Source organism: Megalobrama amblycephala, linkage group LG1, assembly GCF_018812025.1.
Source record: "Megalobrama amblycephala isolate DHTTF-2021 linkage group LG1, ASM1881202v1, whole genome shotgun sequence".
Lineage (NCBI taxonomy): Eukaryota > Metazoa > Chordata > Actinopteri > Cypriniformes > Xenocyprididae > Megalobrama > Megalobrama amblycephala.
In genome coordinates, this window is record NC_063044.1 from 36,433,730 (window position 1) to 36,501,513 (window position 67,784).

A 67,784-nucleotide genomic window follows, 5' to 3' on the forward strand; every position below is an offset into this window, starting at 1 on the left:
ATGTAATTTAGTACATCTGATTCATCTCATTATGCTGATGCTACTCAACATCTTACATTAAGTCTCCGCCCATTACAGTAGCGGCCATTTTGAAAAGTCCAGTATTCTGTTTTTTCGCTACTCCTCCTTCAAATTCTGTCCAATTTTGTACAAACTTTGATCAGATGATCTTTGGACTGAGTCGCATAGAAATGACTGAACAGATTTTTTCCATTCATCTTTATTCAAAAGTTATAATGTCACGACGTTAATGAGGTCGACCCAAAATTAGTATAGAGGCTGTATCTTGGCCAAAGTTTGAGCAATCGAAACAAAAATTGGTACGCTTCATCAGGACCACGATCTGAGGGTCCATGCCAAACTTGGGAACAGCGCCACCTACAGGTCATGAGATATGAAAAATGGCTATTTTGGCCAATAACTTTTAAACAGTTTGTCAGAAAATCAAGATATTGGTGTCTATGGATTCCTTGGATCATGCCGAATCCGACGATACCGATTCTGGCAATATTGGATGAATCATGTGTCCGCCATTTTGAATTTTGTCATTAATTGCTATATCTTTTAAACAATTTGACATATCTTTACAAAAATTGGTACGTATGACCTTTAGAATGTCCTGAAGGTACCTGAGAAGTTTCAGCACAGCGCCACCTACTGTTCCACAGATGTAATGATTATTGCAAAAACTCTTATAACTTTTGAAAACACTTTCCAAAATGTGTATGCTTTATGTCATTTTATTCCCTGGCTTATGCCGATTCCGACAATGTGTCATATGTTATTTTCCTTAAATGTACCTGTCTGCCATATTGAAGTGAATGAAAAACAGTTTTTTCGCTACTCCTCCTACAAATTTTGGTCAATTTTGTCCAAAATCAGCTCAGATGATCTTTGGACCGAGCCGCACAGAAATGACTGAACGGATTTTTGATATTCGTTACCATACCCGAGATATTCATCTCTGAATGTGACCTTGCTTGTGTTTGTTGCCTTATGCTAGTTAGCTTAGCATGCTAATTACTTAGCATGCTAACCAGTTGTCATTCTCTTTAATGTGGCTCTTCAGCTATCAAGTTAACCATGAGCTTCATTAGCATTAAGTTAGCTTAGCATGCTAATATGGATAGCATGCTAAGTAATGCTTTTTTTGTGAATTCTTTGTTACACTAAAAGTTCTCTTCCACAGCCTGTTGAATGTGCATCCTCAAGTAGCTCAATGTGTAAAGCCAGTTACCTGAAGAACCCTGTATCCGAAGCTAGTGGGTTCGAATCCCAGGTGGAGCGGTTTTATGAAATAGTGTGTTTTGATTCCTTTACTGCCTCTTGAATTAGAAATAAATGCTTTTTGTTTCATGCTGTGTTCATTTTCATCTAAGCTTCTGTACATTCTGAGATCATTCTCACCCATAACTCTGAACCAGCTGTTTCATGTTTGTTCATTTTCTGCTGTTTTTCCTCTTCCTGCTCTGTATTGCGCTACAACATGATGAGCTGCAGAATGATCTAAAGTAGTTATTAAATATAACATTCAGTGCAGTTTTATAAAAATTCTTCTTTTTGAGTTCATTTTCACATGAACTAATGAACTTCGGCAGGTGTGCTACCATTCACCTGCACAGTGGTGCAATGAGATGGAAAATGGACGTTGGACCCAGAGGTTGTGGGTTCGAATCCTGTGTGGGGAGCCTTTATACAATTAGGTGTAATGAGTCATTTTGATACCTTTTTTATCCAAATAAGCATTGTACTAATCTTTATTCCTCTTGAATGAGATACAAGTGTTTTTAGTTCATTCCGTGTTCATTCTCTGAACTTCTATTGATTTTCATTTCATTTCCACCTGTCCTTCTGAACCAACTGTTTTGCATGTACATTCAATTTCTGCTGTTTTTGCTCTTCCTGCTCCGTATTGCGCTACTGCCCCTTCTGGGGCTTGGCCCCGAATTGCTGCTTGCAGCTATATTTATTATTATTATTCTTCCTCCCGAATGGGAGTCTATGGCAGCCCTATCAACGGAACATGAGAAAATGATGAAATTTGGCACACTTGTAGAGATGCTCATGAAAAGTGATTGGACCAAATTTGGAGTCTCTAGAACCAACTCTATAGCGCCACCACCAGTTCAAAAATTCAACATTCTAAAGGTTATAACATTTGAACCATTTGCTCTAGCCAAATGTAATTTAGTACATCTGATTTGGCTCGCCATGCTGATGCTATGCAACATCTGACATCAAGTCTCCGCCCATTACAGTAGCAGCCATTTTGAAAAGTACAGTATTCTGTTTTTTCGCTACTCCTCCTCCAAATTTTGTCCAATTTTGTCCAAACTTTGATCATATGATCCTTGTTCTGAGCTGCATAGAAATGACTGAACAGATTTTTTGTATTCATATTTGTTCAAAAGTTATGTTGTCATGAAGTTAACGAGGTCACCCTGAAATTGCTATAGAGGCTGTATCTCAGCCAAACTTTGAGCAATCGAAACAGAAATTGGTACACTTGATCAAGACCATGATCTGAGGTTCCATGCGAAACTTGGGAACAGCGCCACCTACAGTTCATGAGATCTGAAAAATGGCTATTTTGGCCAATAACTTTTGAACAGTTTGTCAGAAAATAAAGATCTTGGTGTCTATGGATTCCTTGGGCCATGCCGAATCCGAGGATATAGATTTTGTCAACATCGGATGATACGCATGTCCGCCATTTTGAATTTTGTCATAAATTGCAATATCTTTTAAACAATTTGACATATCTTCACAAAAATTGGTACGTATGACCTTTAGAAAGTCCTGAAGGTACCTGAGAAGATTCAACACAGCGCCGCCTACTGTTCCACAGATATAATGTTTTTTGCAAAAACACTTATAACTTTTGAAAACATTTTCCAAAATGTGTATGCTTTATGTCGTTTTATTCCCTGGCTAACGCCAATTCCAAGGATGTGTGATTTGTCATTTTCTTTAAATGTCCCTGTCCGCCATATTGAAATAAATGAAAACCAGTTTTTTTGCTACTCCTCCCACAAATTTTGTCCAATTCTGTCCAAAATCAGCTCAGATGATCTATGGACCGAGCCGCATAGAAATGACTGAACGGATTTTTGATATCCGCTACCGTTCCCGAGATATTCGTCTCTGAATGTGACCTTCCTTGTGTTTCTTGTCTTATGCTAATTAGCTTAGCATGCTAATTGGTTATTTTGTACAAATTGCTTCTGTTCCTGATATTGAATGTTTCTGAGAATGATCTAAACTAAAATTTTTAAAAATAACATATGGTGCATTTTTATAAAAATTCTTCATTGTAAGTTCATTCTCATGAACTACTAAACTTCGACAGCTATGTGATTCTGTCTGCCCAGTGGCGCAAAGAGCTGAGTAACAGACACGTGATCCAGAGACTGTGGGTTCGAGTCCCATGTTGGTCAACTTTATAAAATTGTTTGTATTGTACTAGTCTTTCTTCTTTTAATTAGAAATAAATATTTTTATTAATTCTGTGTTCATTTTCATCTCAGCTTCTGGTCATTTTGAGTTCATTCTTACCTCTACTTCTGAACCTGCTGTTTTTCATGTACATTCAATTTCTGCTCTTTTTGCTCTTCTTGCTCTGCATTGCACTACGTCTCTGAAATTTGAGTGCGTGAAATGTATGCTGTGTTGCTCTTCATTGTGAGTTCATTCTCATGAACTACTGAACTCTGACAGCTGTATGACACTGTCTGCTCAGTGGCGCAAAGAGTTGAGGGACAGACACATGATCCAGAGATTGTGGGTTCGAATCCCATGTGGGGTGACTTTATAAAATTGTTTGTAATGTTGTCATTTCAATTCCTCTATCATCCCAAGAAGCTTCTGGTCATTTTGAGCTCATTCGCACCTCTACTTCTGAACCAACTGTTTTTCATGTACATTCAATTTTTGCTGTTTTTGCTCTTCTTGCTCCGCACTGCACTACAACTCAGACATTTGAGTGCTTGAAATGTTTGCCGTGTTGCTCTGCTTTAAAAGCTGCTCTTTTTGCTGTGCTGTTCTGCCTGCAGTGTTGCTCAGCATGGTGTGCTGTTCTGTTTGCAGTGCTGCTCTTTTTGATGTTCTGCTCTGCTTGGTGTGCTGCTCTGTTTGCAGTGCTGCTCTGTTTGCTGTAGTGTTCTGCTCACAGTGCTGCTCTGCTTGCTGTGCTGTTCTGTTTGCAGTGCTGCTCTGCTTGGTGTGCTGCTCTGTTTGCTGTGCTATTCTGCTTACAGTGCTGCTCTGCTTGCAGTGTTGCTCTGCTTGAAATGCTGCTCTGCTTGCGGTGTCTTCTGTGCTTGGCCCCGCATTGCTGCTTGCAGCTATATTTGTTCTATTGTTTTTATTAAGATGAATTGTTAAAACAAAGGATTTTAAAGCAGGGGGGAGATGGGGGGGGGGGGGGGGGGGTCGGGGACACAACTTTGTTGTTCTTCTATTTTTTAAATTGTGTTAATTTTGAACTACTGTTTTTAAAGCAACCTTGGTCTAATGAATTATTTTTTAAATAAAATGAGCAAAAAACTCAAAAGGAGGTAAAAGGAGCATTTTTAACATTCACAACATGCAAACATAAAAAAAAAATGTATTACAGTTATTAAAAACAATCAACATGTATTAAGAAGCATGAAAAAAAGTTGGATGAACACTTTTAGTTTGTAGATACTGCACTTTGCCTTTGCAATAGTGTTTTAGTTGTTTAAGGTCATCCAAAGGCAGAGTGCAGTATCTGCATTTTGGGGGTCAAAGATCACATCGGTGGTCAAGGTTTTTATCTATAAAAAATTTCTTCCTAAGAAGGCAATACATCAGCACTTCTCAAAGTCCGGACTCCAGTCCGGATCCGGACCCGGAGGGAATTCAATCCGGACCCGCCTCAATTTCGTATTTCAACAGCAGTAATTGTGCTAAGGGATTAAAAGTCTGGATTTCCTACTTTGATAAACGCATGTCAGAATCATTTGTTTATTGTTTTATGTCTTTTTGGAGATGGTCCGAAATTAAAGCGAAGGCGAGATATTTAAAGTTTTCCTCCGTGATTCAGTTGCCATGACATCCAGTGAGTGTAATTGGGCGCGCGACGCGACACTTCACTGCAGCAAGCGTTTGAATGGGTGTGGAGCAGTGGTTCTCAACGTTCTCAACCTGCGGCCCGTCACGAACATAGACAGTAAAAGAAAGTCACGAATGTAAATGCGGCTCGCGATATGCCGATCACAATTAAAAAAAAAAAAAAATTATAGCATACAATTTATTTTTGTTTTAAAATTTAAATTAAAGTGAATTAAATAAATATAAATGAGCTATAATGCTTTATTTGTCATATAAAATAATTTTGGTGAGCATTTATTATTTTCAGACATCAGGCAATGTAGACTAATATCAGTTAACGAAACAAACACAAGTGCGCGCTTAGGAAGAATTCAAACAGTAGCCATTAATTTTGTATATTTAAGCCTGGTCAAAAATGGTCAAATTTGTTATTAGAGGAGAAAAACAAAATGAGGAACATACAATGAAGGAACACATGCAAACAAGAAGAGTCGCAGCATCAGCATCGAAGGTAAGAAGAATGGAAGAATCAGTTGAGCGAGATGGACGGCCTTTCTGTTTGCTCTGTAGTAAACTAGGCTACTTGACAAGCAAAACCTACAATTTCAAAAGACTGAACTGTGAATTCGATGTGTTTGTTTGATGTATTTTAAATCAGTAAAAATAACCGCATCAGCGCACCCGCGGCTGGAATGAGTCCAACTCTGCGCGCGCTCGCGGATCCGATGCTGCGCGAGGGATTGCGACGTGACAGAATGCTTGATATCGTCAGAGATTGTAATTACAATGCGCTCAATGTTGTTTGTAAAAAGAGCTGAGTAACATTTGCCTATTAAGGCGTTTATGTGATTGTTTGGTGACTATTGCGATGCTGTTTAAGAGAGTCATAAAGTCATACAGAATTAAATAGCAACTTAAAGTGATTTATACAGTTTGTGTTTTCATTGATCATTACTGATAATTATTGTAAAGCTAATGTCAGTAAGTTAGCTTTTATTTGTTATTTATTGTGTGCAACATCTAGGTATAATAATAGTATTTGCTAATACGATAACATTAAATCTGATTGGTTTGCATTGGTGACGTCATATGTAAATTATATGCGGACCGTGAGACTTGCACTTGGACCATTGTGCGGCCCACTGGGAAAAAAGTTTGAGAACCACTGCAATACATGCATGCATTACCACTAATCTACCCACAACATGTTTGACTGGCTGGTGTAAAAACTTTAAAGGCGTTTTTCTCAGTTTCAGTGTTTGCGTAGTTACTGAACTTTGCCTTTGTAGGGCAGTATAGTCTATGTGGAGAATAATGCACACGCACAGCAGTCAGTTATTTATTTATTTATTTATTTTAAAATGGCGTTTATCGGTTTTTGCAAATGAACTTTTCAGGTTCAGGATACATGTACTCCTCGCTGTAGCTACTTACTAGTTTTACATTTACTTGAAGTGCAGTTAGGTCTGTTATTGGGTTATTGTCATCCTCTGCTCCACCGTGGACCAACTGTGACCAAAGCAACTGACGTCAGTTTGAAAATAAGTAATGTATCTCACCTCACTATAATGTGAAAAATAATGTTTTTATATGTTTTATGTTTGTGTAATAAGGAGGGAAGAAATCACATTTCAGAACAATTAGAATATTTTAAATTTTTTAATTATTTTAATATCTTGATTTAGCCTATCCACGGCCCCCCTGCAATACCGCTACGGCCCACCGGGGGGCCGCGGCCCACAGTTTGGGAAGCACTGGTCTAGTTAATTATTAGTATATTTAGTATTTATTGAGTCTGCATGTTGTGACTGTCTTAATTCTAATACAAAGATTATCTGGTAAAAAATAGTTAGATTTCTATGCATTCTGTGATTATAGACAATGGCTGTTCTCAATATGCGTCCTTGTGTTTTTGCTCTACGTCATCATCAACCGTCGAACGCAAGAACAGAGGACACATGAAAGTACCCGGATGTGTTCTTGATATCGAGGATGCGTCGAGTGCAGACTTGCGCGCCGAATTCGCTTGAAGCCCCAGAAATCATTGCGGCAAAACAATGGCGGAGGAAGAAAGCGCTACACATAACTACGTTTTTAACGTTGTCTTAACAACAAAACCCCAGATATACATTTACATATGTAACCCCTCACCCAGGTCCTACTCGCCCCGCTCTGTGCGGGCTTAAACCTTGGTCTCCGGCATGGGAGTCGGACGCTCTATCAAGGAGGCTAAAGGCTGCAACCTCTAGCATCAGTCGCTAGAGCATCTCTTGAGATCAGAGGAGTGAGGTTTACTCGCACAGCAACTACTAGCTGGCCTCCGTTACACAAATATAATTTAGATGAGGAAATTTGGTTGTTGACAAGTCAGGTTACAAGTTTATGTATTCCTCAGAACATAACGTTAAGCGTTTTAATTAAACTACGCTAGCTTTCATTCTGAGGTCATTGTAATTAACTAACTTTAATTCAATTAGCTTACCTTAAACCATGCTTAACTAACTTTTGGTTAATCTGTTATTTAACAATAAAATTTATTTTACTATAAATTTGTATTCGTTAGGGAGCAGTGAAGAGACGAGCGAATGAAGCCCTCCTCACTGGAAAAACAAACTCATCCAAGTCTGGCTGGGAGTAAGTAACACTCATTTTATTTTGTATGGGTTTTTTTTCCCACGTAGAAAGCGAAGTTCTCATGACCTTGTGCAATGTTCCCTAAAAGTTCTCTAAAGGTGACGAATATTCCGAACCTTTACATAACACTAGGGACGCTCCTAAAACGTCCTCTTTTGGTAATGAAAGCGCTGCAGTTCAAGCTTCCTTATATGAATCATTCCATTTTGGTTATTTTATGGTCACATTGGGTATTTTATGGAAGTTAACACAACATCCTATAGTAATAGTCCCCTAAACATTCCCAGAACGTCCTGAATGTTCCCTGGAGGTCCACCAAATAACGTCACCCTTAAACCTTAAAAGAACTCCACATCGTAACCGTCTCGGAACGTACTGGGAACGTTTCTAGGCAACATCCTTAACACCAGTGGAGACGTTCTGAGAATGTTCTGGGAACGTTACTAGGCAACATCCTTAACACATCAGTGGGAACGTTCTGGGAACGTAAAATTTCTAGTGGGTTTTTTTCTTGCTGTGATTTATTTTAGTTACTGTAGTTTCCTGTTGCTGATTAAATGTCTTCTCTGTTAAGGGTTTGTGTTAAGAACGTGGCTGTTCCAGTTACGGCTAAACAAGCAAATATGTGAGTATAATTATATAAATTGTGTGCGAGTATAATTATATAAATGTTTTTTTTTCTTGTAATAATAATAATAATAATAATTATTATTATTATTATTATTATCAGCTGAGGGACCCACCAACAGGGAAAGGGGTAGAGGCAGGAGGAGTAACAGCTGCCACCTGACAGTGGTATTCGGAAATGGATGCCGTGCTCCCGGGGCAGCATTCGATTAATCCGATTAAATAGTGCCTGCTTCCTCCTCTGCCCCCATCCAATGCTGAAAGAGGCAAAGCTCTACTGAGCTCATTGACCTTCTGCGTGAGCAGGCAGAGAGAAATGAGGAAAGAGAGAGGCAGCTGCTAAGAGGAAGAAAGAGAGAGAAACTTGTTAAAAAGCTGTAATAAAATTTAGTTGAGATGACTATTATGGATTGAATCATTTATTCATTATTATATTGAATTATTTACAATTGCATGAATGAACGTGACTCACCCTGTTATCCTACACTACATAAAACATGAATAATTGCCAGCCCAGCCACTAATTAATAAGACGTTTTTAAATGTGTGTGAACATACCTGAGATTACAGCTGAATACATTAGGGTTACATACAACACACACACACACACACACACACTCAGAAGGAAGATGAATTCATTACATTGTAAGTGAATTATTTAGTGGAGGACTGTCTACATGATGCACAGATGTTGGCATTGCAAACGCGTCTGCTGTCACCCGGTAAGATGCCCCACATGAAGGACTCGAATCTCATGTCTCCAGCTGTGATGCTTTCTCCTCGTCTGAATCTCAGTGAAGGCACTGCATCTTCTTCAGAAAAACACACTTGTAAGACTGGCACTGGACTGTTCAGCATAAGTGTACATAAGCATGTGTGTTTTTACTGTAGGCCTAAATACAATCATCATGTTTAATATATGACCACACTTTATTATGTTGAAATTTCATTTTACACTTTTAATAAATTGTTTTCTATGATCATAATTTAGTAATTGAATGAGTAACATTTACAATAAAAATATTAAACTCTTAGCCTACTAAAAAAATTAAATGTTTTGTTTACTTGCATTATGTCATATTATAGGTAACCAAGTTGATATGTTGACAAAATATACAATAAAAAAATGACAAAATACAATAAAAAAATTACAATAAAGGTCGCCTGGCGAGACCGGTTTTTGAGAAACAGCCAATGCTGCATGTGAACATGACTTTTATTTTGAAGTGACGACATGACGTCATAAGACTGCGCCGCGCTGCTGCATCTGTTGTGATTCTGCTGAAGAAAGTAAGAAGTTAAGCTGTTTTAATCGATAGAAACAGTTAACTCTGTTAATGATTCTCTTCTTAAAGATGGCGTTTATTAAAGATGAGAGTGAAGACATTAAGATTGAGTTTATTAAAGATGAGACTGAAGACATAAGGATTGAAGAAACATTCAGAGTGAAACATGAAGATACTGAGGAACAAACAGGTTGGTTTTATTCTCACACCTGAACTGTCATTTGATCATTATTAAAACGTCCAGCTCTACAGAAATAAAGAATATACAGAAATATAATCTTCGAGAATATTACAGAAGTAGCCAAAATAAACTAATTATTTTCTGCAACATTAAACCCAATATCTACTTCTGAATAGAGAATAATGGAAAATATTATTTTCTGTTCATGCTCAAAAGTGCTGTACTAACATTTTAACATACCTGAACATAAATAGCTGTAATTGAACATTAAATCAAACAATAAATAAGTTCTATTTAAAATATTTTGTACATAATCCCTATATCAATAACCATTTAACCAGTAATGAGATTTTTGAATAGGATTTCAAACCACATATGGATGTAGTTCAAAACAGATTTGTAAAAAATCACATTTCATGTGTTTTATTTTTTTATTTATTTTTGGGGGGAAAAGCTGGCTTCTGCTGATGAAACTGCAAACTATTCTTCAGTAAAATTTTCTTCAATTTATTTTTTTAAACTTTGACTCTTTATTTAACATATCTGGTCTTTAACTGTAAAATTTCCCTACAGTATGAATAGCTGAACATACAGTATGTCAAAACATGTCAAATGTAAAAAAAAACACAGCATCTGCTTTTAATAATAAAAAACCCTTTTAATAATAAAAAATCATAGCTCACGCTCCAAATCTCACGTTATACTTTTGATACCTGATATATTATCTTACACCTCTTCATGGGTTCAATATTTCATTCAGTAACGTTAAAAAGCTTCATAAAAGATTGTTGATTAATATTTGATGATTGCGTTAGTTGCATGTACTTGATCAAAGCTTTTATCGTTTGTTTCTGCTTGTCCTTCGTCTGATCTTGATTCAGAGGTTTTGTACTGAGTCAGATGAGTAATAGACCCCCTACCATATATGATGTTTTATAACAAAGTTCGGGAGGAACAGGTTCAGATAATTAAACTAATTAGCTCAGGTGGAGAGCATTCAAATGAAATCTGGCAGATTTATTGCAGAAGTGAAATAACTTATGTAAGTGAAACAGAATAAAAGTTATAGAAGTTATGAATAAAAGTAGTTTATGAAAATGTAAAAATACAATATTTTATATTAAATATATATTTTAAACAAGATTTACTCTAAAACTGCAAGGAAATCAAAGCCAAAATTCTGAACAAGTTGTGTTCCAAATTTCAGGTTGATATCTCAAAAAATGAGCTTTCAGTAAGATTTTGTTTGGGCGCAGTACCACACTTTTTTACTAGATGACAACCAAGCTCCATTACTGACCATATAAAGGCACCTCCATTTCCATATGTGGTTTGAGTGATCTGAACCATATATTTAAATTTTTTTAATACAATTTATGAAGTAGACATCCTATATAGAAGTAGTATGGGAAGTTTGGCAGAATTTGATATGAATTCAGCCTCTAATAAACATAAAAACATGTATGTGGGTTATAGATCCCCGCCACAATCATAAATGTATGTATTGTATGTATACATAAATGTTTTTTTTTTATATATTTTTAGACCTTTTTTTTTCTCCAAAAATTGAATGGATGTTATCTTTTGAACTCCTGGCATGAAAGCAAACATGTCTCAACCAATCTTTAATGATTTTTCATGTTCATTGCCATTTCAAAATAAAGGTCTGAACATGCCTTATGAGTATGAAAATATGCTTGCTGCAAATTGATAAATTACTGCTCTTCTCTAATTTATTTTGAAAATCATGTCGCATTGATTCCATGTCACATTTTCATTGGCTGGTCAGTAGACGTAGGTCGTAGCAGCAAACGCACTGTGAGATGATCATGCTAAATTTATGACACTGTCAGAAAATGATCGAAGGCTATCTGTCGCAAGACCGGGAAAACGGCCGTCTTTTAACCTCTCTCACTATACGACATAAGACCACCGATTCAGAGCCACGATCACAGAAATCGCCATGATTGTTTCACGATGGCAATCTTTTGTCTGGGACAGCCAAAAATCGTCCGGCGTATCCCGGGCTATAGGCAATATCATCTTAAAATAGAGAATGAATAACAAAATATTTACAATCACATATTGTAACCTTAATTAAGATTAGTGCTAATTCAATTTACATTTTTGTCTAATTGAATTTAATTTGTTGTAATTATTCTTCTATTTGCATAATTAATTGTCTGTCTTTAGCACATTTCTAGCATATCCTTTTACTCAGTCTGATGCTCAGTGGATCTCCTTCACTCTCTGAGTCTGCCTCAGTTTCATCTTGAAGTGAAGTATAATGCATTTAATTTCATATTATAAAGCATAAATCTATACAATGTGTTCCAAATTATAACCCAAATGACACATCAGTTGGATTTCAGTAAAATAAAATTATTTCCAGTCTCAGACAGCTTTGTTCAATAGTTTGCCAGGTCTTCTTTGGTAAATGGAAAACCTAGCCTACTTAAATAAGTTGTTCTGCATTATTAAGCATGTCATAGTTCTTGTGCAGTATGGAGAGGAAGAAAGATCTTTCTGAAGATGAAAATCATGAAACAGTGCAATACCCTGAAGTCATGAAAACAATATTGTGCAAAAACTGAACATAGATTATTGAATTGTTAAATGATTTGTGAGTGATTCAGAGCACAGAAGAACTCAGTCAGTTAAAGGCTTATTAAAGGAAAGTTTGTCAAATTAATTGTATTAAAGGATTAGTTCACTTTTAAATAAACTTTTCCTGATAATTTACTCACCCCCATGTCATCCAAGATGTCCATGTCTTTCTTTCTTCAGTCGAAAAGAAATTAAAGTTTTTGATGAAAACATTCCAGGATTTTTCTCCTTATAGTGGACTTCAATGGGCACCAAACAGTTGAAGGTCATAATTAGTTTCACTGCAGCTTCAAATTGTTCAACACGATCCCAGATGAGAAATAAGGGTCTTATCTAGTGAAACCATCAATCATTTTCTGAAAAGATTTAAAATTCTATAAGTTTTAACCTTAAATGCTCATCTTGAACTAGCTCTCTTATTCTTCTCCTCTATTAGAATTACTGCCCTCCATAGGCCAATGTTTGAACTAATTGTTATACTATTGAACTAGCATATTGCATATAAAAACTTTGGCCTGTGGAGGGCAGTAATACACTTAGCAGTGTCTACACTGCCAGAATTCTAAAAGAGGAGAAGAAGAGAGCTAGTTCAAGATGAGTATTTATGGCTAAAACAATTTTTTTCCGAAAATGAGCGATGGTTTCACTAGATAAGACCCTTATTTCTCATCTGGGATCGTGTTGAACAATTTGAAGCTGCAGTGAAACTAATTTTGACCTTCAACTGTTTGGTGCCCATTGAAGTCCACTATAAGGAGAATAATCCTGGAATGTTTTCTTCAAAAACTTTTATTTCTTTTCGACTAAAGAAAGAAAGACATGGACATCTTGGATGACATGGGGGTGAGTAAATTATCAGGAAAAGTTTATTTAAAAGTGGACTAATTCTTTAAGAGGGCAGCGAAAGTGTTGAGCAGCAAATAAAGCTGTTTGAGTCTCAAGAACCTCTCTATACAGGCTGGCAGTTGATTTTCCATATAAGACCTGGCGAACTATTCAACAAACCTGTCTGAATACAATAAATACTGTACCATTTAATAAAACCATGGTTTCTAGTGTATTGATTACCATTTCTATTTAACCACACAAATGCTATAGTTAAACTGTTTTTGTAGCAGAATTATAGTTAATTCGTGGTTACCATGGAATAACTACAGTAACCTTTTTTTAAAAAAAATTTTATTCGTAGTAAATCCATTGTTAATTTTCGTTGTCGTGCTGGAGTTTTGAATATGTTTGCAATGATGAAGGGCCTTTAGCAGCCTCCCTTCGCTATGCCTTGGTCTTTTTTTTGTGAAAGCATTGTTTTTTGTCTACCAAATGTGCCAACAACAGCAAATTTGGTGTTCTTTATATTATATAAGTTTGGATAAAATAATGTGATTAGAAACAGATTCTACTTCTCTTCCAAGAACGCGAATGTTCTGTACAAGTTGTTAGCACTATTAGAGGCACAGGAGCAAAACATTACCGACAGAAATACAAAAACAAACCACCAAATTACTACTTTCGCAGCCCAACTACTGTCTGTATGTGGATTATAATGCATCTACCTGAACTTCTGGAACTGTCATCTCCACACACTCGCCTGAGCATGGACAGACTGTGAGTGATGCTGGGCAGCGAGCGGGAAAACACGGAGCGGATTTACAGAATTAGTGGATCTTTAGCGGAGCGATAACAGAACACTTATGGAAATCCTGTCAAAGGTAGAGGAGGGGGTCGAGAGGGGCATGGACACCTCCGCAGATGAGGGCAGAGGGGCAGTGGTTCTAGCACCAATTCTCAAACTTGACAATTTCACAGAACTCAAAAATGGACTGGAAAAAATTATTGGCACCTTGACAATTTTAAGAAATAATTTTCAAGCATGTGATGCTCCTGTATTTGGTATTTAGACACCTGTGGCAATATAGTAATCAGCCAGTTAAAATGGAGAAAAGTTGACTAAACCTTTGTGTTGTGTCTCTCACTGAGGATGAAGTGAAGAAAGGAAAGAAGTGTAAAGAAAAAATTGTGGAAAAACATGGACAATCTCAAGGCTACAAGTCCATCTCCAGAGATCTTAAAGCCTCAATGTGGTGAAAATCAAGTTTTTAATGTTGTTCATATGTCTGTGTGGTGTTTTAAATATGCTTTAAGACAAACCATATGCAAATTCATAAGTCAGCACCATTGCTGAGTATTTTATGTTTAAAACTGCAGTAAACCAAAAACCTGCGGTTTGAAATCGGTGGTGTTTGTGACATCACAGACTACCTTGTAACCAATCAGAACAACGTGCCGGTGGGCTTTAGCATATCATTAACGCTGACTGCTCTGAAGCAGGAAAGTCTCGAGAGAAGCCAGCTTATCCTAGTAAATTTTCTGTTGATATGAAAAATTGTGTAGATTTATCAATATAGCGAGTCTATTACGATGTTATGATGAATTATAAGCCTTTCTCCTCTGATGTTTTGAGTTGTTCAAAGCGTTTGTAAGGATACTGATTGTGAGAAGGCAGCTGCCTGACTCTCGAACAGGAACATGGTTTGTGTAACATTAACAACACATTATTAGCTGTTTGATAACGTAGTCAAGCAAAAGGCTAATCATATTAATCCATATTAATTAAAGACAGAACTGTCGCAAGCGTTGTGCCAAGTGCCAAAGTAAAGTGACAGCTGACTTGAAGTAAAGCCAATAAAGTTAATGTTTTTGTCCTTCGAAATACTTTAATACTATAAAACATAGATAAAACAATATTGCTCTGAGCGTGTGCATGTGACTGTGATTCATGTGCAAATGTCAGTTAGTGCGGAATCGCACAAAGTTTTGAGAGAGATATTCAGTCCATTATAAATTCTGATTTTGGCTCCTCTGGAATGGATCAAACCATAGATATTAGCCTACTTGATGAGTTCAAGTAAATACGCTGGAAATCCGCGTTCATTCAAGGATGTGCATTTATTTCATGTACGGACAAAACACAAACAGCAAATCGTCACTGCAGCAACAGTAGCCTATAGACCTTATTTACCAGAGAAACAAGTGCGCCACCATCTTTAGAAAATTGTCTTTCAACTTCCGTTTTTGTGGTAGCCCTATATATTTCTATGGCATCGCTGTTAAAGAATAATTAGCTGGTGAAGTGGATTTACCTGTTGTAGAGTTAATGAAAGTTATCATGAGCATTGTTATGTTTAAAGCAGATGTCTTAACAAATGTCAGTAGACCGGGAAGATTTTAAAATGAGCAGTTAATTCATAAATACGTAAGATTGCTGTGGAAATACAAACCGGAAGTCAAAAGACAACTAGCGCAGTGCTAAAAAGGGGCGGGGCTACATAAGGTCTATACTCACCGAGCTGCCGTGAGCGAGTGGAGGCGGGGCTAATTTGCATATTCATTGATGTGTATATTAAATGAGGCAAGGGTATAGAGTTACAGTCAAGCTATTTTAAGGTATGAAGAAAAAAAATTTTCACAAAAAAAATAATTTACTACAGGGGGACTTTAATGTTCCTGTGTCCACTTTGCGCAATATCATCAAGAGGTTTACAGCCCATGGCACTGTAGCTGGCCTCCCTGGACACGGACGGAAGAGCAAAATTAATGGACAATTACAACAAAGGATTGTTACCCACTGCTGACAACATGAAAAAGTCTCCACCAGAGGTCATGGGTATTCCAGCAGGACAATGACCTGAAACACACTTCAAAAAGCACTCAGAAATAGTTACAAACAACTTACACTACAATGTAATGTAGTGAGTGTACAGCTTAAATAACAGTGTAAATTTGCTGTCCCCTCAAAATAACTCAACACAGCCATTAATGTCTGAACAGTTGGCCACAAAAGTGAGTACACCCCTAAGTGAAAATGTCCAAATTGGGCCCAATTAGCCATTTTGTCTCCCTGGTGTCATGTGACTCAATAATGTTACAAGGTCTCAGGTGTGAATGGGGAGCAGGTGTGTTAAATTTGGTGTTATCAATCTCACTCTCTCATACTGATCACTGGAAGTTCAACATGGAACCTCATGGCAAAGAACCCTCTGAGGATCAGAAAAAAATTATTGTTGCTCTACATAAAGATGGCGTAGGCTATAAGAAGATTGCCAAGACCCTGAAACTGAGCTGCAGCACGGTGGCCAAGAGCATACTGTAGGACCAAAATCAGTTAAAATTAAATAATTAATTTATAGGGAATTATAAAGAGTCATTTAGTTTACAACCGAGCAACTGATTCGTCTAGCGTTCATCTGCTCAGACCGCAATAAGCTCTCGTAACGGATGTGAATATCCAACTATTGTGAAAACCCTAATTAATAGCTCAGTAACAGGATCGACAGTTTAAGACATTACATTTGAACACAAAATACAAGACACTTTCTTTTAAAATCTATAAGAGACACTTATAGATTATAGTGTTAAAATCTAACACAAACTCGCACAAACATTCATACACGTTGCAGAAAGAAAGGACATCTAATTATTAATCTTCATCAATCTGATGCATTTTGAGATGCTTTTTTTGCCAACCTGGGGAGATCTGGAGAAACTTCAGCCATGAGTCAAAAATTATTATGGCCTCCTTACTAAGTATTATGCAAGCCATTTCATGCCAGCCTGTCACTGGGTCTAACATTTACAGTATATTTGGGGGAAGAACCTAGCGCTATGATTGGTCGAACTCTTCTTCTTTTGCTGTTGCTTGATTTGAGGACTGCGCGTGCACAGAGGCGTCACCAGGTTTTTGCGTAGTTTAGAGTGACAAATCGTACCAGCGTACTTTGAAGTCAAAATGCGTATCCGCTACTCAAATTGCGTACAGTTTGGCAGGTCTGCTTATTGGACCACTTTACCTTCTGCCTTGTCAGTCCCCTCACCTCAAAATCGACCTCCTCAAAAACGGTAGCGTTAGCTAATAATTTTCCACCGGAGCTTTAGCTAGCTGGCTAACGTTGCGTTCTCTCCTGCTGTGTTCAATGACTCAATTCATCAAGCTGTAGCTAACGTTAGCTAAGTCTATGTCAACAGAGCTCCTGGGTAACTTAACTTAGATATACCAGAAAATATTAAAATTATTGAAACCATCACTCACCAAATTCAGTCAGGTAAATCGTCAAGGCCAGGCGTGCTTTCAGCTTCTGATGGTGGTCTGCACTGGTGATGCAAGGCCCTTCGCGTTAATATTCCATGCACTCGCGCTCCCTTCTGGCACGCGCACCTGTTCGCAGTTCACTGAATCGCAGTTCACTGAATCTCAGTTTGAACTAATTTTTATATGCAATATCCTAGTTCAATAGTATATGACAATTTAATTCAAACTTTGACCTGTGTGAGGGCAGTAATACACTTAGCAGTGTCTACACTGCTATAATTCAAATAAAGAAGAAGAGAGCTAGTTCAAGATGAGTATTTCTGGTTAAACTTATATAATTTTCAATTTTTTTTCAGAAAATGACCGATGGTTTCACTAGATAAGACCCTTATTCCTTGTCTGGTATCGTTTAAAGCTCTTTGAAGCTGCACTGAAACTGTAATTTTGACCTTCAACGGTTTGGAGTCCACTGAAGTCCACTATAAGGAGATATTACTTCTGACATGATTTTCCTCCTTTCAAAAACGCCCAGGAAGTGACATCATATGGGCTCTGTGGCGACCAGGGCGGGCGAGAGCCGTGAGGGAACTGCGCGAGGCCGGTGGCGCGAGTGATAATGAGCTTCACCTGTGAGGCGCAGCGGCCTTGACTCCCTCACAGAGGAGCTCCGGGAGCATAAAAGGAGGAGCGACGACAGTGAAGGACGAGAGAGGACCAGGCCTGGACTTTATTTTATGTTTTATTATGTTTGTGTGACCGGCAGACGTCCGCGAGGGTCTGCCGGCTTTACTTTCGTTTTGTTCTTTGTTTATTTTGAAATTAAAGTTTTGTTTAACGTTCGCCGGTTCCCGCCTCCTTCTTCCCATACTTACTAACTGTGTTACAGGCTCTTTCTACAGCATGATGGGAGGACAAATAATCTCAATCCATTGTCTCAGTTTTTACACAAATGAATGACTGCATTCATCAACCCTGTTACCAAAGTTATTGTAAGAAGAGATTTTGCTCAAGTTGCATTAAAAATAAAACTTGAGCAATAACAGTGTTGAAAACTGGATTGAAAATGCCTAAATTCTGGTAACACTCCTGCAAATTGTGAACCAGATATGAAACAAATGTAAAATAGTTAGTTTCTCAAAGGTTTCTCAAACTGAGCATATGTTAAAAATGAACATTATGTATCATTGTTTTATTGTTTCTCTAAATATGCAGAAGTGCTTGAATCTAACATGAATGTTGTTCAGCATCATGAATGAATGAAGAATAAACATCAATCTCTTTGTTCTTCAGTCGTTCATGATGCTGAACAACATTCATGATAGAAAGATTCAACAACACATTTAGATATGCAGTTAATCTAATATTCAACAAATGGTCAGTAAAGTGAGATTTGAAAAATGTTCATATTGATTGTCAACATCAGGTCAAAATACATAATATTTTATATCTGGTTCAAAATTTGAAACAATGTAACCAAACTTTTTTTTTTTTTTTTTTTTCAAAATAAAAAAAGTAGTAATATCAGTAAACACCAAACTGTATCAAGGAAATTCACTTTCCAAAATGGCTGACAGGGTTTTAAGCTTGACTTAAGCAAAATCTGATTTATTGTTATTGATAAAGTTGTACTTTTCATAAAAAGTAGAAGTTATTCATAAATAAAAGTTGGTGTCAAAATATGTCAATAATTGTGATTCATCAGCATATTTAATAGTTCTCACAACAGAAACTTTTGATTTGTCTATTATGTTTTAAATATAATAATTGTTTCAGGGACATATAATAAATATATAAAAAGGCATTAGAAGTGATCAGTATATTTCATAGCAGTTGTCTACTTCAGTACATGAAGGTTCACTTTTATGTTCTTTCACTTCATAATCCTCATTTTGAATTACTTTAATATACTGAAAATTAACTATTTTTGTAATTTCAGAGCTGATGGAAGTGAAGGAGGAGAGTGAAGAACTGAGTGAAGTGGAGGAGGAACATCATGTCAAACCTGGAGAAAAACCTTTGAGTCACTCAAAGACTAAAAATACTTTTTTAAAGAAAAGAGCCAAGAAATCTACAACCTGCACTCAGTGTGGAAAGAGTTTCTCAACCAAACAATATCTTGAGATTCACATGAGAGTTCATACAGGAGAGAAGCCGTTCACATGTGATCAGTGCGGGAAGAGCTTCACACAAAAAGGACATCTTAAGGAACACATGAAAGTTCACACTGGAGAGAAACCACACATATGTGATCAATGTGGGAAGAGTTTTACAACAAAACAAAGTCTTGAGATTCACAGTACAGTTCATACCAGAGAGAAGCAGTTCAAATGTAATGAATGTGGCAAAACATTTCTCTGGGCATCAAACCTGAAGAGACACCTGACAGTTCACACAAAGGAGAAGCCACATTCATGTTCTGTGTGTGGAAAGAGTTTTTCACAGCTGTGTAGTTTACAAGAACATCAGAAAACACACACTGGTGTGAGAGAGTACATGTGCTTTGAGTGTGAGAAGACTTTTACTACAGCAAACAGTTTAAAACAGCACCAGAGAATTCACACTGGAGAAAAACCTTTCAAGTGTTCACAGTGTGACAAGAGATTCAATCAGTCATCATCTCTGAAAACACATGAGAGAATTCACAGCAGAGAGAAGCTGCACACGTGTGATCAGTGTGGAAAGAGTTTCAGTCTGTCATCATATCTGAAAAGACATGAGAGGATCCACACTGGAAAGAAACCTTACAAGTGTTCACACTGTGACAAGAGATTCAGTCAGTCATCATCTCTGAAAAGACATGAGAGGATCCACAACAGAGAAGTGGCACACACGTGTGATCAGTGTGGAAAGAGTTTCTCTATTAAAAGTAACCTGAAGATACACATGAAGATCAATGCAGTGGAGAAACCACATCACCACAGTCTGAAACCACAATAAGTAGTTCATCTTTATGTGCTGAGAAACAAAGTAGTTTCCTTACAGCCACAATAAGCGGCAGGACAGTTTGGTGGTTGCTTAGTGTCTGCTTGAAAAATCTGAATTTTCTCCTGAAACTACAACAGAATGATCAAATCACTGTTAAAACAGACTGTATGGATTTTTCCCTTAAGATCAATGTGACAAACTAGTGACACTTAGTGAACAAACTGCCTTGTTTCTTTCTATTATTGTCATTTACAACATAACAACCTGTAATTGACAATATTACCTCGCTGTTGGTCCTCTTCATTCGTTCCATGATAAATCTCCCACTATTTCCCCATCATCATTCCTTCAATCATCTGTAGTAGTTCTTGTACCTGATCGTCTGATTTACTCCTGATATTGAAACAGTAAAATCGTCCAAAAAAATATTGTTTTAAGTGTGTAAATGAGTCTTAAAGCAGAAGCATGTGAACTTTATACCCACTGGAATAAACAACTGCAATCATTAAAAAAACCCCTCTATATTAAGTTACAAGTTATCAATCTGATCTAAACAATGATCAATCAATATTGGAATTAAATGTTTTAATGTTTGACCTGAGAGCCTGTTCACATTCAAACTGGATTGAGTCTGAATCAGTGTTTTATTAGTGAATTAGACACATGTTTATCAGATGAAACTTGCCTGCAGTTTCATTCCTCACTGAAAAACACATTCACACTTACAGAAAATTCACTTCAACACAGTTTGATCTGAATCAGGACAGATTGATGCATTTTACTGAAGTGTGTCTCTCTCACCTCTGAACATGCTCTCATGGCTGTAATGAAAGAAAAGAAGCATTGAGCATCATTCCTAATGTTAATGAATGTTTCATTGATTCACACTATATGAGTTTGTCTTCACATTGAACTGCAGCTCTAATGATTTATAGTTAATACCAAATAACATATTCATCTGTTTTAATGTTTAAACAGAAAATATGATTGAGTTGTTTAGAGAGATTGAGTTGATTTACTCCATCTGCAGAATCACAGATGAATCTTATCTGTAAATCTCATGATTTCAGATTCACACAGTGAGAAGTGATGAGACGATCAGAAGAGAAAGAAATAACAGGATTGTAGGATTTGGACTTTTGAATTTTATCTCTAGGACTGTTGGAAAGGAAACACTCGCCCTGGTGGTCCGGTCAGAACCCAGGTTCTTTCCTTTAATGACTTTACTGAAGCATTTGTTTGGTCTGTACAAAGATAAATAACAATTACAATAAGTAAATAATACAGACTTCAGATTCAATTATTTAACAGTCCAATATAACAAACAATAATACATGTAATATGGAATATTATTCGTAATTCACGAGTTCACACTTACAAATGATCAGGTAGTAAATAGTATGCGAAGCAGTATGTGTATTTGGCGTGCTGTCCGAGGAGAGGGCTCCGAGCTCGGTATTTGACCTTAACCCAGAGTTCTCCCCAAAAATTGCAAACCAATGCTGGACAGCAGCCGGAAACATTACTGATGACCCCCAAAAATTGCACTGCGTAGGCTGATTGTGCTGTTTGGAGGGTTAGTTCATGAGGGAGCCGAGGCGACATCACTGCTGCGGCAGTGGAGAGAATAGCCAGAGGAACTGAGCTCCTGCGGGAGCCGAGGCGACATCACTGCTGCGGCAGTGGAGAGAATAGCCAGAGAAACTGAGCTCCTGCGGGAGCCGAGGCGACATCACTGCTGCGGCAGTGGAGAGAATAGCCAGAGGAACTGAGCTCCTGCGGGAGCCGAGGCGACATCACTGCTGCGGCAGTGGAGAGAATAGCCAGAGAAACTGAGCTCCTGCGGGAGCCGAGGCGACATCACTGCTGCGGCAGTGGAGAGAATAGCCAGAGAAACTGAGCTCCTGCGGGAGCCGAGGCGACATCACTGCTGCGGCAGTGGAGAGAATAGCCAGAGAAACTGAGCTCCTGCGGGAGCCGAGGCGACATCACTGCTGCGGCAGTGGAGAGAATAGCCAGAGAAACTGAGCTCCTGCGGGAGCCGAGGCGACATCACTGCTGCGGCAGTGGAGAGAATAGCCAGAGAAACTGAGCTCCTGCGGGAGCCGAGGCGACATCACTGCTGCGGCAGTGGAGAGAATAGCCAGAGAATCTGAGCTCCTGCGGGACCCGAGGTGCATCACTGCTGTGGCAGTGTAGAAACTGGCCGGAAGAATTGAGCTCCTGCAGGAGCCGAGGTGCATCACTGCTGCAGCAATAATAGAAAAATTCAATTTTATTGGAATGATGGTATTAGTTGAGTTGGATATGGTGGCTTGTAGGTATGTGTGAGAGAACGAGCTGGAGCTGAAACTAGCTGATAAGTGTTTGTTGGGAAGTGATTAGATTGGATGTAGTTCTTAAAAGCTTCTGATGACCAGGGACCGAGGCTGTTAGCGGAGGCAACCTCTTGCTCGGGCTGGCCCCTGGAGCCTGGGAAGGAACAAGGTGGATAGAAAAAGTCTAGGCCTGCGGCGATAGCGAAGTCAGCCTCACACTATGGTCCGTAGTTGAACTGTAGACCAAAGACAAAAGAGAGGTAGGGTGAGAGATTGCCTGATGAAATGGCTGAGATGGCTAAGCTAGTAAATTCCTGTTTAGAACAGTTTAGGAAGTTACATAAATATCCTATTGATTACTTATGCCGTGAAGCCTGGAAATGAACTAATGAAGTTAAAGGGTCATGAAACCCCAGAATACATTTTTGTACTGTGAACAGATATGTATAGGCTGCACATCTTTGAAAACACTAAAGGTACTCATTTTATTTAAAAGTTTTTATTTAATTTAAAAGTTAAAATTAGTTATTTATGCATTTTTCAGAGCAATTACTATCTTCCAGTTAGAAAAACAAAGTCGGAGCAACGTCACAAAACCTGAAGTCATCGTGTACTACCAGCAAGATCCGGAGTCCTGGTTGGCTCCAAGTATGGGCTGGTCGAACATGCTGACGTCAACAGTTTCTACATTTATTCATGAGAAAAAGCTCATTCAATCCAATCACTGTGCTGTAGCATAAGATTATAATTGCGGTATTATGCAAGAGTTGGTGTTCGTTTCCTCAGTGCTACAACACAATGTGTTTTCCTGCGATGCGACCAGAGCAGAAGTTTGGGTGCCTGCGGTTTGTTTTGCTGTGATCTGCCAGCACAAATGGAAAATATGTTTGCATGAGATCGCATTACAATGGAGAATTCAAATATCACAAAAGCGCCGTTCATCACCTCTGCGTTCGGACACGCGAGCCATATGTATGTTTCCCCCAGCACAGCAGCACATGAGTGTTGTTTTGTTTTTTGCCCATGATGCGGTCAGAACTGAAGTTTGAATACGAACACATGAAAACTACGATTGTTATGCTATACACGCGGAGTGCGCATATGATCGGTTTCAGCGCAGAGCTTCACGTTGTGTTTAACAAACACTAGCCACGTGGCTCATAGCTCATACAGAATAAATTATTCATGTTTAAAGTTTTATAGACATATTTCACACATTCTCCTGCACCAAACATGAACCAGCATGGTATATGCACACATATTTCATTAAGTCTTCTTCAAATTAATTGTATGTGCAAACTGGACACTGATACAGTGGTGTATCCTATCTGAACGCAATGACACAATTATTCTAATAGACAAAAGACTGATTTTGAGAGTGCAGTGCTCGTAAATGTAATCAAAGTAGCCTATTATTAGCCTATTCTTTCACATTTCTCCCTTGTGCTTGGGAGTTTGTTGTCATTTTCTCTGTGCTCATATATTAATATTCATTATTGTGTATAATGAGTGTGTTCTGTGCTTCATTGGTTGTTCTCTCCCCTCTTCTCCCCCTCTACACTCCCACTTTTCCAGAGCTTTACATGCTCATTTTAACAGAGTTTTTTGAGCTTTGAGGTGTGAACAACCAGGGTAAAACAGGGGGTTTCATGACCCTTTAAAGACCAGAAATCAAAAGAGACTTACTTGTAAAAGACAGAGCTTTGCATAACAAAAATATGAATTTATTCAATTGTGTTCAACAATCACTAAATGATCACTAAAATTTACTATGAACACGCTGCTTGTATGATATTGTTTATTTATATTTATTTGTTTATTTTTGTTTATTTTCTATCCAGACCTGGAAATTACTCAATTTCCATACTTTTCCAAACTGCGTAGGAACCGTCAACATAATAGTTTTTTCATTGGTTATCTGTCTATGGTTCATTAAGTTACTTACAGATTTCTGCTCGTTATAAAACATATACAGATGAAAAGGAACTGTAAGATTTATTTAAATGTATCAGCAAAAGAACAATTGTAAGAATTTGTCCTACCAGTCTCTGTGTCTCTTTACCAGCTGTGGTTGAAGTTACTTCAAAACAGAAATACATATTATGACTTTAAGTTTCTAAGCGATTTTGTTGATGAATCGCAGGACAGCGATGACAATAAGTTCTGAGTTTCAATGATTCTGTATGCAACCGTGCATGCAATCTGAACGTGATATACGAGCATATAACAGCTGTGTGCGTGTTTAAACCACAAGCGACACCTTAACTTTTACAGAAACAGTTAAAAATGTGAATTCCCCCAATCAACATTGATCCAGATGGCATAACAGTGGAAATTAATTCAGGGACAGAAAACGAGAAGAATTTTAACTGTGCTCTTGCGGGGTTCAGCTGATAGAGTGGAAAGTGTGAGCTGGCTGGGACTGAATCTGCGCTGCGGCGCGGCTCTGGCTTGCTGGAGGCCTGCTGCGGCAGCCTGATGTTGGAGGAAGGCCCGTTCCTTCACGGGAAGAGGCGTCATTGCCCGAGACTCGAGCTTGGTGCTCGACTGCCTTGTTGTCCATTTCTTTATGGCAGTAATGATAGAATGGGCAGGACTAGGGAAATACATGGAAAGAGATCGCTGATGTTTCAACCGCAGTGACGAGAGTAGGCCTCGGCGTCTTGGCATGTGGGGACCCGTTTGTTTGGGCTGACGCCCCCCCGAGATAACTCTGTGAGATCAGCGCCGGTGTAATTGCTCCTAGTAAGGCCAGAGGATTGTAGCAAATATTCCTTGAGGATGAAAGATTCTTCATTGGATGCAAAAAGAGATTAATTTTGGACATGTTGGGAATTTAGGGCGGGTCAGATGCTGTAAAACTGTCGAGGAATATGGGTGAGTCGACTCTGTCTATATATGTAATGTTGGAGATTGAGACAACAGGGTGGTAGATCCAAATGCAAGCTTTATTAAAAGAGCGTAGTCACACAAGCAGGAAGTCAAACACTAGCAAACAGGATCAGGAGAGACGAGGCAAAGGGTAGTCCAAAACACAGGCAAATATCAGGGCAGGCAGCAAACGATCATAATCCAGGAAACAGTCCAAAGTCAAAAATACAGGCAGAGCAAGAAACACAGAGACAAGGTCGAAAACAAGGTGAAACACAGAGCTAAACAATACTCAGCAATACTCAGTGTGTGATTGGTTCCTAGATGGGAAATTGTGGGAAATGTAGTCCAGAGTGATGTGTGACTGTCCATGCGTTCCATTCGGAAGGACTCATCCCTATGCCCTAATTCCTTCAAAGGGTTTACCCTCCGGAGTGAGAGCTTCGAAGGGATAAAAAAAAAAACTATTTTTTTAGAACGCATTTCTGTCATCTTAACGTGATAATCAAGGAGGAGTAGATTGTGCAAGCTGCGCCCTTTGTTTAATTTATTTATTTATTTTTATCTTACCATATTGTATATTGTATCTATGAATTTGAAACATTTGAATGGACTGATAAATGGAGCTGTAAAGTATTTTTGTTGAAGTACAATGTTGTTTTGACCATATTAACGTACCAAATCTTACTCGTATAAATAGTACAGTAGTATAGAAAAATACTATACATACATTCATAGATAAAATCGAACTCCGAGCCTCCTGTACCCATTCTGTGACGTCAAACAACTTCCCTGTGCAAAGGATCATGGGGGCCTGAAGTGTCCATCAGTTGTATCCTTCGAAATCCTTCAGAAGGGCCATTTGAAGTGGGCAGTTTTGAGCACTTTGGTTTGGAACGACCCTTCAATATGGCGGCCATGGTTATTTTAACTCCGAAGAGCCCTTCGGAGGGTGATATATCCCGTTTGGAACGCACCACCTGTGTGCCGTGAACCGGTGACCTCAGGTGGGGAGTAGCAGGAAACAGCAGGTGCAGGATACATGATAATATATATGCTTTCACTCATGCTGATTGGGTAGATATGTTGATTACAAATTGCTAAAAGCTGGCTAAAGTGACGTGATGATTAGCCAGATTATTTGAATGTTGCTCCTCCCGAATTTTGTCAATCAAACATTAAGTGAAATACTATAGCTCCATGATTAACCATTTAACTATAATCTTCAACTCACACTTATACTTGCAATTTACTGCAAACATCTAAAACATGACTAACAATCTCCCTCAACAGAAGACGACATCAGTATAATCAAAGTGATCATATAATCTGACGACAGATGTAAATATGAACAGATAGTTCATACACGCTAGTTAAACATGTTTAATTAGTTGCTTAATTTAGTTATAATAACATCAACACTCAACAATTAAATGCCAGATTACAAGCTAAACTTTCTCATAACTGTATATCAACAGTAAATAACTCACTTTATAAGATGAACGCACTAGAGGCTAGTGAGGGAAGGAAATTGTACTAGACAAAATTCGGCTATTTTAACAGTTTTACCACAAATATCGTCTTTCAGATGATCCTTGAAGCCAAAGCCAAAATCAAAAATAAAATTAGCTTAATATCACAGGCCTAAAGTGTAAGCAGATGTTTGATGTTTAGTTCTCTCCTGGCTCTCAGCTGGGCGCTGGTGTTGCAATGGAACGGTCTATTGTCGCTTCTTGTCAGTGTATATTCTTTGGTATAAAGCCCTGTTCAAACCGCCAGCGACACACAGTGACAAAGCGACAGTGACCGTTGGCGACTGAATGTCATTCTTGATTCAGCCTTTTGAATGTCATTCTTGATTCAGCCTTTTGAATGAATCATTTGAATAAATAACCGAATGGCTCACTCATTAAGACAGTCACTTGCCGCCATCTACTGGCGGTTTAATTTCATGTTTACTAGTAATTAAACAAGTATAAATTTCACACCAACATTTCATGGCGTGTCCAGCGACGGGAGACACGCAACGAAAGTAAGGAAATTTCAACTTTATGCAAATGAGGAGTGCATTTTGCAAGCGACAACCAATAGGAGTGAAGGCTCTGGAGCTCACGTCACCATCTCGAGTGCAGGCAAGACAGACAGGAATAGTTCCTGAATGTTTTATATGATTTGACTGTACATACATATAATAAAATTATGCGTGAAAAAAACTCTGTCGGCAGTCTTGTGAGTTTGATTCATACATTTTGTGTTGTTAATATGATGCTATGAGCAGTGTAGCACTGCTGCAGTTCATATTACAGTTTCCCTGCATTGTGTTGATTATTAGGGACAAGAAAATTGATTATTCGTCAAATTCGCATGACATTTTAGTATTTTTTTGACTATGAGTGAGTTTAATTAGTTGATAGATCGATCGATAATCTAGTTAATGATTTAATGCACTGAGCTCTACGGTCACAGCACTCTACAACAGCAGAATGTTTCTTTTAATTATTTTAAACCTAATTCCTAGTGAAATTAGAATGATTTTTTAATTTTACCAATGACATTAGAGCGACAGCACTAGGAATGCCCACAAGTGACTTCACAGTGCAGAGACTAGTGACATGCAGCGAGAAAGTCGCTGGTGGTGTGAACAGAGCTTCCAAAAAGAACACGTTTTGGCCTGATTTTGTTTGAAATGACGTCACATCAGTTCGTTCTTCGATTTCGTTTGAAGTATCCCGGGACCTTTATGTACCTATAACTGCATTTGCCACCGTACCCATCTGAAATAAACGTTTACTCCAGAGGGAGAAACTGCCACTAAATATTTCACAGTGTTGTTGGCATAGTAGTGACTGTATGATGCACTTCTAGGGTCCAGGTTTTTGGCTTTCTGCAAGACAATCAATTACACAGGTTGTGTTTGAAAAGTGTCCTTTAAATGCTTGGGGCAACATTGCTTTGATTGTTTCATGACCACATATCATGCAACCACATAACAAGATCCTTGGTGTGTTCAGACATTATGTCTGTCCAGATTCCAACAGTCTTGCTGACCTGACCTGATGTTTTAAATTGTGCTAAATCAGCCATGACAAAGTTTTGCCTTAGTTGGTACACAACCGACATGAATGGTGAAGTAGGGGCAAATACTTGCAGGCGGGATACAAGGGGTTTAAACTCAATGAGTGGAATCCCTGTATACAAGAGAGAGTCTGCATCACTCTTCAAAACACTATCTGCAACAGGGCCTGATAATGCTGGCAGTGGAGGAGCACTCATTCTGCAGGTGATGGAAGGCCTCTTGAATAGGTGTGGTCCTCTATCTCTGGGTCTGACCACTGTGTTTGGACATCACAGAGCACGGCTTCTCATCCCAATCCATCTAGTCAAGCTCATCTGAGAGTACAAATACAGTTCACAATTATTAGAGCATTAGAGACATTATCACTTTATTTTTTTCGGGTGGTCTTTCATAGCCCAACCACAAAGTAGGATGCAGGTTTTCCTCTGTTATTTTTTTGTCGCCAAAATGAAATGAGCACATGACAGTGTTTTGGGTGGTCTCTTCAAGTTATATATATATATATATATAAAACTTATCTGGTAAAATATTTGGATTTCTATGCACTTCTGTGATTGTAGACAATGCATGACTTTTATTTTGGATTGGCGACATGACGTCATAAGACTGCGTCGCGCTCCTACATCTGCTGTGATTCTGCTGAAGAAAGGTTTGTTTTAAGAATTTAATCTGTTTTAATCGACAGAAACAGTTCAGCGATTTATATTTACGTGTTGTGTTTTAAAAAGCGATGTTAAATGAGTTTATTTACTATTTAATGTAACATTGTGATTCTTTATCTAACTGTAATGAAGGATATTTGTGTGAGTAAAGCTTATATCCACTGATGAGAAACAGTAAACCTGCGTCTCATTTCTCTCTATATAAATCATAAATCAGTTTGTCATAATCACGAGTTCAGTCTCTGGCGAGTAATGATGGAGAAACTGAACTTTTCAACTCCGAGTCAATTGAATCAAACACTTTGAGAAATGATTCAGTGAATCGGGACTCGTGCTGCTCAAACAGTGAACATGAACGAGAACAACAAACACCAACAAACTAATCACGTTTTCAAAGAGTAATCGTTTAAATATAATCTATAATTCTTTAAATACTAAAATGTAGATCATAAATATCTAAATATGAAGTTTATTAATTTGCAGCGTTAGTTTTGAGTGTTTTTTGTTGTCTAAACAGGTCATTGAAGACTTATAACTTTAATAATTCTCTTCTTAAAGATGGCGTTTATTAAAGAGGAGACTGAAGACATGAAGATTGAGTTTATTAAAGAGGAAAGTGAAGATATGAAGATAATTATTAAAGATGACATTGAAGACATGAAGATTGAAGAAACATTCAGAGTGAAACATGAAGAAACTGAGGAACGAACAGGTTGATTTTATTCTCACAGCTGAACTCAGTCATTTGATCATTATTAAAAATAATGATCAAATATCATTTGAATCATCTCTCTCGCGACGCACTGATCACATTTCTGCACAGACACATTTCAGTACATTCACATTGTTTTTACACACTTTCATGACAATGTTTGGATTTGTCCTGTATATGTTTCTGTGTACTTCAGTATATATGCAGCTCAAGGCGGCTGGTTTAGGTTTTTTTGGCTTCTCCATGTGCTCCTGTTCAGTATCGCAACTGGACTGGTCTAAAATGTAAACAAGCTCTTTGCTGTTGCACACACTATATACACTGAATTCTCAAACGTTGTGTTTTTGTGTGTGTGCGTGCTTTAGTGTACAAAAATGTATGAATTATTTGGACTCGTAACATTTGGTTATTTGGTGTCCTTTTGGAGTCTGCAAGTGTCCTCTTTTTGAAAAGACCTAAATTTACCTTGATATATTATATATATAATATATTATATATATATATATATATAATTGTTCTAAACACAGTATTTAGTTCAATTACATCAGAAGTAACTGTAATTAAATTACAGAAAAAATAGGAGTAATGGATAATTTGACATAGTTTTGTAGGAACTGTGGAGGAACCAGACAAATGAATCATTCAGATGATTCTTTCAAAACATAATTTACAACACCCTATGCTTCCTGATAGCAGGAGAAGTGACAAACCAAATGGTCACCCAAAGAAGATAAAGATTCTTTGATCACCAGATCAAAGAAACAGAGAGACAGTGCAGACCTTTTGTTTCCTTACTTCACAGAAAAGCCAACAAAGACTGTTCTACAAATTTTAAATGGACTTATCAAACATCTTCTAACTACATACATTTTGCATTATGTGTTCACAAATAGTTATGCTTTAGAACACTCACAATTCATGTAAATGTGTTAATTCTTGACTGAATGACTGAAAGTATGCCTTATTTGGACTTGATTGATTTCTTTACATCTTTCCTAAATTATGACTTGAATGAAATCTGTTTAAAATGTATTGTATTCCATTTAATAGAAATTATGTTAAAATGGCACTCTCTGCTGAAGCAGAAACAGGATGTAACACTTATGTTTTATTGGGTGCAGAGGAAAGCCCTTTTGAAACGGGACAATATCTGATTGGCCAAAACTCCTCTGAGGTGTGACAAACAACTAGGTTTAAATAGTCAAACTGCAAGAGAAGACTAATTGTTTTTTTTTTTTAATTCGAGTTCAAAAGAGAAAAGAACCAAGACAAGAACCAAGAACTATGGAGTAACAAGAAGAACAGACCAGCAGCTCATTCAAGCCATTCAATTTTCACTCACTTTTCTTTTACTTAATTTTCTTTTCCGCTGAAAGATTTACTGCAAAGTTCAACCAACGACTTTTGTATATTCTTTCATATTTAAAGACAACGCAAGCAAGTACCCCAGATGAGAACTGAACTGGTGCATTTAAATGAATGATTCATGGTTCGTTCGGGTCTTTGAAGTGCATTGCTAAGAATTATGTTCATCAGATCACACTCTCTCTTTTAAAACTCTTTCTCATTTCCTTACTGCAACGCGTATGAATGTGTGTGTGTGTGTGTGTGTGTGTGTGTGTGTGTGTGTGTGTGTGCGTGTGTTTGTGTTAGATTAGTTTGTGTTAGAATAAATAAAATCTCTTGTAGATTTTTAAAAGAAAGTGTCTTGTATTATGTGCTTCTATGATTTAATGTCTTAAACTGTCGATCTTAAGTTACCGTGCTCTAATCAGTGTTTTCACGATTGTTGGATATTTATATCCGCTAGAAGAGCTTATTACGGCTTGGACAAATGAACGCTGGACGAATCAGTTGCTCGGTTGTAAACTTACAACTCTTTATAATTCCCAAATAAATTATTTCGTTTGAGCTAATTTTACTTCCTAGGGTGTGTTTGCCCTACAGTTTGGTGTAAGATTTTTGTCCATCTTTTGGAAAATGCAGTTTTAAAAGTTAAAAAAAACCACTTTTACCAGTAAATGCTGCAGTGCTCCACTATTTGCTATGTGTTATTTGACTGACTGAAAGACGTCTTTTCACAAGTATTGTTCAGTTGAATTTATATCTAAATCTTATGAAATAACAATTATAACAATAAAAGCTACTTTTTGTCAAAATTTAGAATTTTTTGTAATAAAAATCAGTTTTATATATTGTTACATTACGATGAGACCCTACTTAGAAAATGGGGGAAAAAATCCTCAAAATCAACATTTTTGAGAAACTTTTTTTTCAAAATTTGAGAAACAAAAAAATAGCTAAACTTTGATTAAAAAAAATGTTATTGTCATAATTGTGATTTCATAATATTGACAATAACATTTTTTTTTTAATCACTATACACCTACACTGGAGCCTCCATGCAGCAGTCTATGCATCTGGTCTCTGCGCTCCCAAAACATAATCAACATAAAGCTGTAAACATAGTAATCAAATTCCAGCCTTCACAAGTGTGCAGTCAGTCAGTAGCTGTGTCTCATTTCATTTCATTTCGAAGGCTGCATCCTCAAGAGGACGAATCCTGTGAAGGATGCAGTGTATATGGAGTGTCCTTAGCCAAAATTAAACAAGACATCCTTCGTAGGACACACAGGCAGGAAAGGAAACAGGAAGTATATTGTTGCTATGCCAACACATTCACGGCAACCTCATTGCGCTCTCAGCAAATGAATGAAAATTATTAATGAATTTGTAATTTGAAAAGAGAATGTACTTGTTTTATTTTTTATTTTGGTTGCTTGAGGAACTGGCTTATGTACAACAGATATCTGTTACAGAGACAAAGGAGGAGGATATTAGGAAGAACAAAGTTTAAAAAAAAAAACAAGCATGAAACTGCTTGCATTTAAACACATCTTCACTTTTATGTACATTTGCCGGCACCACCATTTATTTATTTATTTATTTCAAATAAATGATGGTTGTTAACAGTGACGCAAAGAATTGTGGGCTATCTGCAGCAGTGAAGGATACACCTCATGCATCCTCCAAATTCCTATGAAAGGACGACGCATTCCAAGGTCAGGTTCGGAGAGTCCTACTTAATGATACAGCCTCAATGACGTATGCAATCTTCGAATGCGACCTCCGGAGGATGCAACCTACGAAATGAGACACAGCTTCTCTGTCAGTCACTTCCTTTTTTCTGGTGGCTTTATCTGGTCTCCCCATGTCAATTATTGCAATGAGACACAGGTGTTTATCATTTGCACTTGACCTACTTAAGCGCTGCTCATCTCCCGCTGCTGAACCACGCCCCCCCTTGCCACACACTTGCTCTTCTCCGATTGCTCCACACCAATCTTTTGACCTGAGGGAGGGATTCTAACAGACCAATCACAGCACTTGCAGTCTGCGTAGAATTGACGTGTTATACGTCGTAGCGTAGCCTACAGCGTACACGTGACGCAGAAATATAAATCGGCCTTAAGTCTTCAGGAATGCTTGAAAATGACAGGCAGGTGTATTTGATTAAGGATGAAAGACAGTGGTCCTCCAGTACCAAACCTGCCCATCCCTGATCCATAGGATAGGATAGGATAGGATAGGATAGGATAGGATAGGGTATAGAACATGCATGTTGTTGCTTTTGATGCTTTAAATGTCTAAATTGTTTTATGTCTATTTTTGTCCTAGACCTGATGGAACTGAAAGAAGCGAGTCATGAACCTAATGAAAGGGAAGAAGAGAAAGAACATAATGATAAACATTATTATTTCATGAATGGGGAAATATCAACACAGGTTTCCTCACAAAAAGGAGTTCAAAAGACAGGAACTAAGAGTTTCACACACAAAAAACACCTTAAAGTCCATATGAGAGTTCACACTGGAGAGAAGCATTTCACCTGCCAACAATGTGGACAGATTTTCACACATAAAGGAAGCCTTACAGCCCACATGAGAATCCACACTGGAGAAAAGCCTCATACCTGTCAAGAGTGTGGACAGAGTTTCTGTGACAAAGGAAACCTTAAAGCCCACATGAGAATTCACACTGGAGAAAAGCCATATACCTGTCAACAGTGTGGAAAGAGTTTCAGTCGAAAAGGAAACCTTAAAGACCACATGAGAACTCATACCGGAGAAAAGCCATATATCTGCCGACAATGTGGACAGAGTTTCAGTCAAAAGGGAAACCTTACAGTCCACATGACAATTCACTCTGGAGAGAAACCTTTCACCTGCAGTCTGTGCGGGACTGGCTTCACACGGGAACAAAGACTTGGGGAACACATGAATATTCACACTGAAGAGAAGTCATTTACATGTGATCAGTGTGGAAAGTGTTTCCTATTTAAAGGTAACCTTAAGGTCCACATGAGGATTCACTTGAAAGAGAACTGAACTGAACTTTTTGAAGTTTAAAAGCCTATCAGCTGAGTTCTGAACCAGCTGCAGATGAGAGAGGGAGGCCTGACTCACACCAGATACAAAGAGTTACAATAATCCAAATGAGAAAGGCACAAAGGCACGAACAACCTTCACCAAATCATTGAAAGAGAGGATAGACATCAACTTGGCTATAGATCTAGATTTGATGATCAAATGTAAGCTCAGTCAAAAATAAAGATTTTTCACAAAGGAAAGTTTTTCCCCAGGAAGCAATAACAGGTTGTTATTAGAATCCATATCACATCATCAGACAACAGACTTGTCTTCATTCAGTTGGAGAAAGTTGTTTGCCAACCAACTCTTCACATCAGCCAAACAGGTAAACAAAGATTTGAGAAGATAGCTCCCCATGTTTTACAGAGAAGTAAATTTGGGAATCATCAGCATACAGATGATAATTTATACTGTGCTTATCAAAAATTGTATCATGATTGACCGTATTAAAAGCAGGACTGAGATCTAACAATATAAGAACAAGACTACCTGAAGCGTATTTTTGAATTATGATAATTCTTTGAAGTAATGTCAAAAAAAAACTTTAACTAATTTAACTACTTTTTGAAACTTTGTCAAACAATCTCTCAAATAAATTACAAGTCTCATATAAATCTTTATCTTTGAGCCATTTACAGTCAGCCCTCCTGCACTCTTGCCTAAGAGTATTGCTATTGCTGTTCAACCAGGGCTGAGTCTTGACTTGACTTTCTTCTTCCTAGTTTTCAAAAGGAGCCACAGAATTCACAACATGAAGAGTTAAACTTGAAAAATCAACTCCTCAGGTCCCATACCAGAACAAGGACTGAAAAACATCTAGTACCCACACACATATTTATAACACACATATAACTTCAAACATTGAGTAAACCTCAGTAAATAGAAGTCTGCATTTGAACTTATTTTTAAAAAGCAAGGCCCCCACCCTGTCCAACTGACCTCAGGGAGCTAAAAAAGCTACAGTTCACACATTATTTGTCCGATTACCCACTATAGTGGGCAAATGATCTGGTGACTCCCCCTGACCACTCCCAAGCCACGCCCCCATCCCACGAACCCATTATTTGTCCAATTACCCACTATAGTTGGCAAATGACCTGACGACCCTCTCTGACCACTCCCAAGCCACGCCCCATCCCTCAGACCCACTATATGTCCAATTACCCACTATAGTTGGCAAATGACCTGTTGCCCCATGTTGAACACTGCAGTTGCATTGGAATCACTTTATTGGGCCACTGGGATGATTGTTCACTAACCAGTTAAACCATTATCATTCAACAAGTTAAACTGTAGCTCCTGTCCTGATAAAAACTATTTTACTGCACTTGGCAGGGCACATGCACCAAGTTTCGTCGTACAATTCCACCGTCCTCAAACCCATTAATTGGGCCACATTCAGTAACCTGGAATTGGGACAACTTAGTGTGGAAAACACAAAAACATCCCAGTCATCATTTATAACACCGCTACCATACTTGGCACTAACTGGCATAGAAAAGGCAGTGTCTACGGACCGGTTATTTGGTGGCCACTACATAATTGGCAAGTGGGATGCTTTTGTTGTGTTGGCTCTAGCTCACGAACCCGAAGGCCCCCGACCTCGGGGTTAGGCTCGTTTGACAGGGGCCCCCGAGACCTTTTCACGAGCTCCGGGGGCCACTGAATTCCTTAAAGACCATAACTCTGGGACCCATAAAGCTACCCTAGCAGCACCAATCTCGTTCGAAACGTCTAATTCAGTTGTACACACGGTTCAAATTTCAGGACAATCTGCCGCATCTGCGTGTTCAATAGAGACCCCCGAGGCCTTCCGTTGACCTGAATTTCATGTTCATGTTTTCAAGTTGCTGAGATATAAGCAGAAAACACAAAGACATCCCACTTCCCAATTATGTAGTGGCAGCCAAATAATAGGTTCCTGGACACAGTGTTTTCAGATGATATTTCCTATTTTATAGTTTTATGGATTAAAATCCTTTAACTGCACTAGATGCATTCCACTGACTTTCAAGTCATTTGGAACCTTCTGGTACGAATGGAAGTCGAAAAAACAAAGACATTCCAGATATCATTTATTTAGTGGCCACCAAATATTGGGTCTGCGGACACTACATATATATGCAATTTGTTTTGCAGCCAAAAAAAGACAAGAACACAATTAAAAGGACATTTTTTTTTTATTTAAAACACACAATTATATAAAAACTATTAGGATTATGGTGATCAGTGGATTCCTACTCCATATCTGCACCAGCCTCTGCTCTTCCGCTGCCGCAGTCGGTGAGGCCAGCACCTGAGGTGGTAAGGCTGCCACCTAAAGCAGTTGAACGTCCGGCCAGGCGTCAGGTGGGGCCTCGGCCTGGGAGAAGTCAGAGACCAGGGGGATGGCCGGCTCTGAATCCCGCAAGATTTGAAGCTTCCCCGCGGTCACCAACCTCTCCAGTGATCTCAACGTCTTTGGCCGCAACGACTCCTTATAAAAATATATATATAAACAACATTTCAGTATTCTTTAAACAGACAACTATTTCATACATTAATGTAAAACAACTGGTCAAACACAATCCCGTCAGTTTTAAGACTGACTTACCGACATGCCCCCGTGGCCTCTTTCCAGGTGCCTCTCGGGGTATTTCACCAGCTTGCCGCAGAGTGGGCAAACCAAATTGGGCAGCCTCACTCTGCGGCGGCCAAGCTGGGCCAAGAGGCCTCTCTGTTCTGCATTGGCCACTTCGTGGACCGTCCTAAGGTGTTTGCTGATGTTGACGATCCACGCGGGGGCACATCGGGCACTTGACTGCTACATGAAAAGATGATTTTAACCCTTTGAGCGGTACGGTCCCACATATGGGATTTTTATTTCTGTGCCCCTGGGCGTACGGTACCACATATGGGATTTCGAACGTTCAGCGACGTCACATAACTGCCAGATTCAAACTGTGCTTTCGCGCTCTGGCTGCGAGACGGACGCGCGCAGCTCTTGTCATTTATCTATGCAGCGTTTTCAGCCACATAATGTTTCTTTTAAGGTTTCAGACATTTAAATATGCATAAGCACCATTAAAACAATACATTAAGAGTTTTATAAAATACACACTGATGTCCGACATCAGTGGAAGCAGCAATAACAAATATAATTTGCCGACATTTATTCATATCAGACGCACATAATGGGCCTAAGTAACTATAAAGTTTACTCTCTTATTCTTCCAGTTCACCAGCCACTTACTTGCATATATTTCGGGAGAAATTGATGAATTCACCTGCTGTAAATCTGACTGACAGGACTCTGTGAACTGCGGGGCAAACTAAGATGGCGGCGCCCATCTCGCATTATAGATCAAGATAAAGATCATTTATAAAGGTTTTAAAACGACATAGCACACTCACTTACACATATTTGAGAATCGGAATATCATATAGTTGATGACATGGTAAGCAATTTTGCGAATATTTTAAATATAAAAGGAAAAACTAAATAATAGCGATCCATCTGTCATACAGTGTTATTGTTGCTGCGCTCAGCGCTCGTGACACGCAAGACGCGTCGCCATGGAAACATTAAAGGCAAAAGTTCTAAAATAACGGTCGCCTTAAAAAAACTCACTCTGGGGGGACAGTTAGAATATTTTAAACTCACGCTCGAAAGGGTTAATAGGAAAAAAATGGGAAAAAAAAGTTCAAACAGTGTATGACGCAAAATGATTTATTACTGCGTAATAAACGATTCATAACACTTTGTGATGGCACAAGGAACTAGGATCACAGAATAGATCAACTTACCAGAGCGGTATCTTTTTGGCATGATCTGTAAAGAAGAATTTTATAACATTAATAAATTACTGTATGTGTGTAGTCTGTTTTAAAGGTTCCCTAGAACATGTTTTTAAAAGATGTAATATAAGTCTTAGATGTCTCCTGAATGTGTCTGTGAAGTTTCAGCTCAAAAAACCTCATAGATTTTTTTTAATTAATTTTAACTGCCTATTTTGGGGCATCATTAACAATGCACTGATTTATACTCGACGCCGCCCCCTTAAATCACGTGCTCCCTGCCACACGAGCTCTCGACTATATTACAGCGCATTTACAAAGTTCACACAGCTAATATAACCCTCAAATGGATCTTTACAAGATGTTCGTCATGCATGCTGCATGCATGCTTCGAATTATGTGAGTAAAGTATTTATTTGGATGTTAACGTTTTATTTTGAGTGAGTTTGAGGCTGTGCTCCGTGGCTAACGGCTAATGCTACACTGCTGGAGAGATTTATAAAGAATGAAGTTGTGTTTATGAGTTATACAGACTGCAAGTGTTTAAAAATGAAAATAGCGATGGCTCTTGTCTCCGTGAATACAGTAATAAACGGTGTAACTTTAACCAACAGTAGCCTACATTAGCAACATGCTAATGAAACATTTAGAAAGACAATTTACAAATATCACTAAAAATATCATGATATCATGGATCATGTCAGTTATTATTGCTCCATCTGCCATTTTTCGCTGTTGTTCTTGCTGATGATTCAGCTGTGTTGCTCCAGACGTTACTGGCTGCCCTTGTGTAATGCATTGAACACTGGCATTATGCAAATATTGGGGGCGTACACCCCGACTGTTACGTAACAGTCAGTGTTGTGTTGAGATCCGCGTGTTTTCCGGAAGTCTTTTAAACAAATGAGATTTATATAAGAAGGAGGAAACAATGGAGTTTGAGACTCACTGTATGTCTTTTCCATGTACTGAACTCTTGTTATTTAACTATGCCAAGATAAATTCCATTTTTAATTCGAGGGCACCTTTAATTCAGTCAGAGTAGGGGTTGTTGTTTTTATTACAGTAAATTCTGAAAATATACCTAATTAATATCTTTGTCTTGTGAGTAATGTATGTATTGTGTTTGCCATACAAGGCGGCTGGAATAACAATCCATCGGCATGCCAGTTCCAGGCCATCTTCCGCTGTCTGATGGTTCAGTGTGGTGTCTCACCTGGTGAGACAGGCAATGTGGCAGCACAAGATCACACTGTGTCCCTGTCTGCTGTGGAGATGTCCTCTGCTGAAACTGCTGAAGGGCACCCATCTCCATTCGCCAACATTTCAGCTCTTATGTGTGACCACAGTCATCTCCCCACTCGGTTTGGTGGTCTGGTGGAAAATGCTCTGGTCTACATACAGGGTTGCCAACTTTGGGACTTTGGCTGGAGTGAGACTTTGTAAAAATTTCAGTTTGCGCGTGTGCGCGGAGAAAATGTTTGGTAACCCTAATTTTAAAAATCAATGTCAGTCCATGTTTACTTAGTATCATTGAGGTGAAATAATTTATTTTATTTTTTGTCAGTTTTGTTACCTGTCAGGGGCGGAGCCAGACATTGTAAACATTAGGGGCTTAGCTCAAATCTATATTTGTCCAAAGACATTTCAATTTTCTATTAACAGCTTTACTGACATGAAAGGAGCTTTTGTTGTCGTATTCTTGTTTAGAAAATGTACATTATTTGACACTGTAATTTGTGAAACTTTGTTGGATGTACCTCCGCTAGGGGGGTCCGGGGGCATGCCCCCCCATAAGAAAATGTTGTACATTTTAAGGTTAAATGCATCAATCTGGTGCACTCTGGAAACTCAAAATTAAGAGCTTCAACCCATGTACAGTGTGCAAATTGAACAAAGAAACAGCATTGACTTGTACCTGGACATTAAAAAGGGTTCAAACATTTTTTTTTTTTTTTTTTTACAATACTTTTGTACTCATTTCTTTTTAAAAGATATATCCTTGAGCTTTTATTTTGATCACCAGATCACCAGCTGATCTCGTGATCAAATGCGCTCACTTCTCTTTAAAACATGCAGCACAGAGAGACTGTATATGAGCAATATCACACGAGTAGCCGTGCGATATGGCTGTATATCAGCACGCTGTGATTCGTCCGTAGGCACGAGGCCGCAGGTAATCACAGCGTGCTGATATACAGCCATATCGCACGGCTACTCGTGTGATATTGCGTTTATACAACAGTTCGACGGCACGAGTGTGTAAATAAATAAGAACAACAACGGAGTGTCTTTAAAACCCTCTTTTGTGCAGCACTACTTCCTTCCGCCACGGATTCAAATCTCAATTTGACAGTTGGACCAAGCCTCCGTTACTAATTCTAAAACGTCACTTTAGAACTAGTAACGAAGGAACGTTGAGTCGCTTCATTGAAACACATTGAATTTTGTACAGTATTAGAGAGAGCGAGAGCGAGAGAGTAGGCTATTACCTGTGTCTGGTATATTGCATTACATTCATTCTTCAAGTCGATGTCCATAATATTATATCCTTTATACAAGTCCGTTTGAATGTCCGCTGAGGAAAGCGATCTTTTTTACAGTTTGGGAATTTTCCATAACATCCATTACACCACAGCGCTAAAACAACTTCCTTTTGCAAAAGTTCCTTTCAATTTAAAAGTCTCTTGTGCTTCACTGACTCATTCTCCTGTAAAGTGTTGCCGCCATCTAATGGCTTATTAATGTAATGTTCACTCAATCCATATTACTTAATGGACATATTTATATAAAATCATATTTATTAACAATAATATTTAGAACAACAAATAAGCACAATTGTACAGTTCAGTCAAACATAAAGCACTAGTAAAAAATTAGGTCACCATTTACACTTGTATGTGGGTTTTACAAATATTTAACGAATGAAAAGGATTTTAAAGAGCTTGTGACAACACCTACTAACTCCATTGGATCCTCAAACTGTCAATCAAGCCTCATTAATCTGCCTCACCTACTGAATAAAGTGCATACGCAGTTTGGACATCTCCTCTGTGCAATGCAAACGTAAATAAAGATCTGATGTTTGAAAAAAAAAATTGTAAAGCGTTTTCTTTACTCAAAAAACCATATGTTAATAAAGTTTAATGTTTTACGTATTTGAAGAGCGGAGAAGAGTCTGATATGTCCCGTCTAGTTGTAGCCAATGTGCTATATAAGGATGTAACGTAACGTTTATTATTATCAAATTTAATATAGCACAATTCGACTTGCTCTGGAACAAATAATAGATTAATAAGACCAAAGATTGCCCGTTCTATGTACTCAAATTGAATTATGTCTCATGTTTAACCACTATAAGAGCCAGCGGCAAATCCCCGAGGCACTGGCCGAGATTAAGCTGTTATCGGCGGTTACAGAAGCACTGAACGGCCGCTGATGCACTCGAGCTCGCATCTCCGAAAACGTCAAAACAAATTGTAAAATAGGCGCTGTTATTAAATATGAGTCACATATTTCAGGTCTAAACAACTACATTCTCGCCTTAAAAACTATTAAAACTACAGTTTGTGGTACAAATAGTAGTATTTGTAAAAATTACGGTTGATTTGATCGGCCGCCATGACGGTCACTTCAAGCGGAGTGATACAAATGGTGAAAAGGCAGTAGGAGTGCTGTTATCACTGAAATATCGCATGGCTATCAGCCAATCAGATTCGAGAACCAGACAGAACTGTTGTATAAATATACTTAATCACTGTCTTTTGCTGTTTTATAAAGGCACAAAGCCATATCACAGTTTCGATTTTAGTTCATTGGCAAACGTAGTATGTTTTAAATTTTCAGTTCATTATGAAACGGTGGCGGCAGCAGAGGGTCATTAATGGAAAACACTGAATGAATGTATAGCTGATAAATGTGCTAAAGTTGTCATATCGGTTGTTATATAACAAAACGTATATATACGTACTCGGTTACTTACGTAACCTCGGTTCCCTGAGAGATAAGGGAACGAGTATTGCGTTGCAAACGCTATGAGAAAACTCCTTTTCTCGAGAAAATAACGGCCACGGTGTGTAAAGCAGAAGCAGCCTGGCCAGCGGCGGAGTGTGCACGATCCGGGAGTGCTGAAGACGTTCTGCGCGGCTTTGATGGGTGCGCGGCCACAAATGGGCGGCGACCGCTTCTTCCAGTGGCAGGAGCTTCACATCCTTTTTCCTCAGCGCCCTCAACAAATAGAGCGTTACGTACACACCGCCGCCGACTTGAGCTGCAAAGAAGCTCTGGCCGCTTTGTCAAAGACGCTTGTCAAAAAGTATGGGGAAGCTTGACGCTTTGGCCGCTCTGTATATTGAGTGCGCGCGCGCGGCCGGGGCTCGCTCTCTCTCTCTCTCTCTCTCTCTCTGCTCGTGCGCGCTGAAAATTTCATATTTTGTTATGAACATTAACCCGCCAGTGTGGCGGATAGCCTTTAGAGATTTGGTCGCCAAACGGAAAATCTACCCGCATTTGGCGCTTGGCGGATGTTAATTTCGGACCCTACATGAGACTATTTTTATTGAGCAATTTCGCTAGCCCACATCATAACGCACGTCAAACAACATTTGCAACTATAGTTGAAGTCTGTAACTTAGTCTCGACACACAGACTGATTAGGCAAGGCTACGTATGTAGTGACAAGGCTCACCATTTTATTATTTGCTTACCTTGATTGTCTTCCAAACTTTCACACGTGCCGACTCCGACTCTGAACCTATGCTCCGAACTCTCTCTGAACTTCTCACACGAAACTGACGTATCAGGTGCAAGGTTTTCAGCCAATCAACGATCAAAGAATACTGCAGTGAGAACGTTGTAGGGAGATGTAACAACTGTGGGCCTTAAAACTCATCTCCTGTCATTAATACGCTGTGGTCTAGTCATCAACAGAAAGTAACGGATTGAGAGGGGAGAAGAATGGATTTTGGCGTGACATTTCTTGCGTGTGCGTGAGAGCGTGAGATTGATGCTGAAAGCGTGAGTGTCACGCCAGATGCGTGAGAGTTGGCAACCCTGTACATAGCAGGGTTTGTAGTCCAGCAGATTCTTTGAAAACTTAAAATCTTTTAATCTTTGTATATTAAGGTTGCTTTGTTCTTATTTTCTCTGTTCTGTAAAGTGTATTTGAGTACTGTGTAAAGCGCTACATAAATATGTATTATTTTTATTATTATTATAAAGTGCTGAGAGCTGCAGAGACCCAGACAGCAGGTGACTCCGTGCCGGATCCGTTTTCAAACCGGCAAATCCGCGTTACAGTCACCTCCGTTTCACTGCTCTAAAACGGATCCAGCCCGGTCCCGGTTTCCGTGGGCGGGAACAACAGTCGCAACGCAGATTCGGCCCGTATCCGCGGAAACGAGCGCGCGAATTTTTTTCTGGAGTTTAGAAGAGGAGGCAGACGCAGACGGTGCTCGGTCGGTATCCTACTTCAAAAACATCACCAAAGTAAGTCATACTGTTCTATTAATGAATTAATTTCTTATTAATTATATTGTGTACTCGTTGGCTTAAAGTTTAAACTTAAGGTTTGGAGTTTTTATTGCTTATTAGATCGGTATTGAATCGTAATGTTAGTTAACTCTTATGTTAGCAGAGGGCACGCTAACACGATCCAGAGGATTATAATTATATAAGTTAACTGACGAATTTTAACTGCTTTAATTTTCACTGTTAAAGTATTAACTGCGTGGTAATGCTAGTAATAAGCTAGTGTTAACGTAATCTAGCTAAGGCCTACCGTAGACCCGTACTTTACAGCAAGGGTTTATAACATCATTTCTTAGTTTATAACATGAACTAACCATTAACATTACATAGTTATTTGTTAATCTTTGTTAACGTTAGCTAATAAAATACAGTTGTCCATTGTTCATGTTACTTCACAGTGCATTAACTAATGTTAACAAATACAACATTAGAATTTAATGTATTATATGTAAATGTTGAAATTAACATTAACAATGATTATAATTATAATACATCATTTATTATAATAAATGATGTAGAAGTGGTTCATTCTTAGTTCATGTCAACTAATGCTAACTAATGATATAGTCTCTTCTCCTCACCAAGGCTGCATTTATTTAATCAATCATGCAGTAAAAACAGTAATATTGTGAAATATTATTAACCTGCATTCTATAGTAAAATATAATTTATTCCTGTGAACAAAGCTGAATTTTCAGCATCATTACTCCAGTCTTCAGTGTCACATGATCCTTCAGAAATCATTCTAATATGCTGATTTGATGCTCAAGAAACATTTATGATTATTATCAGTATTCAAAACCGTTGTGTTGCTTTATATTTTTTGTGGAAACAATTATATCATTCAAACATTTGTGGTAAGATTAAAAAAGAGAAATTAATACTTCATCAAGGATACTTTAAATCGATCAAAAGTGACAGTCAACCCTAAATGACGACATTTATAACAAAAAAAAATTCTATTTAGTAAATTTTGTAATTAAACTTAATTCAATTAATTAACATTTTCTAATCATCAAAGAATCCTGAAAAAAGTATCACCATTTCCACAAAAATGTTAAGCAGCACAACCATTTTCAACATTGATAATAATTAGAAATTTTGCATGAGCACCAAATCAGCATATTAAATGATTCTGCTAAATTTAAATTATTATTTAAATTCTTTATATACCTGTTTATCCTTTAACTGATCTACATTACAGATGAGATTTCAATCAGGATTCAGGAGCTTATTAGTCTGGAGGTTGGAGATGTTTACTGCACATATTTTTTTTTTTTTTCTCAACAGGAGCTGTAAGGAATAACCAGTCCTCTACCAGTGCAGCAGATTCTTGCCTTTGACTGTGGCGATGACCAGAAGAAATGTGCCAAAGCCAAAGAGGCCTTAACTGAGGTAAATTTCAGATAGAAGCAGCCAAGTGGCGGGTTGTGTTTCATCACCATACCATTACAATAAGCAATAGTAGCTGACTTCATAAAGAAAAAAGGGACAGTTGAGTTTATATTGTCACATGTTAGTGTATGCCAAGCCCAGTTGCAGCACATTTATTTATATAATACTGAACAGTATTATCTCTACATTTAGAGATTATTTTCTGTGGACTGGGCTTGTCTTATTTTTTTAGAAAACATTATACGAAAAGCATTATATTATTATTTTGAAGACACTTCATATTTAGTTCAAATTGTACATGAGAAAAGCATAAGGAGAAATTTACAGATTTTTTACTTGGATACAACAGTGAAAAATGTGTATAGGAGAACAGACTTTTATCACAATTATACATACATGAGTGAATTTTTTTTATTCTGGTAATTTTAAAGGATAAGTTCACTTTAAAATTAAATTTTCCTGATAATTTACTCACCCCCATGTCATCCAAGATGTTCATGTCTTTCTTTCTTCAGTCGAAAAGAAATTAAGGTTTTTGATGAAAACATTCCAGGATTATTCTCCTTATAGTGGACTTCCAGTGGTTCCAGACAGACTGTATGGCCTACGCCTTCCCTATTCAACTTACAGAAAAAAACGGAATTGGCGCCGCGTTCGTTCCGTAAGTAGAATAGGGAAGGTGTAGGACATACAGCGTAAGCTTTTTAAAGAATAAGGAAAGCGGAAGCACGTACAAGATGATCATTTGTGTTTATAAAGCATATACAGTTGTATTAATTTTTTTTTTTTTTTTTTCCGAAAATGACAATTGTTTCGCTAGATAAGACCCTTATTCCTCGTCTGGTATCGTTTAAAGCTCTTTGAAGCTGCACTGAAACTGTAATTATGACCTTCAACCGTGTGGAGGCCATTGAAGTCCACTATAAGGAGAAAAATCCTGGAATGTTTTCATCAAAAACCTTAATTTCTTTTCGACTGAGGATAGAAGGACATGAACATCTTGGATGATGTGGGGGTGAGTAAATTATCAGTAAAATTTTACTTGAAAGTGGACTAATCCTTTAATTTGCAGCAGTTGTTTAAAGTTGGTGTTCATTTGTGTGACGTAAATAAGTGTCAACAAAATTTCAGCCAAAGCAGAGTGATCAGACCAATAGCACTAGATTGCTTTGGTGTGCTTTAACATAGATTGAGAAGGGGAAATTGAAAGACAAAGTACACAGCCTGTCTGATGTGTCAAAGGCTATGTTCACACTGTCAGTCTAAATACAATTATTGGTGTATCCGATTGGAATCTGATCATGGCATGAGAAAGTGACATAAATCACGCAAAATCTGATCAGATCGGTCAAACTGAAATTGATTTCCAGAAATGACATGTGAATATGATTTCAAACCACATGTGAATGTAGCTCAAAGCAGATTAGTAAAAATTACATGTAATTTCGTGTAATTTTGTTTTGTGGTTCACACTTTATGATCACATTCCAATCGGATATGCACAAAAATCGGATTTGGACTGACAGTCTGAATGAGGCTAACATCTCCACCAACATCAGGGATGACTACACACAGCAATAGTAGAGGCTCATATAGACAAGCCTCACAACCGTCAGATTCTTGATTTACTGGGACAATTACAAGAATAACAGCTTTCTTCTTCTTTTTTTTTTTTCTGCAGATGCCTCATGGGAATTAAACGGCACATATGAAGTGGTTTGTAATACCATGGTTTTCCGACCTGTCCCGATTGGTTCTTGATGTGTTTATGGTTCATTATATGAAATTATTTTTTGTATGTTTATTTTTTCCCCATTTCTTCTATTTTTTTTTTTTTTTCTTCTTTACTTATACATTAAGAAAGGTCGTGAGATTGTTTAACTGTTTGTGTATCAATGTTTTAAAGTATAGTTCACCGGAAAATGAGAATTTGCTGTTAATTTACTCACCCTCAAGCCATCCATGATGTAGGTGACATTTTTTTTCTTCAGTTGAACAGTAAAGATTTTTAGCGTGGTCCTTGGTGATTCGTATAATGCAAGTCAATGGCTACCGTCACTTTGAGAGTCATTAAAACATATTACAGGCAAAACAAAGTTAATACCTGTGACTGATGCTGACGTTACATTGAGGTCTTATAAAGCGAAACAGACCAATCTTTTTGCTTCATTAGACCTCAATGAATCATCCGGAGCCACAGGTATTCATTTTGTTTTGCCTGTATGTTTTTTTTGACTCTCAAACTGTAGCCATTGACTTTTATATTATACTTTTATATTATACAAATCACCAAGGACCACATTTTCAGCTAAAAATCTTCTTTACTTCTTTACAAGTCTAATACTTTAATATATCTCCGATTGTATTCATCAGAAAGTCATATACACCTAGAATGGCTTAAGGGTGAGTAAAGCTTGGGGTAATTTTCATTGAAAGTGAACTAATCCTTTAAAGGGATAGTTCACCCAAAAATGAAAATTAATTACTCATCTCATTTTGTTCCAAACTCGTAAGACTTTCTTTCATCTTTGGAACTCAAATGAAGATCTTTTTGATGAAATCTGAAAGATTTCTGTCTCTGTGCTGACAGCTACACAACTACCACTTCTACACTTCCATGAATTTCAACTACAAAGTTCATAAAGAGATCACCAAACTAATCCATATAAATTGAGTTTGAATTGTCTCAAATTTGGATTAAACGATCACTTTATATGATGAACAAACCTCTTGCTGATGATCAAGCGTGTTGTGTAACACGAGAATGAACTTTATTGGTTCTCGCACATCAGTGAACATGCTTGAGCTTCCCTTTACCACAACTGATGTGTCAGTTTATAAATGCTTATATGTGAATAAAATCCTAAATTCAATCCATTCATCAAATTAAGCGCTTGTGTCTCTTCAGAAAATTTTGGACTAAAGCGCTCGATTTATATGGATTAGTTTTACAATCTCTTTATGAACTTTTTGAGCATTAGAGTGGTAGTTGCATAGCTGTCAACAGAGGAACAGAAAGCTCTCGTATTTCATCAGAAAGATCTTAATTTGTGTCCTGAAGATGAATGAAAGTCTTACGGTTGCAGAACAAAATGAGAGTGTAAATAATGACAGAATGTTTTATTTTGGAGTGAACTAACAGTTTAATGGCAAGTAGAGACACTTAAGTGTTTTATATAAACTTTTAGTACTTGTGCAAAAATTATCAAAATAAAAAGAAAAGATCCACTGTTTTGCATTTTGTGTATTTGTTTTAATATGCCTATTAAATAGAAGATGGATCAAAAGATAAAGCCCTTGATTATGTCAAATTTACTCTGTTCAATTGTATTTTGAATGTATGTTTACTGTAAAGTAGTTGCTGCTGAGGTAGTGCTAACAATAGATTATAAAGTGGTATTTTAGTGTAAAAGTTTTCAGTACATTAATTGTCTATAAATCTAAATCAGTACTTTAAACTTTGTATTGCCTAAGTATTTAATGTTAAAACTTAACAGAAAAAATATCAGACAATAAGATATTTAATATTTATGAGAACATTCTTGAAATTCTAGATATGTATACTATTTAGAGAGGGGGGAGGGGGGAGCGGGTACTGTATACAAAATGAGCTGGCCCTGATCCGGCATGGTTCTGGGCCAGATCCAGAACAGAGCTGGACCAGATCTGGCCCACATCTGGGCCAAATCGGCATACAGGAATCCACATCTGGTCCGGAGCTGGCCCAGTGCTGGTCCAGATGAGGAAAAACGGATCCGTGCCGGTATTGGCCCGTTGTGCCAAAAGACACCGGCCCAGGTCCGTTTCACGGATCTGGCCCAGATCTTAAGAAGTGTCTGGGCCAGATCTGGGCCAGATGATTTTTGCTATCTGGGGAGGGTGATTCGCCAGTCAGCAATACAAGCTCCTAAGGTGTCCACAGTCACACACATTGTGCGGGAGGAGATTGGGACAGAGGATGTTTTCCTTCTTGGGTAGCACATTGAGGAAACCCAGTTTGGCATTGACAACCATCAGTCTGATTTGTTGTCATTGGTTGTGTCCGTGTTTTAGAGATAAGGCTCCACCATGTTGCCAAACTCGCCTCTCTTGAACTACAGAAAGGGAGCACAAGAAAGAAGCTCTGCAAAACAGTCCTCTTTCAGGGGTTTTAGTGTGTGTGTGTGTGTGTGTGTGTGTGTGAGTGTGTGTGTGTGTGTGTGAGAGAGAGAGAGAGAGTGAGAAGAGTGTGTGTGAGTGAGAGTTAGAGAGAGAGAAGAGGGGTTTAACCAGGCCTGCAGCCTCCTCGCCTTCTCATTCCCATGAACATCAGCAGGAACAGCACCCGGACAGCCAGAGCTACGCTGAAGCAGTCAGCCGATCACCGATCCACTCCAACACCAGCACAGTCGACAGCCAGCAGGCCTCATCTCCATCCAGAGACCTCAGAAACATCCAGCACACGCTGACTCTGCTGTGCTCTCACCTCATGGGTTAGTAGTGACTCAGAAGAGGGAACGGAAAAAAAAAGAAATGTACTATGTGTGTGTGAATGTGTAAGCATTATATTTCTTTATATATTTTTTTTAAAAGGGATTCTTAGAAACCTTATTTTATTTAATGTATTATTGGGGAGGGGGAAAAAAAGAAAAAATATATATATAATAATGTTTTTTTATTTTACGTATTTTACTTAAATTCTCAATTTATTTTAAAATATATTCTTTGATGCATCATAATATTGAATATATTATTCTTGATATGTCAATTCAACAATATACTGATGTTTGTCTTCTTTTGAAATGACAAAACCAGTTGAACAATGGACTCGTATTCCTTAATAATCACATGTTGGAATATTCAAGGACTAAGGTCCTCTCCATTTTCGGGGCAGAGACTCGGGGGGAATGCTGATATGGTACCGAACTCAATCAAATCTATAAAAAACTGGCAATTTTACATTTGGTTAAAAATCCAAAAAGACACCGTCTCCACAGACCGTCACATATTCTTGTGTGCTACATATTTACCCCCGGCTGAATCTCCCTATTTCAATGAAGAAAAGTTCTCCATCCTGCAAGATGAGATCTGCCATTTCCAGACAAAAGGAAATGTGTTAATATGTAGCGATTGAAATGCTAGAACTGGAATTAAGCCAGACTTTGTCAACACACAGGGAGACAAATATATTACAAACTCCAGCCACCCTCTGCCCTCATACCACCTCAGAAATAATTATGACAAATTCACAAACAAAAGTGGAAAAAGCCTACTAGAGCTCTGGGTCTGTATATAATAAACGGTCGCATTCGGGGAGACTCTTTTGGCTGCTATACCTTTAATTAATTCTGGGCAACAGTACTGTAGATTATTTCATTACAGACATTGACCCAGTGCATTGCAGAGCATTCACAGTCGGTCCTCAAACACCTCTGTCAGACCACTGTAAAATTACATAATATCTAAAACAAACTCAAACTAATGAATCACACAGACAGCCCTCTCATTTACTAAAGCTGAAACAATCATACAAGTGGACAAAAAACAGCACAGAAAATTATCAAAGTGCAATAGAAAGTCAAATTATTATTGGACAAATTTATAATTAACACATATGCACAAAATAAAATAGGCATAAATCTGGCACTACATATTCCACCAATCAGCATCCATGTGCAATTTGAAAAAAATCATTAAGAATTAAACCAAAAAACACCAATGAAAAGTGGTTTGACATTGAGTGTAAAAGTATTAGAACAACAGTACGAAATCTTTCCGATCAAAAACACAGAGACCCAGACAATCAAGAACTCCGCCATCAATATCATGAAGCTCTTAAAGTCTACAAACAAACTCTAAGAGCAAAAAAGGAAGAGCATGCAGAGCAATTATTTCAAGCTATGGAGGAGTCAATAAATACCAGTAACTTCTGGAACAGACCACAACAGGAAGAATTGGCCATTCAAAACGGGAACATATGGAGGACACACTTTGAAAATCTGTACAAAACAACATTGATGGAATATTAAATGAAATGATTAAATACACCAATGACAAATTTAAGACCGCAATAATCAAATTATTCAACATTGTTTTGAGTGTAAGATATTTCCCCGACACCTGGAATCAAGGCCTGATTACGCCAATCCTTAAACAAGGAGACAAATTTGAGCCAAACAATTACAGAGGCATATGTGTCAATAGCAACCTGGGGAAAATATTCTGTTCAATTATTAATATGAGATTACAAAACTTTCTCAAAATCCTGGATAAAAGTCCAATTGGATTTCTGCCCAAGCACAGAACATCTGACCATATTTACACCCTCCACACGATCATTAATAAACATGTATAGCAAAACAAAACCAAAGTCTTTGCTTGCTTCATTGACTTTGAAAAGGCTTTCGATTCAATCTGGCATGAAGGACTCTTCCTAAAACTACAGGAAAATGGGATTGGAGGAAAAACATTTGATTTGATCAGCACCATGTATAAAAACAATACATGTGCTGTAAAAATAGGGAACAAACTAACAGAATTTTTCTCCCAACAACGAGGAGTCCGTCAAGGTTGCCCATTGAGCCCCACACTATTTAACATTTATATAAATGAATTAGCCAAAGCATTAAAAAATTTGACTGCCCCCGGCCCAACCCTGACTGAATCAGAAATTAAATGTCTCCTCTTTGCAGATGATTTAGTCATTCTGTCGAAAACAAAAGAGAGACTATATGCACACTATTCTATTTCTTGCCAGACACCTGGCAGCATCTGGTAACACAGCTGAGCCACAGATATCGTCTAGCCGGCACAGCAGAATGTTTCTGAATCACAACACTCAGTTCTAGTGACTGTTTCTCTATTTCAAAGTTAGATTATTATTATTATTATGCCTGTAGAAGAAAGAAATGTCAGTTCATTATTAATTAGTTCAAAAATTCCATCACAGTTCTTGATCCGACTTTTATGGAGGATGCATCGAGAGGGTACTTGTGACAGCCAGGTATCCCAGAATGCCTCTCACATCAACCAGCAACAGTTAAACTACATGTCTAGACATAATAACATGGGGGACATTGGGGGGGGTATTTTTCCCAAAGTGAGCCGTCAGCTCCAGTCCACTACAATCAGGAGTGGTTTAGGCCTGGGTATATGTCATTTCCCACGTTCTGCTCCATCTCGTGCACAGTTGAGTGTGCAAGCCTTTCAAAGATAATTCTTTGCCCGTGAGTGCGGAAAGACAGCGCGCCATCAAGCCCCGGGTATACTTCACTTTCTGCACCTGGACGTGTCTCGCGTGCAGTCGTGTCCGTGAATCTTTCAAAGTATACTAAACCACGGATGCACGTGGATCACAGAGTTTGACACATGCACAATAAAAAAATTTCTATACTATTACCAGACATCATGTCATCAATGGGACATTTGCTGCCTGAACACCGTTTATCCCTTCACAGTGGCGTATAGCAGATTATTGTTATTATTATGCTAATTTTATTATTAAATTAATATTGCAATTCATTTAACCGACGCACTGCGAGCATAATAAAAGATTAGTTAGATGGCAAACTCCTCATTTAAAAAAACAACTTGTTTAACCTTATAACACTCTTATCAGTCCCGCTAACGGACCACTGGGTCGTTAAAGGGTTAAACTTGTTTGCTTAAAATTTTTGTGAATAATTTGCTGATGCAGGTACAAAAATATGTTTTGTAACTGCAAAAAATATAAATAAATAAAACTTGTCGCCCATGGCGCCAACTATAGCTGGAGAGGAGAGATTTGGCTGTGGCTAACTTACACAGAAGAGATTTTTGTTCAGCTCATATAAATGAACTACTTCATTTCACACTGTGGTGATGTGGTTTCTCCACTGCATGGATCTTCATGTGTATCTTCAGGTGACTTTTAATAGTGAAACTCTTTCCACACTGATCACACGTGTGCAGCTTCTCTCTGCTGTGGATCCTCTCATGTGTTTTCAGATTTGATGACTGATTGAATCTCTTGTCACACTGTGAACACTTATAAGGTTTTTCTCCATTGTGAATTCTCTGGTGCTTTTTTAAATCGCTCCATGTAGTAAAAGTCTTCTCACACTCAAAGCACATGTACTCTCTCACACTAGTGTGTATTTTCTCGTGTTTATGTAAACTACACAGCAGTGAAAAACTCTTTCCACACACAGAACATGAATGTGGCTTCTCCTTTGTATGAACTGTCAGGTGTGACTTCAGGTCTGATGACCTAAGAAATGTTTTGTCACATTGATCACATGTGAATGGCTTCTCTCCAGTGTGAACTTTCATATGTTCCTTAAGATGTCCTTTTCGTGTGAAACTCTTCCCACACTGATCACATGTGAACGGTCTCTCTCCTGTGTGGATCCTCATGTGTGCTTTAAAGTTTGCTGATTGACTGAAACTCTTCCCACATTGATCACATGTGAACGGCTTCTCTCCAGTGTGAACTGTCATGTGATCCTTAAGATGTTTGGTTGATAAACTCTTTCCACACTGAGTGCAGGTTGTCGATTTATTGTCTCTTTTCTTTAAAAATGTCTTTTTAGTCTTTGAGCGACTCAAAGGTTTTTCTCCAGGTTTGTCATGATGTTTCTCCTCCACTTCACTCAGTTCTTCACTCTCCTCCTTCACTTCCATCAGCTCTGAAATGAAAGAGAAAAAAGTAATTTCACTTTCAGTAAATCAAAATAAAGAGAGAAATATGAAGTTAAAGGTCATAAAATTGAGACTTGTTGTGATAGACAACTGCTACAAAACATTACGATCATTTTGACGCATTTGCATAAATTAGTTGCATATGTCCCTGAAACTTTAACATTAATCTTCCAATCGTAAAGGACCAGCTGTCGTTCCAGCGACAGAATCCAGTGGTCTGGTGAAGGTATAATGTGTGTACGTCTGTTCAGCGCTCCTGTGAAGTTCACTTAATTTTAGAATTTAGTCTCAATTTTACTTTAGCTGCTCGTTTAATCTGACTCCAATTTCAAATGTTTTTACATCAAGATTTACTGAATTCAGACAATCAGCACTGAATGGACGTCTTCTGGCTACAGAATTTCCCAAATCGCTGCTCTGCCACCTTCCTTTAAATAATTTTTAATAATTTATAAATAATATTAAGAAAATAAAGAAAACATTGCTCTGAAATATTTTCAGTAAAATATCTGATCAATGACAAAATGATCTAATGTGATATTAACAGCCATATTTTGACATCAACATTTAGGTTGATTTACATTAATTTTCCTAATTATTAAGGGCTGTTCACAGCAGACTTCTCCTTCCACTGTCTTCCTTTCATACACATGTGAATGTGGGACACCAGAAACACAAGATCAAGTGAATTTTGCAGTAAAGTGGAGTAGATTGTATATTTTAAAATTTGAGTGATTATTATTTGTTATGTTTTTAAAAATATATCACGTTATATCTTGATGGTTGCAGTGTCTGTAGAAAGTTCACATGCTCAAAGTCTAGACTGACTGCATCTTTAAATGTGTTATTATCAGTGTCCTACATGATTCACTCAACCCTGTTACTTCTGACAGGATTTTCCTCCTTTCAAAACCAGAGGATTTCTTAAAACTGTGACACCAGGAAGTGACATCATCTGGGCTCTTTTCTACAGCATGATGGGAGGACAAGAAAATAATCTCAATCCATTGTCTCAGTTTTTACACAAATGAATGACTGCATTCATCAACCCTGTTACCAAAGTTACTGTAAGAAGAGATTTTGCTCAAGTTTCACTCACAACCCTGTCAGCCATTCTGGAAAGATCATTTACTTCATACATTTTGGTGTTTACAGTTTATTCCTAAAAATAACAGTGTTGAAAACTGTATTGAAAATGCCTCAATTCTGGTAACACTCCTGCTAATTGTGAAGCAGATATGAAACAAATGTAAATACGTAAATATTTAGTTTGATCTGATGTTGACAATCAATATGAAAGTTTCTCAAACTTCCCTTTACTGAACTTTTGTTAGAGAAGAACTTTAACTGTTTTTCTAAATGTGCAGAAGTGCTTGAATCTTTCTAACATGAATGTTGTTCAGCATCATGAATGAATGAAGAATAAACACCAACCTCTTTGTTCTTCAGTATCTTCAGTGTGTTTCATTCTGCAGGGTTCTGGATCACTCATGTTCTTTGCAGATTTCAGCTCTTCCTGATGCTTCAGTGCTCGTCTGATGGGAATATTCCAGCATTTATTGATGAACTGATGTGGGAGGAGCTTTACTGATGATGTGACTGCTGTGGGAGGAGCTTTATTAAGTGAATTGCAGTGGGCGGGGCTTTGTTGACTGAACTGATTGGTTGGAGGAGATGATCTGCCCAAATCAAAAATAAACCAGTTACTGTGTTTGTTTTTATAGGGTTAAAGTCCAGAAATCAAACTGTAGTGTCTGCATCAAATGAAATGTACAAAAGTGATTTTACATAGACACATTTTTCTTTTAGTGGGTTTTCTATTTTAATGTTTCAAATTACTTTTGTGAAAACAGAATGTTTTAATGTGACATCATCATTTAGTGAAACAGATATAATTAACGCAAAAAGGAATCAGTTATTTTGACCTGTATTTAATAAAAATATATAAAAGAATAAGAGATCATCTAAATTTCATTATATTTTAAATGATTAAAAACTTCTTGCTGACAAATTGGTGAAATCTAGTGGTTTGAATGAAAGTGGCAAAGAATAAAGATTTAAAATGAAAATTAAAGAGTATTTTGGGCTTCACTGTGATCCTTCAATACAGTGTTTGAATGTCAGCAACTGATTCTCGTTTTAAATATGCTTGAACAGTTTTATTTCTTTCTTTCTTTTTTAATTAATTAATATTTTTTGTGCTATATTAACCCCTTTTTGTATTTCACCCATAAACTAAATGCATTCAGAATTTATATCGGTCTATCGTAAAGCATCTGATGCTAATTCAGAAGTTTGTTCTGTTTCTCCATTAAAATACTGACAGAAATCCATAAAAGTAGTAAAGAACTGTAAGAAAAACAGTTAAAAGCACAAAGACAAAAATAATTGTTCATATTTGAGGTCCACAAATCCCCTCAGTCTGTTGACAGCAATGAAATAAGCTTTTAGTGTCAATTTACAGCAGATCTGAAGACATCAGCATAATAAATGAGGTGAAAACAGGAACTATTGACATGAAATAAAGAGTGTTTTCAGCAGTTTCTCTGTTAATATTGATGATCCTCAGACTATCAACACTCATTCAACAAGACATTCAGATCATTAGCAGATCATCTCACTTTATTCTGAGTGTTTGCTAATAGAAACACATTATTGAAGTCCTATAAACTGCTCTACTGAAAGACAATACTGTTATTTCTCACAACACGACACGGATAAATCACCAATAATACAAAAACACACTAATGACACTCATCTTCATCAACCACTGCTGCTAAATAACCACATCAATATAATATATGTGACCAGTCACGGAAAGTAGGGACACAAGTCGGTTTTGGGGCATTTTGAGATTCTGAAAGTGCAGTCTCCAAGCTTTCCAACGATGTGTGACACATGGAAATCTGATAATATTTGGAGAAGTTGTGGCCATTTGAAGGTAGGCAATCAAGAAAGCTCAAGAGGGAGAAAAACCCCTTTAAAGTTTGTGCAGTTCTCACCTGTTCTCACCTGCTGGGAGTGACAATAGGGCTCATTTACATCTCATTTAGATAAGCCATACCCCCTGTAAAGCTGCATGGACCGCATACTATTAATAATAAAGGTTAATGTGCATTGTAAATGTCAGTAATTTATTTTTTTTTACTTTTATAAAAATGATTTAGAGGCTGAAATATGTGACTTTTTTGTCAAAACTCTATTTGAACTTGTGCATTGTAGATAACATGTTGCAAGACACTCCTTTAAAATCTTATTATTTTAATGTTTATGTAAAGAAAAAGTACATATTGATGCTAATTTTATTTTTTATTTGCTGGTTTTCCACATAAAACTTGGTGAATTGACTTTTTGAACAGGATTCTGTGATAACCGTGATCATTTTGGTCACTAATCATGAAATGAAATGTTCTCACCTGAGAAGCCTGTTAAAGAAGAATAGGCAATCCAGGAAATAACTGGACTAACAGAGGCCAGAGATCGCTAACTATGGCTATTCAAAACACTTTTCAAGACAATAAATACACGATTGAGGCGATGAATGCATGTATTGACTGAATTTGCGTCTGAATAGCGCTCCCTCCGTGGGCGTGGCCGCATTAGTGGATAATGAGCTGAATCACGGACTTCTGACATGGCTCTCTTTTCATACAGATTACATAAACACAGAAGGTTTGTTTTCGATTTGACTTACACACTTGACATTTCAACGTTTTTTCAGACATAAGTATAATTTTTTTATGATTAGTATTCACTAAGTTACAGTTCATTTTCTGAGAACTATCAGATTGGACTTCGTTCAGAGGGAGATGAGAGATCACGCATCATTTTAGTTTTCTTTATTTTTCAAAAAGCACAACATTTTGTTTTTACTCTGAGTGTACACAAATAAAAGAAGATATTCTATAGTTTCAATTGAGGGCTTGAGACGAAGAACCATATAAGTCCATATTTTCAATTTTTGAATAATACATTTTTTTTAATTTGGACTCTGAATATTATATTACTTTTTTTTTTTTACTTGAAGATAGACAACAAAAGCTTCCCAATTCTAATGAGATAGGATTTTTTAGTATCAATCTTAAAAATAAAAAGTTAGAGTAATTTACATTTCTGGTATGTGGAAGAACAGTATATGTCCAGTTAATGTGGAATAACAGTATAAGTCCAATTAATCATATCAATTTAAACCACTGGAGATTTGATTCCTTTATCTTAGTTTTAATACAGTAACAGAACCTTAAAGAAAATATTAAGCATTTCTTTCTTTCAATTTCTTTTATTTTTTGCCAACGTAAATCACAGAACAAAAACGCGGACAATACGGTACGAACAATGAACAATACATAGGCCTACTTATAGTACAGAAAATAAATGTCAGTACAAACAAACCGTACATACTTACAATAAACAATACATACAAACAATAAACAGTAATAACGGTAAACAATACATATTTACAATACAGACATACATCATCTTCATTCCATGCTGGTTCCATATGCTAGTTTACCATATACGTCTTCCTTTTTTTGGTTCTAAATAAAATAAAATAAATACCTATATATTCCTATTATACAACATAAGATAAGGCATACAAGATAAGCTACAACTACTTTTATGATTAATTTCACACAATATACACAATATATCCCACCTTACCCTGCACATGACCTACACATACCAGGCTACTCTTCACATTCTAATGTCCCATAAAATGCTTGGGCCTCCGCTGGCATGTAGGCTAGCATTTTCATAAGGTCACGGTGCTTCTCCTTGATGGGCAGAGGGTCCTCGTAAGCACGAGCATACGTGGTGGAGAACAAGGGAGCTGGAGGTGGTTGATTCTTCCTCTGTTTGGTGATCAGCCAATGCTTCCATCCCTCGTAGAGGCTGTGGCTCCCTTTTGTGTGGACACACCATGGATCAGTAGCTGAAATCATGATTCAACAAGAAATTCAATAAAGATTGTTCCTTCACGCACATATCCCCAACACTGTTAATCTCAGAAAACCAGTTTAGTTTTAGTCTAGTTCTTTAGTTCTTTAGTTTTTTACCTGTCACTTTCAACCACATCATGGATGTGATTAGGAAGCCAGGTGGATGCTTTAATGTTGCATCAGGGAGCTGCCTGAAGTCCGCACATTTCATCTCAATTACTTTAAATGGATGCAGCTGCCTGGCTCCACGGATCATCTCGGCGACATCGCTGGGGGTGTGGAGTGTGGACACCTTACGCCTCTTGTCCAGCGTGGCAAATGAACGGTCACAGGGAAGGAAGGAGTGACCAGACACCATGAACTTCTGCTCTATCTGACTGAAGTACCCTCTAGATACGAGTAGGGCCATGAGGTTTAGGACTCGCCAGTTGTTGTTCTGCCCACAGCATCGGTCACTATAGATGATGAGCTTCCGTTCCTTTGCCTGGACTAGGGGAGCGAAAGATGTTTCTGCCCACTTCAAAAGACAGCTTGCCACCTCGATGGAACCTCTGTGAGCGATGCCCTCATGCCAGAGGCACATTGTAGGAGGTTTGTCAGTGCCCATCTCCTGGATACAGAGGTTGTAGTTGGCCAGCTGCCGTTGATAGTACACGTTGGAGTGTGTCAGGTTTGGCGTGAACACTACCCCCTGCATGTCGATACAAATGACATGGCAGTCATCATTGGCTTTGGCCCACTCTGTGTCAGCCTGCAACTGGGTGTACGCTTTTTCGGCTTTCCGGTGGTGAAGCTCACTCTCGGCTGTGATCTTCAACCTTTCTCCATCTGTTGTAGCAGCTACTAATTTAAAGAACAGGGCGTCACATTTTGCACAAGTATCACTTCTTGGCTGCCCAAAACTGAGGTTTTGCTGCTTGAAGATGTCCCTATAGAGCCAGAACTTTGCAGTGGATGCTGGATTGTTTTCCTTGTACAGGCGGAACATGCGGAGCAGGTTTAAATCAGGGCTCAGGTACTCCCTCTCCACATCTCCCTTCATCCGTGAGTAGTGGTTCAGGTTGGCGTGGGAAGCTCAGGATGTGCTCTCTTATCCCCTCTCTCACTGCAGGATGAATGCTATGAGGCCTAAAAAATAAACAACACAACTCATGAACAAGGGAAATATAATAAACTATGCTGGTCTGTTTTGCACAATTGCATTGTTTCTGTGACAATAAAATTTAATATAATTGTAAACTTTTCTCTAAACTATATGATTTTGTTTTTCACAAACAATCATTAAAGGGATACTTCAGGATTTAGCATTAAGCTTTGTATTAGTAGAAAACCAGTAGTATTTTCGAATTACCATGCTTTCCTCCCTCATATCCCCCTGAGATGAGAGATTTATGTATTTTTTGTCTGGAAAAAATCCTCCGATGACGCAAAAATCGTGCACACTGTTGTTTCAATCTAACTGAATTCATTCTGATTGGTGAATCTGAATGTAGTGTTTACATGAACGCTAAACATGTGATCGATTGATGTGTGCGTTTTAGCATTGCTAAGAAAATTCCCGCTCCTCCGTGAGAGATACGAGGCCGGTGCGTCTCACAGGTGTCGCTCATCACGCCACCGGCCTCGCGCCGTTCTCCAGCGGCCCTCAGTCTCGTCCTGCTCGCCACAGTAAACACAATGAATGGCAACTGTAGAACGCAAAAGCCGAATCCCGGACATTTTGGCCGATCTCGAAATCCCGGGATCATACATTACATTTGCATAGCACTTTACCTCTGATATCAATCTCAAAGTGCAAAAATATGTTTCCTGACTGGGCAACAACAGTGAGCTGAATCCTAACCATTACAGTTTGTGCATGCTGGCGTTATAGACCTTATTTACCAGAGAAACATGCGCGCCGCCATCTTTAGAATATTGTCTTTGAACTTCCGTTTTTGTGGTAGCCCTGTTTATTTCTATGGCATTGCTGTTGAAGAATAATTAGTTGGTGAAGTGAATTTACCTGTTGTAGAGTTAATGAAAGTTATCATGAGCATTGTTATGTTTAAAGCAGATGTCTAAACAAATGTCAGTAGACCTGGAAGATTTTAAATGAGCAGTTCATTCATAAATACGTAAGATCACTGTGGAAATACAAACCGGAAGTCAAAAGACAACGAGCGCAGCGCTGAAAAGGGGCGGGGCTACATAAGGTCTATAGGGTGGCAAGGCACCCGACGCCCTATAATGCCAGCGTCCAGTGCACCATTAGATCAGGGAATGTTGTAGGGCAACTGATGCTGACATTGGTGCAGCTTTAAAAACTAACAGGACGAGAGCATGAGGTCCTTCAAGATTTTTTTTTTTTTTTTACCTGTTCTTATGTTTTCCTCTGAAGTCCTCTAATGGAGACCTGACTACCTGCTCTGTTCCCTCAGACTGACTGCCTAACTTTTCTTGAATAACCTATTCAAAGATAAGTAACTTTAAATAAATATGTTATGGACAATGTATCTAATTAAAATCATGCATGTAATAAAAAGTTAACAAACGGAAAAAGCTAGGCTGTATAAAACTTGCCTGTAGGCGACTGTTGGTCAGTTGAAAGACTGACATAAATGTGAGCTTACAAACAGCAAGTCTTTGGCCTCCTTGTTGCACATGGTACTTGAAGGTGTACTTCCTCTTAGTATTCTCAGTGTCGGGCCCACGTGGTCGTCTGCGACTCACCTTGTGCTAGAAGTAAAAAGACATATTGGGATGATCAGTGATCAGGTACATGTGCAGTCTTAGTGAATTGAAGGTATACAGTAGTATTCAATTCACTGGTTATTTCATGGGCCTACATTGTAATGCATTGCATACTGTTGACATGATATGGTCATGAATTGCTTAAGTTAGCATACCTGCTCCAAACCAGAGAGAATGATAGCCTGCTGCCTCTCATAAGAGACAGCATAAAACTCTGTGAAGAGCTGGAGTTTTCTTTGGTCTGTTAGGCTTGAACACTGCCTGGGACATGTCTCCTTGCACGCCTTTTCCTTAACAGAAACAAAGTCACATTAGCGTTTTTGTTTTTTTGAGCTATAAAACACTAGAGCTATTAGCAGCTATTAAGGTTACTAGCTAGAATATATAACAGCTTACACAATCAATGCATTTTTTTTTATTATTACCTTTTTTAATTTATTTTTATTATTTATTAAATAACAAGTAACAAACATAGCATAGCATACAATATTACAAAAACAAAGTGTTGCATTAAATGGTAACAGGGATCCAAAAATTATATCAAAATATTTTAAACACGTCAATGACTTTTTTTTTTTCTTTCTTTTTTTTTTTTTTACCAATTTCAGTGAAGACATAAAGCAATCAAATTCTACTCTAAACATCTTAAAGATTGGGGATGAATTTACATATGTTTGTTTATGTATATAAAATTCTGCCAGCAGTGCTTATAACACAATCAATGAATGGTAAAAAAAAAAAAAACATTCAAGCCTAACATTAGACGCAGCTGGGCTGGTGTTAGAGACGCACCTAAAGCGTTTCGATTCATTTCTCCGTGGTTATAAGGAGTAGAGACATGTTTAAAACGTCCCCTGAATCCTAATTTTCTCAGCTTTCATATCGACCCATTCATGACTTGAACCTTTAAACAGAGTGAGCTATATGAATGAACTGTAGTAGACGACGCCCAGTAGCCTACACGCCCCTCTGACTGTAACCGCTAACTTTATGTAGATACTTTGTATACGGGTTTTCACTCACCTCTTTTGGTGGACTTTTTCCTCGTTTTTGCTCTCCTCTCCGGTTCACATATGGTTTCCCAGCATCCCTCAAAGACTTCCTTGCTCTGTCCTTCCATTCATTCATGTTCGCTCTCCTTTTTTTGCCGACGTTTTGTCTATTAATGTCCGCAGCGGACATGAAAGCAACCGGCGTCTCCATTTTTCGTTAGTGGACATAAACGGTTTTTTCGCGTGAGACTATTTTAAAATTTTAAATTCAGAGTTTTGGTCGCGCGAACACCCCCCAAAGTGATTCTGTATACAAAGTGGCACACATACATTGAAGTCACATGGTTATCTCAATTTTTGTTTTTTTGGACTTATACGGTTGTTCGTCGCATGATCACAATTGATATATATTACTTATGTCTCTATGACAAAATATGATGGAGTATTTTAAGTCTGTTTTGCTGCAATGTGAAAAAAAACCTGCAAAACGTGCCGGCGCGTTACCCGACTCCAGAGAGGTAATGTCTTATTATGCCGCTTTCATCGTCGCTCAGATCGTCTTCAGAATCAGTGAGCGCTTGTTCATAAGCATCCGGCTTGTCGAAGAAGTACTTAAAAACATTTTCGGTGTAACGGCCACGGTTCTTCATTGAATTTTGATATCAGCTAGAGCCGGCCAGAGCGCTGCATAATAAGTAGCCACGCTTCCCAGTATGGAAATACACACAGACAATGACACGCCCCTACTGCGTGCTAGAATCTCCGAAAAACAAGCCGATTTCAACCTCAAAATGTACGCTTTTAAATATACCAATATTGCTATCTCAAACACGGAAAGGCTTCTTCATGATCTCAACTAACAGATTCTGCAAAAAAACGAAAATCACCAATTTTGAAAAAAAATGCTTCTTTCTCATTTTGCTCGAGAGTTGTGCTGCCGACTTGTGTCCCTGGATTCCGTGACGGGTCACATATATGAACTGAAAGTTTGATTTTCTAATAATAAGTACATTGATTGCAGTAGTGAAATTAGATCAGAAGAGACAATGATCACAAAACCATTAAAAATAAAGAGCAGCACAAAGTAGGGTTGTCGTCATAATACAGAATCATCTCGTATTTAAGATATCAAAGCAGTGATCAGTATTAAATCCAGTATAATCACCAGTATAGGCTACATGTAGATTAGAGAGGATGAATTAAAGTGTGAACTCAATGTAAATGAGGTGTGTGTGTGTGCGCTATTGGAGATGCTGTTATGCGTCCCTCGATCATTTATCCTTCTACACTAATGCAGTTCAGCATCTGAGGAAGCCTTTTACTCCACAGACTCCCATTCTGGTTTATATTTCTGAAAACTTTTTTCTTTTTCTTTCACAAGCTGGACTAATAACAGCTGCCATCATGAGCTACTCTCTGTAAAGTTAAACTTCCCACCACTGTCAGCATCCAGTCTGGATGATCATGTGATGTATCAACAACCAATGACAGAGAGCTTTACTTAAACTGAGCCTCAAGACAGAAGAAGCAGAAGAGACTCTTCTCCATTATTCCTGAAGATCTTCATCTGCGGCGAGTGAGAACTTTATGATTGAGGCAGTTCTGACTATCCTGACCCTACCTGAAGAATCACAGGGTTGAAAGATAAAAAGACACAGTGACTGACAATATATAAGACCTATGATGTTTGCATATTTTTGTGATATTTAATTTGTACCTGTTATCTGGGGAATAATATGATGTTAAGGTTGCTGGTGTAGAGATGAGGCAGATGCGGATTTCCACAATACATATACTCTTCTTAAATAGACAACAGGCAGGAGAACCAAACATACACCAACTACAACATAACACAACAGAGAACGGACGAGGATTGAGGGGAGTGAGTGCAATATAAGGGAGTGCTGACAATAGAGTCCAGGTGCAGGTGATAAGTGATGATGAGGAACTGACGAGGGAAGTGAGTGCAGGTGTGGAGAACAGGAGGATCATGGGATATGGAGTCCAGGGGAACAAGGGATCTGTAACATATGAGCTTTGTTCATGAACTTTGACATCATAAATGTAAACTCTCCAGGAGTGTTTTTGACGTTTCATATCAGGCCTCCTCCGATCACACACTCCATCAATGTGAGAAAAGAAGAAACTAATGTTAAATATTTTTATTTGAACAGACCAAACCATAATACATCAGAATACACTCAGTGTACAGATAAACATTTTACCAAATAAAAACAAAACATTTAGTTTTAGATGAATTAATCTGATTAATTACACAATGTGGCGATTAATTAATCTAATTAATCACAATTTAATCGCATGTCAAATTTGACTGAGAAACTACCCCAAAAGATCATCTAAGAGACATTACAAAAAGTAGCTTTAAATATTTTATTTGATTCAACATGAGGGTGAGTAAATGATAATTATTAATTATTAATATGTAAATACGATTTATTTATTGAAGTTATACTCATTAATTCTGGAATGAAGTAAATGGCTCTCTTTATGAGTGCAACACTAAATCATTGATTCACCCGATTTCATTCAGAAACAAAACCAAACACTGTTTAATAACAACATCATACTGAATTAGAAGCAAAACATTTATAATAGTTTTAGATAAATGACCATATTAATAAAAACATGTTCCAGAAAGTGACAAAGTAGTTCCTTATGCAATGATGTCCATTTAGTGAATGAAAGATTTACAAAAACTGCAAATAGTTAAAGTAGAAATCTAAAATCTCAGAGTTTTTCTCTAAGTGAGATCTTTCCAGCAGGATTTGTGAGTCTGAGACGGGGAGTTTTCAGTTTCTGCACATAAAACTGTTACATGTTTAATCTCTAATTACTTTATTACAATGAATCTTATCATAAAATCAAACCATGTTTCATAGTTAAAGTTAATTCAGAGTTATTTAGCAGCAGTGGTTGATGAAGATGAGTGTCATTAGTGTTTGTTTTTGTATTATTGGTGTTTTATCCATGTCATGTTGTGAGAAATAACAGTATTGTCTTTCACTAGAGCAGTTTATAGGACTTCAATAATGTGTTTCTATTAGCAAACACTCAGAATAAAGTGAGATGATCTGCTAATGATCTGAATGTGTTGTTGAATGAGTGTTGATAGTCTGAGGATCATCAATATTAACAGAGAAACTGCTGAAAACACTCTTTATTTCATGTCAATAGTTCCTGTTTTCACCTCATTTATTATGCTGATGTCTTCAGATCTGCTGTAAAATGACACTTAAAGCTAATTTCATTGCTGTCAACAGACTGAGGGGATTTGATGACTACAAATATGTACAATTATTTTTGTCTTTATGTGTAGAACTTTTTTCCTTACCATTATCCATATTTGGAATAATTATGTAACATTATATTGTTATCATGTATATAAAAACAAACCCTGTAACTGATATATTTTTTATTTTGGCAGATCAGCTCCTCCCACACTGGGATTAATCATCAGTGAAGCTCCTCCCACAGCAGTCACATCATCAGTGAAGCTCCTCCCACAGCAGTCACATCATCAGTGAAGCTCCTCCCACATCAATTCTCCAATAAATGCTGGAATATTCCCATTAAAGGAGCATCAGGAAGAGCTGAAACCAGTAAAGACTGAGTTTATTAAAGAGGACAGTGAGAACATGAGTGATCCAGAACCCTGCAGAATGAAACACACTGAAGATACTGAAGAACAAAGAGGTTGGTGTTTATTCTTCATTCATTCATGATGCTGAACAACATTCATGTTAGAAAGATTCAACAACACATTTAGATATGCAGTTCATCTAATATTCAACAAATGGTCAGTAAAGTGAGATTTGAAAAATGTTCATATTGATTGTCAACATCAGGTCAAAATTCAGATTATTTTACATTTATTTTATACCTGGTTTAAAATTTGCAATAATGTGACCTAAATTTTAGACATGTTTAAAAAAAAAAAACAGTAATATCAGTAAACACCAAACTGTATCAAGTAAATTCACTTTCCAGAATGGCTGAGAGGATTGTAAGCTTGACTTAAGCAAAAACTGATTTATAGTTACTGATAAAGTTGTATTTTTCATAAAATCTAGAAGTTATAGATTATATAACTCATAGTCATAGTTTTATAGATTATAACTTTGTAACTTAGTAACTTTGGTAACAGGGTTGATGAATGTGATCAACACTGTACAGTTTGTTTAAAAACTGAGACAATGGATTGAGATTATTTTCTTGTCCTCCCATCATGCTGTAGAAAGAGCCCAGATGATGTCACTTCCTGGGCATCACAGTTTTAAGAGGAAAATTCACTTGAGTTTGGTTTCAGTGTCCCACATTCACATGTGGAAGTCTGTGAAAGAAAAAGTGTGACCAACCCTTAATAATTAAAGTTTTAGTAAAATAAAAATCAATATAAAAGTTGGTGTCAAAATATGGCAATAATTGTGTCATTCATCAAAATATTTAATAGTTCTCACTACAGAAACAAGGTGATTTGTCTATAATGTTTTAAATATAATAATTGTTTCAGGGACATATAATAAATATATAAAAAGGCATCAAAGTGATCAGAATATTTCATAGCAGTCGTCTACTTCAGTACATGAAGGTTCACTTTTATGTTCTTTCACTTCATAATCCTCATTTTGAATTACTTTAATATACTGAAAATTAACTTTTTTTTATTGTAATTTCAGAGCTGATGGAAGTGAAGGAAGAGAGTGAAGAACTGAGTGAAGTGGAGGAGAAACATCATGACAAACCTGGAGAAAAACCTTTGAGTCACTTAAAGACTAAAAAGACATTTCTAAAGAAAAGAGACAAGAAATCTACAACCTGCACTCAGTGTGGAAAGAGTTTCTCAACCAAACAACATCTTAAGATTCACATGAGAGTTCATACAGGAGAGAAGCCGTTCACATGTGATCAGTGTGGAAAGAGATTCACACAAAGAGGAAATCTTAAGAATCACATGAAAGTTCACACTGGAGAGAAGCCGTTCACATGTGATCAATGTGGGAAGAGTTTCTCACAAAAAGTACATCTTACTGTTCACATGACAGCTCACACAGGAGAGAAGCTGTTCACATGTGATCAATATGGGAAGAGCTACAGTCAATCATCAAGCCTTAAAGAACACATGATGATCCACAGTGGAGAGAAGCCACACACATGTGATCAATGTGGGAAGAGTTTTACAACAAAACAAAGTCTTGAGATTCACAGTGGAGTTCATACCAGAGAGAAGCGGTTCGCATGTAATGAATGCGGC

General features: G+C 37.8%; 4 protein-coding genes and 2 long non-coding RNA genes across 6 annotated transcripts in view; 5 read left to right on the plus strand and 1 right to left on the minus strand.

Annotated features, from left to right (window-relative positions):
* Positions 1-22,004, plus strand: part of LOC125245430 — a 1,350,402-nt gene extending 1,328,398 nt beyond the window's left edge. Inside the window, 1 exon segment of the mRNA XM_048156021.1 lies at positions 19,985-22,004. Coding sequence (XP_048011978.1) covers positions 19,985-20,431 — 447 coding nt within the window. The 3' untranslated portion in view covers positions 20,432-22,004.
* Positions 6,107-19,423, plus strand: LOC125246023. The gene is made up of 4 exons (XR_007179677.1): positions 6,107-7,707; positions 8,282-8,332; positions 8,438-9,810; positions 18,027-19,423. It is a non-coding gene; the product is annotated as an uncharacterized LOC125246023 (long non-coding RNA).
* Positions 22,005-34,051: 12,047 nt separating the features above from the next.
* LOC125245890 (gastrula zinc finger protein XlCGF7.1-like) lies at positions 34,052-35,165 on the plus strand. Its single transcript, XM_048156715.1, has one exon. The coding sequence runs from the start codon at positions 34,084-34,086 to the stop codon at positions 34,444-34,446; it is 363 nt and encodes a 120-aa protein (XP_048012672.1). The 5' UTR covers positions 34,052-34,083; the 3' UTR covers positions 34,447-35,165.
* An 8,328-nt stretch (positions 35,166-43,493) lies between these two features.
* On the plus strand, positions 43,494-47,311 carry LOC125245983. The gene is made up of 3 exons (XR_007179662.1): positions 43,494-43,752; positions 45,085-45,189; positions 46,871-47,311. It is a non-coding gene; the product is annotated as an uncharacterized LOC125245983 (long non-coding RNA).
* An 11,224-nt stretch (positions 47,312-58,535) lies between these two features.
* On the minus strand, positions 58,536-59,836 carry LOC125266732. Its single transcript, XM_048187717.1, has 2 exons — positions 58,905-59,836; positions 58,536-58,780 (listed from the first exon to the last, which is right to left on the minus strand). Exons 1-2 carry the CDS (start codon positions 59,827-59,829, stop codon positions 58,536-58,538), a joined length of 1,170 nt encoding a protein of 389 aa, XP_048043674.1. The 5' UTR covers positions 59,830-59,836.
* Positions 59,837-67,349: 7,513 nt separating this feature from the next.
* LOC125245867 (zinc finger protein 184-like) overlaps positions 67,350-67,784 on the plus strand; it is a gene marked incomplete at its 5' end in the record, with an annotated part of 1,377 nt that continues 942 nt past the window's right edge. Inside the window, one exon of the mRNA XM_048156680.1 lies at positions 67,350-67,784. This exon is cut by the window's right edge and continues 942 nt beyond it. Coding sequence (XP_048012637.1) covers positions 67,350-67,784 — 435 coding nt within the window.

Coding starts and splice junctions, on each gene's coding strand:
- LOC125266732 (XM_048187717.1), bottom strand. CDS start 59,829: ATGAAGGGAGATGTGGAGAGGGAGTACCTGAGCCCTGATTTAAACCTG. Junction 58,781..58,904: donor GATGTGGTTGAAAGTGACAG/GTAAAAAACTAA, acceptor TCATGATTTCAG/CTACTGATCCATGGTGTGTC.
- LOC125245890 (XM_048156715.1), top strand. CDS start 34,084: ATGAGAATTCACACTGGAGAAAAGCCATATACCTGTCAACAGTGTGGA.